The 72,089-nt window shown below is 39.1% G+C and overlaps 2 long non-coding RNA genes across 2 annotated transcripts in view; both read left to right on the top strand.

The window, feature by feature from the left end:
* The window catches only part of LOC120094098 (uncharacterized), a 20,955-nt gene extending 18,801 nt beyond the window's left edge, over window positions 1–2,154 (top strand). The window contains exon 5 of the long non-coding RNA XR_005488017.2: window positions 1,027–2,154. This is a non-coding gene — a long non-coding RNA (uncharacterized LOC120094098). The remainder of the gene's footprint in view (window positions 1–1,026) is intronic.
* A 14,785-nt stretch (window positions 2,155–16,939) lies between these two features.
* On the top strand, window positions 16,940–52,055 carry LOC134479971 (uncharacterized). The gene is made up of 3 exons (XR_010054043.1): window positions 16,940–17,145; window positions 19,975–20,132; window positions 51,785–52,055. It is a non-coding gene; the product is annotated as an uncharacterized LOC134479971 (long non-coding RNA).
* The last annotated feature ends 20,034 nt before the right edge of the window (window positions 52,056–72,089 follow it).

Below are 72,089 nucleotides of genomic sequence, written 5' to 3'. Positions count from 1 at the left end.
CAGTCCATGTATAGTCTTTAGGTAGTGGCTTAGTCCCTGGAAGCTCTGGTTGGTTGGCATTGTTTTCATGTTGGGTCTCAAGCCCCTTTAGCTCTTTTAGTCCTTTCTCTGTTAATAATGCTTTCCCATGGGGGAATCTGAGTATCCTTGTGTTGCTCTGTGTCATGGAGACCATACAGCTTTAGATTTGCATGACTAGTCCTTTCATCCACTTCAGCAGATCCTAGATGAGGCAGATACTGGGGTGAGTCAACTCTAAGCCCTCTACCTGAGCATGGGAGGTAAATGAGGTCAGCCTGCTAGCTCTCTTGTGTCCACATCACCAGCTCTTCAGCACTGTCCCAGCTAGTTCACCCAGTGCCACAGCTGGCAAGGGGTAGGGTCAACTTTCTTGCTCTCATGCCGTCTGGGCCAGCTCACAGATGCCTTTACCACCACAGCCAGTTCTACTGTGTTGCCCAGGGAAGGGGTGGGGCCAGCTTTCCCAGTACAGCAGCCAGAAAGGAGCTGTGCCAGCTTTCCTGCTCTCATGGACCCAGGGCCATGTGAGAGTTACAGAAGTCATTCCACCTTGGCCCATGCCAGCTCACTGGCAGATGAATGCCAGGACCAGATCCTACAATCAGACCTTCTGTCTGGCTCAACAGCACTCCTGCCACCAGGGTCAGCTCTACTGTGCTGTCAAGGCATGGCTCAGGAGTACTGCAGCCAGGGAGGCATGGTGACAGCTCTCCAGAGTGCCACAAGCACTTTCGGGACAAGATTAGCTCTGCATATCCCTTGGATATCAATATGGTCCCTGGTGGCAGTCCATGCCAGAGATATCCACATGACCTATGGAGGTAATATAAGCCATGGACATTGACACAGACCCATTCTGCTCCATGGCCACAGACCTGTGCTGGCACCTGAGGACATGGTGATACCCCAGCTCATGCTGTCACCAAGGGCCATGTCTGTGTCTATGTGTTTTTTTTTAACCTCTCTGCTCCCTACTGAGTTAGGAATGTTCATTCCTGTTTTCAGATGCCAGAAGCTGCAAGGCACAATCCTGGACATAAAGAGTAGCATTCTCTATACAAAGTCATCTCATCAGCATTGGATCTTAGACTTCTCAGCCTTCTTCACTGTCAGCAAGACATTCTATTATTTGCTTAGTCATGGGTATTTTGCAACCTCATCACAAGACCAAGACATCATTTGGGCCAAGACAAAATCTGTTAGCTAACATCTAACATGTTGACATCAAATGCTGTGAGGATGTGTGGGCAGTACGGGCAGTGCTCATTCTGCTGAGAAAAATGGTGTGAAATGGCGAAGCCACTTTGTAAGATGGGAAGGATTTTTTGCAGTTTTTTTTAAAAAAATAAAGTGTTAATATACTCTTACCACACCGCCTAGCAACCATTATATTCTTTGATATTTACCCAAGTGAGTTGTCTTACATTTAAACCAGAGACTTCCACAAATACACATTTGAGCTTTACCCATAATTACAGAAAGAATAAAGCTGTGCTGTGAATGTGTCCTAATTTGGAAGACTCCAATTTCCTGAGTGATAAATATCACTATACGAATTAATCAATGTGATGAGTCATGGTGGGGGCACATGCCTGTAGAGATTTTAGAACACCAAAGTAGGCAAATCCCATGAATTTGAGGCAGTCTTGGGCTATATATTCTGTATCAGGCTAGCTAGGCTACATAGGGATATCCTGTTCTTCAAAACCATACACACATACACTCATACAAATACACACAAACTTAAAACCAATGCACCATTGCTATAAATTCACATGTGAAAAATAAAATGGAATGGAAATCCCAGAGGTAAACTCATTTGTGTGTGTGTGTGTGTGTGTGTGTGTGTGTGTGTGTGTGTGTGTGTTTAATATTTTTATTTACTTGTGCTGGGAACCAAGCCTGCTTACACAGCCTCTGTCTCAGGAATGTTTCAAGAATGTCAAGCCCACTTACACCCTCTTAGAAACCTAGCCAATTATCTGTTCTTATCAATATACTTGCAATTTATGGTTTAGGGCTATATGGAGGGTGGTGACGGTAGTGAAATTGATCTTGGGCCCCATGTGGTCTTTCTGCCTGCTTGTCTTTATAAGCCACTGTATCAAAATAAAGTTTGAGAGCTTGATCAGACCATAGACTTGCTCTCCTTCTTCGTGCCTCCTGTCCCCCATTCTTTCACTCCCTCCCAGGTCTCCTCTGGCAGGCTGGGGCATAAATGGTGCTTCTATGCTGCATGGCTGGCCTCAAATGTATAGGTGTAATTGAACCCCCGTTTCAGAAACCTCAGTATCAGGGACGACAGAGTATGCCAGTCTGCCAAGTGTGTTGGTTAGACTTTTTTAGACTATTCAGAGAATAGAATTTGCGATTATGAAAACACTTCTATCTCACTGACATGTAGGCAAATCTGTAGAGCATCTTCTTCTTTTTTTTTTTTTTTCGGAGCTGGGGACCAAACCCAGGGCCTTGTGCTTGCTAGGCAAGCGCTCTACCACTGAGCTAAATCCCCAACCCCCCAGCATCTTCTTGATTAATGATTGATGTGAGATGGCCTAGCTCACTGTGGGTCATGCTACTCCTGGGTTGTATAAAAACGAATGCTGAGTAGGCCAAAAATAAAAGTGTTTCCCCATAGTGTCTGCCTTAGTTCTGCCTTGGTTTCCCTCAGTGCTGCACTATGATTAGACGTGTCAGCCAAATAAACTTGTCCTCCCTAAGTTGTTTTAAGTCTTTATCACAGCAATAGAAAATGAACCAAGACATCAACTAAAGACAGTTAATTGTTCATTGGGAAACCAAAACTCTTTCACAGAGGCATGATATTATTTTCAACAAAAAGATGGTGAAAAACAGAATAGTTACATGCAAAAGAATGAAGGTGGGCCATTGTATTATATCATTTACAAAAAAAATTAACTAAAAAAGATACTAGACCAAGATAAAGATTCAGTATATAATGTTCTTAGAAAATAATGTAGAGGACACCTTTCCTGACATTGGACATTTGATTCCTTGGGTATGACAACAGAAGCATAGCCATTAAAAAAGAAAGAAATTGAACTCTACAAAAGTTATTTTAATATGTAATCAAAAGATGTTATAAAGATTTGAGACACAGGATTGTGAAAGCAGGTGCAACCTTGACTTTGGAGCCAGAAACTGAGCCTACATCTGGGTACAAAGCAGAGGGAGACAAAGATGAATTGAAATTCAGCCTAGATGAGGAGGATGTGACACCATGGGCTGTGGTATCAGGGTACAAGAGCCTAGGGCCAAGACGAGATAAGCAGGGAAGCACATGTGGGAATAATGGCGATGAGGACTATGTCTTGACTACTTCTCTGAGGGACTCTCATGGGAAATGCAAGGAATGAAAAGAACAGCTGGGTTAGCTGAAAGAATATCTATGATGACAACTGCTCTGTGACCTGATTAGGCTGCTGCAGTTAGAAGGAGAGCTTGGCATGGTAAATGATTGAATCCGAAAAGATGAGCGAGTTCTTTCCCTTTAAGATCTTTCACTAGGCCCTGAGTAGTGTGGACCAGAAACATGTTCACAACCTCTGTGAGACAGCCACAGAGGACTACAGCTGAACTGATATTTTTCTAGAGGATATACAGATCTCAATTTTTGTTGAGCCAGGAAGGGAGCCTGGAGACAGTTTTCTCTGTGGTTAGGACAAAAGCTTGTATCATGTTGATTTACACATGTGCAAGTAGAGTGCCATCTGTAAGGTTTACTGTGAGATTGAAAGTGCCTTCTTAGAAGCTGCTTGGCTTGAGAAAAATCTATATTCTTGTCCAGTAACATTTGGTGATCTCACACTATGAGATGAAATTTGCATAGTGTACAGAATGGTCAGAAGACACAAGAGCACATTCAGCAACCCAGAACTATATAAACCCTGCAGTCGTTGAGTAATATATGTCCCATTAAGATACAGTCTTGCAGTTGGAGATTCTGAGACTGGCTGAATGCCAGCAACATACAATTTGAAATGAAAATGGGTATTTCTGCTTGCCTTTGTTGATCTTTGAGTATGCTCTGGTTAAGAAATGTCTTCCCCACACTTAGAAATGCCTGACAGTACTTAGTTGAAAGCTGAAAGTAAAGGATTTGGTTCTCTCTATTCACAGCAACGCAACTGGTAGAAACTGCTCCTGACAATAATGCTGTACATTTGGTATCTCTTGACATTTGTGACAAGTGAAGCTGATCATCAGATGACTTTTGTGACCTTTGAGAAGGCTCTGAATGCTGCCTTCATCTAGGCCATGGCTTGTGGGGTTTGGCTGGTGTATTTTGACTACTTAAGGGCTCATTCAAACAAGACTATATTAAAAATGTATCTTCACCCAGGTGCTTTGGGGTATCCATCTGCTGCAGAAAGTTGAAAGATATTTCAAGAGTGGAGCTTCAAGCCTCTTGATCAGACAGAATTGAACCAGGATTTAGGCTCAACTGCACCTTAATGGACAGGGACCTCAGAAACTCTGGGACAGCAACTTGACCTATGACCAAGAATACATGGCTTCAGTGTCACACCTTGAAAGAATGTTCAGTGAGACACAGCACTGCTGGAGGTTCTACACTGGGTGGAGAGGACTCATGCCCAGAGTGTCTGTGAAGTGTTACTCAATATGGAGAAAACAGAGGCAAATAAGAAGACTGAGATATGGCTGGTCAGAAAATTGAAACTCAGCTCATGCTTAGGAGTGGATAATGAAGGAAGATATTCTTGGGCACCAGAGGAAAAGACCAAACAGAACAGCATTGAAAAAATAAAGATCAGACATCTAGATGAACAAAGAAGATGAGATGGATGGGAAACAGCTATGCAAGAGAAAATAAGGCTCCTTCAGAAATAGTCAAGTGTGAAACCCCCTCCCATGTATAATAAGAAAGTGACTCATCAAAGTGGAATGCAGCCAGGAGGTACCACAATAGCAGAAAATTTCCCCTTTTGATATACTAAAGGAACTCTTGAACAACAAATTCTATTTTTCAAAGAAATTAGAAGTAATTGGTGAATAATGCTGGGTAACACAGTAGGGGGTACAGGTCTGGGCCTGGAGACAAAGGAAATGGGGCTCACATGTTGCAGAGGGCTTGGGTCATTCTGAACACATGATCATTATCTTGCTGGTTTCTTTGGAGTTCCTGGCAGGACACACAGTTTTGTTCCGTGCAGTCATGAAAACAGTACATGTTCAGTTCTTCCAGAATTCAAAGTTTGGCCTGATAATTACAGCAATCTAAGAGTGAGCAGCAAAACTGGTCTTAATTGTAAAGGAAGAAGATGTAGTACTGATCATGAATTTAGTGAAGACAAAGAAGAAAATAAATACTAGATGATCCCAAGCAACAAGGGGAAGTATACTACTGGAAGCTTTGATGAAGTTAAGAATGGCTGCAGTCCACAGCTCCTTGCACCCAAATTCCATGGGCCAGAGAGCTGAACTCCCAGAAGTACAGACCATCCTGAGACCTCAGGAGAGACCGCCACTTCTGCCCACTTCTGTTCACATTCCTGGCCCAAGAAGAAACTGCATAATGCCTCTAGATAAAGGGTTAGAGGAGCAGTCAGCAGCAGGAACCTGCTGGTTTCTGCCTACACTCAGAACTGAGTTGAACTGGTCCCACGGCTCCCTGCATCCAAATCCTGTGAAGTGGGGAGAACTGGACATTCAGAAGTATGGACACTCAAGAGAACTCAGAGGAGACAACTACTTTATGCCCACATTCCTGACACAAGAAGGAATTGCCTAGTACATCTCTGCCCTCTGGACACAAGGACCTAGGTGCAGTCAGGGGCAGGAGTGCCAAGAGTTGAAAGTCAGTCACTAGGACTGCCTACACATCTGAAAGCAGAGGTAAGACCAATTCTTCTGTGTGTAACAACCTGCTTGGAGGCTTCAGGTCACACAAGTCCAGGAGCAGCACTCTGTTACAAGATCTGAGTGAAAGAAAAGAGGTCTACAGAAGTGCTGACACACAGAACTACAGGAGGGTCAAGCCACTGTCAGAGACAACAAGACAAACTAGCACCAGAGACAACTTGATGGTGAGAGGCAAGCACAAGAATATAAGCAACAGAAACCAAGACTACATGGCATCATCAGAACCTAGTTCTCCCAACAAAGCAAATACTGGATATGCAGTCACACTAGAAAAGAACAATCTAGATTTAAAATCACATTTTATAATGATGACGGAAGATTTTAAGAATGATATAAATAACTCCCTTAAAGAAATACAAGACAACACATGTAAACAAGTACAAGCCCTTAAAGAGGAAACACAAAAATACCTTAAAAAATTACAGGATAACACAACCAAACAGGTGAAGGAACTGAACAAAACTATCCAGGGTTTAAAAATGGAAATTGAAACAATAAAGAAAGCACAAAGGGAGACAACCCTGGAGATAGAAAACCTAGAGAAGAGATAAGGAGTCATAGATGGAAGCATCACAAACAGAATACAAGAGATAGAAGAGAGAATCTCAAGGGCAGAAGATACCATAGAAAACATCGACACAAGCATTGAAGATAATGGAAAATGGAAAAAGCTCCTACTCCAAAACATCCAGGAAATCCAGGACTCAATGTGAAGATCAAACCTAAGGATGATAGGTATAGAAGAGAGTGAAGACTCCCAACTTAAAGGACCAGTAAATATCTTCAACAAAATTATAGATGAAGAATTCCCTAACCTAAAGAAAGAGATGCCCATAAACATACAAGAAGCCTATAGAACTCAATATAGTTTGGACCAGAAAGGAAAAAATCCTCCAATCATATAATAGCCAAACACAAAATGCACAAAACAAAGAAAGAATATTAAAAGCAATAAGGGAAAAAGTTCGAGTAACATATAAATGCAGACCATCAGAATTACACTAAGCTTCTCACTAGAGACTATGAAAGCCAGAAGATGCTGGGCAGATGTTATATAAACCCTATGAGAACACAAATGCCAGGCAAGGCTACTATATCCAGTAAAGCTCTCAATTAACATAGATGGAGAAACCAAGATATTCCATGAGAAAACCAAATTTACACAATATCTTTCCACAAATCCAGTCATAAAAAGGATAATAAATGGAAAAACCCACTGCAAGGAGGTAAGATATAGCCTAGAAAAAACAAGAAAGTAATCTCCTTGCAACAAAACCAAAAGAAGAGAGAGACACACAATCATAATTTCATCTCTAACAACAAAAATGACAGGAAGAATCATTCACTATTCCTTAATATCTTAATAACACCCGTGGACTCAATTCCACTAACAAACTGGATATGTAAAGAGGACTCAACATTTTGCTGCATAGAAGAAACACACCTCAGAGACAAAGACAGCCATTACTTCAGAATAAAGCCTAGAAAACAACTTTCCAAGAAAATGGTCTGAAGAAACAAGCTGGAGTAGCCATTCTAATATTAAATAAAGTTGACTTTCAACCAACAGTTATAAAAAAAGATAAAAAAGGACACTTTGTATTCATCAAGTGAAAAATCTACCAACATGAAGTCTCAGTTCTAAATATCTATGCTCCAAATCAAAAGCACCTATGTCCATAAAAGAAACCTCACTAAAGCTCCAATCACACATTACACCTCACACAATAATAGTAGGAGATTTCAACACCCCACTGTCATCAATATACAGATCGTGGAAACATAAATTAAACAGAGACATAGAAAAACTAACACATTATGAACCAAATGAACTTAACAGATATTTATAGAATAATGCATCCTAAAACAAAAGAATATACCTTCTTCTCAGCACCTTCTCCAAAATTGACCATATAATCAGTGACAAAACAGGCCTCAACAGATACAAGAAGATAGAAATAATTCCATGCATCCTATCAGATCACTAGGGACTAAGGCAGGCCTTCAATAGCAACAATAAGGAAAGAACACCCACATATACAAGGAAATTGAACAATGCTCTACTCAATGATAACTTGGTCAAGGAAGAAATAAAGAAAGAAATTGAAGACTTTTTAGAATTTAATGAAAATGTCTGGAAATCAGTCTGCAGGTTCCTCAGAAAATTGGACATTGCACTACCTGAGGACACAGCTATACCTCTCTTGGGCATATACACAAAAGGTGTCCCAACATATAACAAAGACACATGCTCCACTATGTTCACAGCAGCCTTATTTATAATAGCCAGAAGCTGGAAAGAACCCAGATGCCTTTCAACAGAGGAATGGATAAAGAAAATGTGGTACATCTACACAATGGAATACTACTCAGCTATCAAAAACAATGACTTTATGAAATTCATAGGTGAATGGATGAAACTGGAAAATATCATCCTGAGTGAGGTAACCCAATCACAGAATAATACACATGGTATGCACTCATTGATAAGTGGCTATTAGCCCAAATGTTTGAATTGCCCTAGATGCACAGAACACATGAAACTCAAGAAGGATGACCAAAATGCAGATGCTTCACTCCTTCTGTAAAAGAAGAACAAGAATACCCTTGGGAGGGAATAGGGAGGCAAAGTTTAGAACAGAGGCAGAAGGAACACCCATTCAGAGCCTGCCCCACATATGGCCCATACATATACATCCACCAAACTAGATAAGATGCATGAAGCAAAGAAGTGCAGGCTGACAGGAACCGATGTAGATTTCTCCTGAGAGACACAGCCAGAATATGGCAAGTACATAGGCGAATGTCAGCCGCAAACCACTGAAATGAGTACAGGACCCTTGTTGAAGGAATCAGAGAAAGAACTAAAAGAGCTGAAGGGGCTTGAGACCCCATATGAATAATAATGCCAACCAACCAGAGCTTCCAGGGCCTAAGCCACTACCCAAAGACTATACATGGACTGACCCTGGGCTCCAACCTCATAGGTAGCAATGAATAGCCTAGTAGGGGCACCAGTGGAAGGGGAAGCCCTTGGTCCTGCCAAGACTGAACCCCCAGTGATCAGGATTGTTGGGGAGAGGGCGGTAATGGGAGGAGGATGGAGAGGGGAACACCCATATAGAAGGGGAAGGGGAGAGGTTAGGGGGATGTTGGCCTGCAAACTGGGAAAGGGAATAAAAATTGAAATGTAAATAAGAAATACTCAATTTAATAACGATGGAAAAAGTGAAAAAAAAGAATTTAATGAAAGTGAAGGCACAACATACCCAATGCTGAGAGGAAAACTCATAGCTCTGAGTGCCTCCAAAAGAAACCGGAGACAGCATATATCAGCAGCTTTATAGCACACCTGAAAGGTCTAGAACAAAAAGAAGAAAATACATCCAAGAGGAAAGGAAAGCAGGAAATAATCAAACTCAGGGCTGAAATCAATCAAGTAGAAACAAAAAGGACTATACAAAAAAAATCAACAAAACCAGGAGATGGTTCTTTGAGAAAATCATCAAGATAGATAAACCCTTAGCTAGACTAACCAGAGGGCACAGATAGTGTGCCCAAATTAACAAAATCAGAAATGAAAAAGGAGACATAACAACGGAATCTGAGGAAATTCAAAATATCATCAGATCCTACTATAAAAGCCTATATTCAACCAAACTGGAAAATCTGGAAGAAACAGACAATTTTCTAGACAAATACAAGGTAACAAAGTTAAATCTGGATCAGATAAACCATCTAAATATCCCCATAACTCCTAAAGAAATAGAAGCAGTTATTAAAAGTCTTACAAACAAGAAGAGCCCAGGACCAGATGCGTTTAGTGCAGAATTCTATCAGACATTTGAAGAAGACCTCATTCCAATACTGTCAAAACTATTTCACAAAATAGAAACAGACAGAGCACTACCCAATTCCTTTTATGAAGCCATAAGTATGCTTATAATTAAACCACACAAAGACCCAATGAAGAAAGAGAACTTCTGACTAATTCCTCTTAAGAATATTGACACAAAAATACTCAATAAAAATTCTCACAAACCGAATCCAAGAACATATCAAAACGATCATCCATCGTGATCACATAGGCGTCATCCCCGGGATGCAGAGAAGGTTCAATATATGGAAATTCTTCAATGTAGTCTAAACAAACTCAAAGGAAAATAAAACATGATCATTTCATTAATGCTAAGAAAGCATTTGACAAAATTCAACACCCCTTCATGATAAAAGTCTTGGAAACATCAGGAATTCAAGGCCCATACCTAATCATAGTAAAAGCAATATACAGCAAACTAGTAGCCAACATTAAACTAAATGGAGAGAAACTTGAAGCAACCCACTAAAATTAGGGAATAAACAAGATCGCCCACTCTCTCCCTACTTATTAGTATCAAAAGCCCTAGCCAGTACAATCAGACAAGGAACGGAGGTAAAAGGGATACAAATTGAAACGGAAGATGTCAAAATATCACTGATCACTATCAGATGATATGATAGTATACTTAAGTGACCCCAAAAATTCCACCAGAGGACTACTAAGTCTGATAAACAACTTCAACAAAGTGGCTGTGTATAAAGTTAACTCAAACAAATCAGTTCCCTTCCTCTACTCAAAGGATAAACAGGCTGAGAAAGAAATTAGAGAAATGACATCCTTTGCAATAGTCCCAAATAATATAAAATACATCAGTGTGTATCTAACCAAGCAAGTGAAAGATCTGCATGACAAGAACATCAAGTTTCTGAAGAAAGAAATTGAAGAAGATGTTAGAAGATGGAAAGATCTCCCATGCTGTGGATTGGCAGGATTAATATAGTAAAAAAAATGGCCATTTTGCCAAAAGCAATCTACAGATTCAATGCAATTCCCTTCAAAATTCCAACTCAATTCTTCATAGAGTTAGAAGGAACAATTTGCAGATTCATTGGGAATGACACAAAAACCCAGGATATCGATATTGAAAACTATCCTCAACAATAAAAGAACTTCTAGGGGACTTATCGTCCCTGACCTCAAGGAATAGTGATAAAAACTGTATGGTATTGGTCCAGAAACTGGCAGGTAGATCATTGGGTTAGAATTGAAGACTCAGAAGTGAACCCACATACCTATGGTCACTTGATCTTTGGCAAAGGAGCTAAAACCACCCAATGTAAAAAAGATAGCATTTTCAACAAATGGTGCTGGTTCACCTGGAGTTCAGCACGTAGAAAAATCCAAATTGATCCATTCTTATTGCCCTGTACAAGGCTTAAGTGCAAGTGGATCAAGGACATCTACATCAAACCAGATACACTCAAACTAATAGAAGAAAGAGTGAGGAAGTGTCTTGATCACATGGGCACTGGGGAAAATTTCCTGAACAAAACACCAATGGCTTATGTTCTAAGATCAAGAATCGACAAATGGGATCTCATAAAACTGCAAAGCTTCTGTAAGGCAAAGGATATGGTCATTAACATAAAATGGCAACCAACAGATTGGGAAAAGATCTTCACCAAACCTAAATCTGATAGAGGGCTAATATCTGAAATATACAAAGAACTCAAGAAGTTAGACTCCAGAGAGCCAAATAACCCTATCAAAAATGAGGTACAGAGCTAAACAAAACATTCTCAGCTGAGGAATGCCGAATGGCTGAGAAGTACTGAGCAAAATGCTCAACATCCTTAGATATCAGGGAAATGAAAATCAAAATTACCCTGAGATTCTACCTCGCACCAGTCACAATGGCTAGTATCAAAAACTCAGGGGACAACAGATGCTGGCAAGGATGTGCAGAAAGAAGAACACTCCTCCACTGTTGGTGGGATTGCAAACTGGTACAACCACTCTGGAGAGTGTTATCTTGACCTCCCCCACCCCCACATACAAACAGATATTGAGACCCCACGTATTTCCTGCCTTGTCTCCACGTCGAATCCATGTCAAGTGTGTACAGAATCTGGTGACAGAACCTCCAACTGTCACCAGCTCTGGAGTTCTGTTTGGAGGTTCTCAGGAAATTGAACACTGTACTACCTGAGGACTCAGCTATACCACTCCTGGGCATATACCCAAATGATGCTCCAACATAAAACAAAGACACATGCTCCACTATGTTCATAGAAGCCTTATTTATAATAGCCAGAAGCTGGAAAGAACCCAGATGCCTTTCAACAGAGGAATGGATACAGAAAATGTAGTACATCTACACAATGGAGTACTATTCAGCTATCAAAAACAATGACTTCATGAAATTCAGAGGCAAATGGATGGAACTAGAAAATATCATCCTGATTGAGGTAACCCAAATCATAGAAAAACACACATGGTATGTACTCACTGAAGAGTGGATATTAGCCCAAATGCTTGAAATACCCATGATGCACAGACCACATGAAACTCAAGAAGGATGACCAAAATGCGGATGCTTCACTCCTTCTTTAAAAGGGGAACAAAATATCAAGAGGAGGGGATAGGGAGGCAAAGTTTGGAGCAGAGACTGAAGGAATGGCCATTCAGAGCCTGCCCCTCATGTGTCCCATATATACTCAGCCACCAAAACTAGATAAGATTGATGAAGCTAAGAAGTGCATGCTGACAGGAGCCAGATATAGATATCTCCTGAGAGACACAGCCTGAGCATGTCAAATACAGAGGCGAATGCTAGCAGCAAACCATTGAAGTGAAAATGGGATCGCTGTTGGAGGAATTCGAGTAAGGTTTGAAAGAGCTGAAGGGGCTTGCAACCCCAAAGAACAACAATGCCAACCAACCAGAACTCCCAGGGACTAAACCACTACCCAAAGACTATTCATGTACTAACCCATGGCTCCAGGTACATATGTCGCAGAAGATGGCCTTGTTGGGCACCAATGGAAGGAGAAGCACTTGGTTCTGCCAATGTTGAACCTCCCATTATAGGGATATGTCAGGGGGGCTAAATGGGGAGGGGTGGTTGAGGAGGGGAAACACCCTCATAGAAAAAGGGATGGGATAGGGAGCTTATGCCCAGGAAACTGAAAATTGAAATCTAAATAAAAAATATCCAATAAAATAAGAAGAAAAAAAAGAATTGTTGCTGTCAAATTCCATGAGTACATGAACTTATGGTTCAAATAGGCTGTGTGACTTTGTTTTAAGAGAAGTTCTTGATGACAAAATAGAACTTGATAACTACAGTGGATGGCTACCAAGGGGCAGTGGTATCTGGTATGGGAAGGTAAGGCCTGAGTAGCTGAGTGTGGATGGAGAAACCATGACATGGCACTCTATTTGAAGTGGAGACAAGGTGGGGAGTATGTGAGGTCTCAATGTCTGTTTGTATGTGGAGGGTGGGGGAGGTCAAGATAACACCAGTCACACTGATAAAGAGAGACAAGGCAAGTGTGTACAGAGTCTGGTGACAGGACCTCCACCTGTCACCAGCTTGGTTTTTTTCTAGGATAAAGAAATGGTGGCCAATCACATGCGTTTTGATTATTTACAATTCTAGAGCCATGCATTTTATTTCTACACAGGTAGCTCTTAAAATCAAGCTTGAACATTAAGGTCTTTCCATTTTACTAGCTGACAGTCTTGCATTTCATCAACCTAGCTGGCCTAAATTGGTCAGCACACAAAGCAACTGAGTCCTGTGTGGCCATGGGAATAGAAAAGATATGGCCTCCAAGAAGATTACAACAGTCCCTCTGCTCCTGATTAGCTCCTCCCCATTTGCAGTGGGCGAGCTATGACTTCTCTCCCCTAGTGTTTCCAATCTGGTGGTAATTTCAAGAAGCACTTTCCATTCATAAAATGTAAATGTATTCAACATGTTCACTCACTAATGTAGTCCTCCCATTGATGTTTATGCTGTCTCCAAATTCTTGCAAGTCTAAAGGAATCTGTTGAACAGTCGTTTTAATTTCTTCTAAGCAACACTAATGAATTCCCTGAATATAATAGAACTTTATGGCATTTTAATTGACTGTTTGGAAGTAAACTTTGACTTTCCAAAGAGTCAGGAATTTCCTGGCTGATTCCCATAGGAGAAGGTAAGACAGGATACGCTTTTTTAAAGACTCTAGCTCTCTTGAAATTAAAATGAGGATCAGATTCCATTGAGTCAACTATAGAGACTCCTTGTGGGAAGGATTTTAAGAAACACAGACTCTACTTCTTATCCTTAGAATGTCACATGACATGGTCTTTCTGGAGGCTTGGGGCCTAGCACTGATCATGGTTTATCATTCAGGTAGCAAATCAAAACTCACTGTTGTCGATGACACTCACCTGAGTACCACCATTTTGCAGAAGAGCAAACATAAAGCTCCTGGAGCAGAAATAGTTCTGGCCTTCTGAATTTCTCAGGTCTGCCATCTAACTGTACTGACCTTGGCAAACCTAGACTTTTCTGTGCATTTTTTCATGTGGGACTTTAGTAAGTCCTACATGTCTCCTCTGATCCATCACTAAGAGGAAATACTGAACTAGAATGAAAATTGCTCCATTAAAAATGCAGACGCTGAGCCTATGCTCACAATGGGAGAGCCTGGATTTGACCTGAGAGACAAAAGTGGAGGGTACAGATACCTCAGCTAGTGTCTGGACTTGGGAGTTCAGCCTTCAACCTAGAGCGTGCATGCTCGGTCATTGCTCTTCTCACTCTTGCTGATTTATTATTTGAAGTCCTAGGAAAAACTGAGTGGGTAGGAAGGAGCACAAAAGAGGGAATTAACCCAGTGTACTCTCTTCTTTGCTGAAGTCCTTGTCACAACATTATGCTCTCCAACTCTGGTTCTCTCTCTTTCTCCAGAAACTTCTGCTGCACCTCATTACCACTGATATCACATGTCCCATAACCATACCACCAGACCCTTCCCAGACTTCCAGGCCTCAGGCACCAGAAAGGGTAAACTCCGTCAATAAGGCCAAAGAGTATATTCTTAGACCACACTGAGGAAAGGCTTCCCAGTTTAGTCAGTACACACACCTCCACTTGGCCAAAGACAGGATGAAGCTTATGTAGCCCAAAAGGGTCATCTCTAGCTGGAAGGATGGTCTCCAGCATGGCTATTCTGAGGTGGTGCAACTTTAAGGAGATGCAACCTAATACATGGTTATTAGGTCACGGGAGCACAGCCCTTGGTACGAATTAATGCTGGCTTGTGGGAGTGGTTCTTACTGGAGTGGTTGGTATAAAGCAAGACACTCCCTTGTAATGGTCTTGCTGCTGCCTTTATTTTGTTTATTTTATTTTATTTTTCCACCATATTGTGATGGCTCTAAATAGCCTTGATAAGGTATGAGCTTTGGACCTCTAGCCATCAGCATTATGAGCCAAATGCTTCATAACCTCATTGCTTCATGCATGTACAATTTTAGGAATTTTGCCATAGCAACAGAAAATGTATATGATTCCTGAAGAACCAATATTCTTTCTCATTTTTTACTTCCAGAATTTTACCACTTCTCCCAAAGAAGTTTACACACACACACACACACACACACACACACACACGCACGCACACGCACACACATACACACACAAAGAAGTAGGCATGAATTCAAGACACAATAGGGATACATGGGATGAGTGAGAACAGTAGAAAAGATGTGAGTACAATAATTTTGCACAGTATATTTTATAAAATAAAAAATTGGGGCCAATGAGATGGTTCAGTGGGTAAACTTATTTGGCACAGTGCTTGATGACCTGAGTTCCACTTCCGTATGTTGGAAGGAGGGAACTGACTCCCAGCATCTGCAAGTTGTTCTCTGACCTCTACACGCATGCAGTGGCTCAGGCGCCCCTATCTATACCCCGTGCACACATAAATAGATGTCATAAAAGTTTCTAATGATAAACAAATGTATGAATTTTATCCTCTGTCTTCATGTAATGTGGTTTAGTGATGAACAGTGATGATTAAGTGTTCTGATACATAAGGGACTTTGACTTACCTGGAGCAGGGATTGCAACTGACAGAGAACTCTTAGTACCACTAGCTGGCCTCAGTTTTGACACTCATTCAAGAAATCAAAAGCTCACCTCTTTCTCCTTTGTGATTCTGGCTGAGAAAAATCACAGACATCCAGCTCCCTCAGTTCCCATAGTGAGTCTGGGGTTTGCTGACAGTGAAGGTGTCGGGCACACATATACAATGAGAGAGTAGTATAAATGCCATTGCAAGCACTTGGTGCCACAGCATTTTTACTGCCTGTGTCTGAGGCTGTATAACTCGGGGACAAAAGAACAGAAGACAAATTCTTACCTGCAGTCTGTAATTGTAATTTTTCCTAGTGATGCTATGGTTAATTGAAGACTGGTGTGTAGCTGTTTTGTGACTGATTGTGACAAAAAAAAATAATTAATTGAAGTGGTGTCACGAGAACCTGAATTTTCAGTGTGGGATAAAGTTGAAACACATGTGAGATTGATGAGGTTAGGTGAAAAAACCCTGCAATTTATAAATGTATATTATCTATCTCCATCTACAAGAAGGCTTAGAAACAATGGACAGTTCAGTAGCAATGAAAACCCGTAACACCCAAATTGTAGTCATTATATATCATTCATCACTAAAAGGAGCCAAGGCTTCTTGGGGAAATGGCTGATTATAGGTCTGTGGCTGGAAATGTACAATTTGAGCTGGGAACATTTTGTCTCAATAGACAGTAAGGAAGCCATCACAGAATAATAAGACCATGTCAGGAAGACTCAAGAGGCAACATTCATGGGAGCTCTCTGACTGAAATAGGACAGTTCAAATATTGATAAGCTTCATTATCATCATGAATGGACCCCAAATATATTCAGAAGCATAATTTCATAATAAAAATAGTATTAGAGAAAATAATTGCCATCGGTTGTGAATACAATTTGAAAATTGGTAAGAGTCAAGCATTTGAACCTTCTTTCCTGTACCACCTCTAGCGTATGTATAAGAGACGGAGTATATGATAGTTGCATCACAGTTGAATTTGGTATGAGGAATTCTAGAAGCTTTTGTAAAAGTTTTACAGCTAAATGATCAAGAAAAGAACATTTTCGCAAAGATAATTTCCTTGATGAGCTGGAGGATCAGGAAGTTTGCTGTGAGATTGTGTCTGTTAGTAACATAAGAACTTATACTCATCGTCTCACCAACATGACCATCCAAGCATGAGCTGAACAAGGTTGATATCAACAAATATGGCAAACTGGCTGAGGAAAATCCCGTAACTCCTCTACCATATACCAAGGACTACAGGTAAACTGTTGGGAGTAGGAAAGGTGGTACTCTTCAGGGAAGCTCACACCAATTGGTTTTTCAGTGCTAAACAATCAGCCCTGAAAATGTACATATAAGTAACAATGTATGGACTGAACAGGTTACAGTTAGAAATGTATATGTATATACAAATACATATATATATGTAATATTAACTAATGAGAAAGGTCATGAATTTGAAGGTGAATGCAATGGATATTGGGGTTTAGAGGGAAGAAAGGGAAGGGAGAAATGTAATCAAATAATGTATCAAAAATAACCAAAAGGAAATGAGATTGGTATGGTAACATTTTGCAACATTCTAATGCCACATAACACTGGCAAGAACCCATTTCAAGGGCAATGTGACTCTACATTCTATCTAACTAGAGAACTTATTACTGCTTCTAAAGGAGGTACATCTGTTTTTTGTTTCCGTAAGCATCTAGGTGTATCTAACAATTAGTTTGTTTTCTGTGCTAAACCATGCGATCAACACCAACTTGGCAAAGAAAGAATTGTTTGGCTTATAGATTATCGTCTGCTGTCAAGAGAGGCCAAAGCAAGAATTCAAATAGAAACCCGAATTCAGGAAATGAAGCAGAGACCAGGAAGGAATGCCACTTACTCTCTTACTCCCTGTGGCTTGCTCAGCTTGCTTTCTCATATAATACAGGACCACCTGTCCAGGGATGTCGATGTCATTGCTCACAGTGATCTAGACACTCTTACATCAATCGTCAGTCTACCAAATACCCTAATGGATGTGCTCAGAGATCATCATGATGGAGGAAATTCTCAATTTATATTTCTTGTTTCCAAATGATTTTAATTTTCATCTAGTTGGCAACAACAAACCACCACATATAAAGGTGGATGGTTTTGAAACAGACTGCAAAGAAATAACTCAACTAAACCCACCCTTTTGGAAACTGTAGAACAAATTTCTAGGTTTGTTTTACAAATGAATTGAAAGAACATGTGAGTCTTTCTTTGCTGGCCATTTTGGAACACTTGAGAAAAGTGAACATGAGTTACATGTAAATATCCATATTATACTATCTACGTGTGACCACAAAAGTGGAGCTAAATTGCTATGTGTTAGGAGATGGGTATTGAAGTGTTTTGAGGTGAATGATTATAGTTTGTATTATTATATTTTCAGTGGTCCAGAAACCATGTAGATGTATAAACTCAAATTTTTTGATTAGAAATCAGGAAAAATACCATTATATTTTAGAGACACAGAATAAAACATGATGAAATAATGTAGTAAGATTACTTGAAAATAGTCTTTGTGGTTGACAAAAAGATGAGCCATGGACTAACCATGGACTAACCAGAGCTGTATCTACACAATTCTGGAGTTTCCAGTATTTCTCTAACATATTCTTGGGTATAGAGTTTTCCCAGTTAAATTACTGAAATGATGAATGCTCTGTGAATGCCTGTCAACATTATGTACATACATCATGCACAGTATACAGTTGCGTTTATCATTTATACAACAAACATAAGAATATGTGCATACATGTATAATCACACAAACACAAGCATAGATTTAAATGACTTTGTTGTTTGAGGGGATAGCATCAAGAGGACATAGAAATAATTGCCAGACAACATGCCTGGCCCAATGCTAGGTGTGAGAGCTGGCCTCTAAGAGACTGTACCTATCATCACAATGGCATTCCTTTAGACAGTGTGTGCTCTTGTATAACCTGCTATCAAGTACTTCTTTAAAGATGTCCATCAGAGATTCTTTCACCCTTCACTCATATTTAAAAACATAGCTCCTCATGAATGGGAAGTTACATGATTTGACTGTCTGCAGAAACATTTAACAGGTGACACAAAAAGCCACATTTATGACCATTCATTAAACCTTGATGGCTCCTGAAAGTAAAGAGTAGCCAGAGACACAGGCCATGCCCAGGCCAAGGACAGTGTGAATCCAAATGCTTGTTCCTAGACTTCTTAGTTCTTTGGAATCCAGTTCACCTAGCTTTCTGGTGTCTTATTACATAGTCAGTAAAATGATACTATTATTGAGTGAGTCCTGGTGTCCTGACATTAGGTGCTACTAAATACTACAGTCTTGTGGGAACTCTTAGGCTGACTTTTCTAAAACATTTGCTCCTTTAGATAGTTTTAGAGTGGAATGTAAGGAAGTGACTACTTTTTTTCTGTTCACAATCTCACAATCTGAGGTGGGATATAAGGATCAAACTATGGGTAGAATTAATTAAGAAAAAAAATTGGTGAGCTCTTCACCACTGAGAGCTGAGGGCAGTATACAGGGAGAGAGTCAAGGGTGAGCAGCCCTGCTTCCCTGGTTTAGGATATTGTATCTTAGTCAGAGGACTTTACAAAACAGAACTGTGTTGCTCTAAGTGCTTGCTAGTGATCACTAACCTCACTTTAAAGCAAAACTGTAAAATACTGGGTAGATCAGAATGTTTCGAGCACTAGCTGGTATCAGTAATTCCAGACCTGGGCAACTCTAATGTGAAGGTGGAGAGCTTGTTGATTCCAGAGCCTGGATTAGCCTGAACAGAGCAAGCCACAAGAATAGTAACAGATCTCCCAAGAAACACCATCTCAGGAGTTTGTGATTGAAGTGGGGTCAAGAGCAAGAGGTCCCTAATTCTCAGTCTTTTAAAGACATTATCATTGGTTATTTGAGAACTTCATACGTTAAGCATTAAACATATTTGCCACTTCCTCAACTTTTTCCTGATCCACTGTCTTCTTTACCTGCTCAACTTTCATTGTGTCCATTTCTTTTCCACTCACCAAGTCTAATTTGTTCTTTCCCTATATTCACAGATATGTGTGGCTTTCTATTAGGATGTAGTCAACTGACCAGAGGCAAGATTTAAAGAAAACCTATTCTCCTTGTTGCAGCAGCTGTTAATCACCAATAGCTCTTTAAATGTGGGGCTTCAGTCCTCTTCTGACATTAACTCATTTACTCACCACGTTCTGTAAGTGTGACCATTTTAAAGCATTATTTTAAATTTTGTGTTCTAAGTATTCAAATACACCAAAGGAGACAGAAACATGAGTCCGTGGAATCAATCACCAAATTTCAATATTTATAGACATATTTGCCAATCCTGGTCAATTGGCATCCCTCCCCTGTATTTCTCCTGATGTTGTAATATAATACCCAATCTATTTACTTTGAGAATATAGCAGAAGATATTTGTAATTAATAAGAGTATTTTCTATAAGATTTTTATAGCACCTATGGTTTTCAACTTTATTTTACATGGAACATATAATACCCAGCATGGATTCACATTTTCCACACTTTCCTGCAGTTTGCTTTTTTTAAATCTACGATCCAAAGGACATATTGCGCCCATGCAATTCTGTTTCTCACAGCTCCAGCTTGCTCTTAGCTCTTGCTGAGTCAGAAAGCTGTCATTTTCTGTTGAGTGTCTCATACATAGCAAACTGCAGGCTTTCTTAACTGGTTATGACTTTGTGGATTAGATTCAATTTACATTTTAAAACTTTTAAAACATTTTTATTAGAATTATTAGTTGCTTATAGTAATGGGTATTATTATATGATTTTAAAATAAACTTTCTCACGATAAAATCTTTTGAATAAATTAAAACATCACAGACCAAAATTAACCAGACCCAAAGTTTATGCAGTTTAGTGAACTTATACAGTTAGAACTGGCATTTGAAATGGAAGCTGTGAAATTTCACACAAGTTTTACACTTTCATTATTGAATATGCTTTATGTTCATATCCACCACCTCCAAAACCAACCAACCCCCCAAACACCCAGAAATAGTAGAAAAACAATTAGCTATGTATCCTCATGTACATCCTCATGTACATCCTCATTTGCACCCTCATGTGTGTGCTCATGTACATTGTCATGTGCACCCTCATGTGCATCTTCATGTACATCATATTGTTTTTGGAGACTGAAAAATTAACCAGTTAAAAAGAAAGCAGAGGGATTGGGGATTTAGCTCAGTGGTAGAGCGCTTGCCTAGCAAGCTCAAGGCCCTGGGTTCGGTCCTCAGCTCTGGGGGTGTGGGGGGAAGAAAGTGGAAAGAGAGATGGAGTCATGAAGAAGCAAGTTGGTGTGCAACAGCGGCTACTGTCTGCCTCTTTGGGTCTAACAACTTAACCTCCTCACCAATAATGTTTTCACATCGATCAGCATACACCGTTGGAATCCACTCCTTCACTAAATGGTCCATTGCATTGATATTCCTAATTCCTCCTTTGGGTTTGAAGGTAGAAATTGCAGTTCTATGTAAAGGTGACCTCCCCCCTTATCATCTACACTCTGTATGTACTTGTATATTTAAGGCACAATAAATTTTATGATAATCTACTTCCCTAATTTTCTATTATGTTGATTTTTTATAACAATTGTGTGAAATCATTGAAAAGCTGAATAAGAATTTACAGATACATATATGAAGAGGTTTGGTGTGTTGTAATTTATCTTGAACATTATTAATTTTATGGCCAATTCATTGCATCTTGGGCTACTGCAAGTTTTTCAGCAAGTGACTATTGTTATTTTATATTTTCAAATTTATAATTTTCAAAACTGTTAATGCACCCTGAAATTTTCTTACATGACCCTGAGATCTTATTCTTACTTTTATTTTCCTGGAACGACAAGTACTATTTGTATGTAATCAATGGGATAAAGAAATACATAAAATAGAGATGAATACAGAAAAGCATGAGCCAGGATGTTTGAACTTTACCACTCACATGGCCTCATTCGTTAGTGGGGAATTCCAGAAATGGACAACCTAATCAACAATGGCAGAACAAGAAGCCAAGAACCATATCAAATAAGTGACTTCTCAAGTCAGTCATGGAGGAATGGGAGAGGGGAAGGCACAGAAATCTACAAAGGAGACCAAGAAACTTTTTAGGGTGATGAAAATATTTCATATCTAGTAATGGTTATGCAGGGGTAGTTGTCATCCAGCCCCATGAAGTAGTACCATTAAAATGAAGGCATGTACTTGCTTGCAAATTGCTGTCAAACTGAAGTCTGTTTCATAAGGAAAATTAAGGCTGTGCTCTATTTCTATTCTATGATGTCTTCTTTGAACAGTCCTAGGAGAAACATGCAGAATGTCCCTCGTGGTTGTTTATTGGAAGGGCATAAGGCAGAGGCTTTTGTACATGGATATTGTCTCTATGGCCCCACTGATGTTGACTTTCCGTACTTTTGGGCTGCCTCTGCCTGCTTTTACTACTAACGTAATCAAGTTTTGATTTAGTACTGAGTCTTTCCACATGTCTATCAATTAAATGGGTGGAGCATGTGATAGTAATGTTAACATCAGCAGCAAAGTCTACAGATGCTGTAGTCACTTTTGTTCCCTGCTCTCCCTGGAGATAGCCTAATGCAGAATTGTCAAATGAAGCTCCTGTTCTCAATCTCATGTGTCAGATTTCTATTTTTGCTTGTCTTTTTTATATGATTTGGATGAAGTGCCTGCATTTTTAAGAATGCTATCAAGTAAAATAATTACTTCAACATGTATTATTGATACCTAATAAAAAATTAAGTTTGTGTTCTTGAGAAAGAATATCTGAATTATGAATATTTTAAAAGTATATTTTTCATTATCTAGGTAAAATAATCAAATAATCAGTTAATTTGAGCTAATGAATATTCTTAGTGTTGATTTTTATAATTCTATATCCTGATTATTTTGAATACTGAATTGAAAAGTGTGAGCCCAGATACTCTCCTCAAAGATACTCTTCCATTTTTTTAGGACATGCACGTTTATATGCAACATAGCTGTTATAGAACTTGAGACTTCTATTTTTAGTTTTAGAAATATTTTGAAATAATGTATGTATGTGTGTATGTATGTATGGGAGCATGAACACATTAAAAAAATGCACAAGCTAGAGACATCGGATTCTCTGGAGTTGGAGTTATAGGCAGCTGAAAACTGCCTGACCTGGATATTGAGAACTGAGCTCTGGTCCTATGGAAGAACAATAAGTGTTCACTCTTAATAACTGTGTCATCTCTCAGGCACTACTTTTAGTTTTTCTATACTCTCCATACAAATTTATAGTCCTACCAACATTGGCTGGTAGTTCACTTTTTAGAAATCGTTACTGTTTGTTAGTCTTTAGAGTTTTAAAAAAGACATAACAGACATAAGCTTATACTTTATTGGTTTTAATCGGTATTTCCTTAATGATCTGTGATGTTGAACAGTTGTTGAAATCAATACACACATGAATGAATCAAGAAAATACAGTTCGACTGGAGAGTGGGGCCCTCTCCTTATTGGAATTTTGTGTCAAGGTAATGCTAGTTCTATGAAATGAGTTTCCTGTGCCTCTTCTCCATAGTTTATCACTCTTTCAAGCTCACTGTTGGTTGTGCATTTTTTTATGTTCTCTATATTTTTGACTTAATTTTAGAAGGCTTTCCATATCTAATTCTAAAGGAATTTATTCCTTTCTTCTAGACTTTCTAATTTTTGCAGTATAATGTTTCAAAATACTATCTGATGGTTTTCCACAATGTTAATGTAAACAGCCATAGCTTCGAAGTTTTGTCTTATGAGAGAAAGTTCTAGTGAGATGAATTTTCATTGTTATTTGATCATAGGGATTTAAAAAGTCTTCCTCCCTGATTTCTTTAGTTGCTTTCTGGCCATTAAAGAGTATATAATTTAATCTCCAATATTTGTATAGTTTCTTTAATTTTTGTTATTGGTTTCTGTTTTTTATTCTACGGTCTTCATACTTCAAGACCTCCCAGTACTGTCAATTATGGTTTGAATTAGCATCACACTCATATGCTCATATGTCTGAATGCTTAGTCACCACAGAGTGCTACTTTTTTGAGAAGGATTAGGAAATGTGGCCCTGTTGAAGTAGGTGTGGCCTTCTTGGAGGAGGTGTGTCACTGGAGGTGGCCTTTTAGGCTTCAAAATCCTAAGTCAGGCTCAGTCTCACTCTCTGTACCTGATCAGATGCAAATCCCTTGGCTCCTGCTCCAAAGCTCTGCCTGTCTGCCTACCCCAACAGTCCCTGACAAGATGATAATTAAACCTCTAAAACTGTAGCCAAGTCCCAACAAAAATGCCACCCTTCATAAGTTGACTTTGGAGATCATGTCTTCTCACAGCAGAAGAAAACTAAACAGTCAACCTCTCCGAAAGATGCAGTTATGAATATCGAATACAATTCTGGAACTTGAGAATTCTTGGATGCTGCAGCAATTTCTAGCAGACAGGGCTCCAGAGCTTAATTCACCTGCCTGTCTAATTTTCAAAGACATCAAATGCGTGCTTAGTCTCAGTTAGGAGGTTTGCTCTTAGCCACTGTGGAGTGGGCTATCATTTCCTGTGCATCCCAGCCTGAGTTGAGCTTCCTTCTAGGTTCTCCACTATGAAACTATGGCGTACTCCCTGATCTTGGAGTGCGTTGGTTTCAGGCACCCAGAACATTTTAAAATGGAAGCTTATCTATCTTGATGGTACCTATCTGCTGCCATCTGAGTTGTGTAGAAAGGCATGATCTGATTTATTCTACAATAGACTCACCTCAGGGTGCATTGCTGTTTTTCCACATACTTATAACTAACTTTGAGGTTTCTGAGTGTTGAGAGGCATCCTTTCTGTGCTGCCATTCGAATGGCATACCCTGAGGGCATTACTTCCCCTACCCCACCCCCCCCATCAGCTTATCTCTCAGAAATCCCATGCGCCTCCCCCTTCCTCACAAAGAAGCTGTTTACTTCTTACTAGTGTGTTGTCCTTCTCTGTGGACTCCTGAAGATGCTTTTATCTTTGGAATAGCATTATCTCAACTCTCTCTCTCTCTCTCTCTCTCTCTCTCTCTCTCTCTCTCTCTGTCTCTCTGTCTCCGTCTCTGTCTCTGTCTCTCTGTCTCTGTCTCTGTCTCTCTCTCTCTGTCTCTGTCTCTGTCTCTCTGTCTCTGTCTCTGTCTCTGTCTCTCTCTCTCTTCCTCTCTCTCTTGGGTTAGTTTTGTGACTTCCTTTCCTGGTGATTGCCCCATAGTGTCCAGGATTTCCCCATTCTGCTATTCTGCTTGTGTGTGGGGGGGTTGTCCACTGAATGCCGTCCACTGTTAACAGTTCCTTAGCTGTTTAGCCTCAGAAGCTTGAGTGGGGCATCCTCTTTATGCTGCCATTTTAATGGCATGTACTATCTATAACACAGCACCAAACCTACATTTAGCATCTTGATTTCTCTAATGCTCATTTGCATTTATCTTCCACATGTCAGTGACCTTGAACGTTTTCAGCCTTGGACATTACTGGTCATGCCACTTATCCATTTAACATAAGCCTGGAGTAGATTATGATCACTTCCATCCCATATCAGGTCAACTCCACCTTTCATAGCGTCACCTCTACCCCCATGGGGGTCATAGAAATGCTTACATTCTTTGTGTGATCAGTATGCTCAAAATGATGGGATTCGATCAAGTTTCTCAGGCTGATTCCCAATATACAACTGGGTTCCAATCTAATTCAGGTTTCACAAGCATCCTTCTTATGCTATGCTTGCCTATGTGTGGAGTAAGATGGATATATTTTGACTAAAGTACACACACAGGGCAGCTATTCCGTCCTTCCCAACATGCTCACTGGTAAGCATTCCACAGTCTATTTTTAGGTCACGTGTGATTGCCTTATGGGAGTGGAAATGAGTTTTAAACAATTTACTTTAAGCAAATCAATTCTATGATATATCTAGTACCTGATTCCTGAGGTCATGAGAACTCAGTAGGAGGACTGGATGGATTGGGGAATTGACACATTAGGACAGGGACTGGAAGTTACAGTATGCTGCTGCTTAAAGGGGAGATTGCCTATAGGCCTGTATACTTGAAGAGGACACAACCAGGCACTGAGGCTGTGCACCCCTGTTTACGTAGGCCCGCTATGCCAGAGAATGGTAGGGCCTGGCCCTGAGGCTGTCCGTCCCTGGACTGGGAGGAATCCCTGTACTGGCATCAATAGTCAAGATATCTTTTCATCCTAAACATAGCAATTTGGGCTCCACATAATACTAAATTCCAGTGCCTAGCACCCCTTCCTCCTGCTGATCGTAGTGTCTGGGATTCAGGGATCTTAGTATGACTTTTGTTGTTTGCATCTCAGCATCTTTAAGATCCAAGTCAGGGTGGAACTGGCATGAATTGGATCATTATGTATTTGACCAGATGTTGTATCTTTATCACTCAAGTTTTCACAAAGCAAAATAGCTTATACTGAACTGATTTTGGGTCTTATGAGAATGGCATTTGGAGAATACCTTTGGAGGTAGGGTTTGTGGCTTTTGTCTCTGCCTTAGCTTTCCTTTAAACTCTTCATAGGCTCCTAGAACATTTGTGCTGGTAGTCAATTCATTAGAAGAAATATCTTAACAGAGAAATTTATAACTGTTATAGAGGTGGGAAAAGAGGTATGAACAAATGGCTCTTGGTGGCCCTATGGGGTAGAGGTAGGGAAGCCCACAAAGGTCTTCTCTGCAAATGACCTGCATAAGCACGACAGCTTAGCATTAGTCAGCTGATGCCCTGGCCTCTGGTTCCAGAACATCCTTGAGCAATGGTCCAGGAGGCTTCACCAGGCTGTAAGGACGCCATCTCTGCCTCTCTACAGTTAATCCCTACAGAACTGCTGCTGGGTACCAGCTCGTCATAGCAGAGATGGCTGTAACTTTGCAGATCAAAGCAGAAAAACCCTAACCCAAACAGGTAAATTGAATAAAGAGGAGGCCAAGGGCTTTGTACTTTGAACAATAATAAGACCTTTGAAGATCCCCCATGATACATGTATGTTTCTGAGATCTGAGTTGACGGCTGCAATATATGTCACACAATGTGGAAGACAAAACAGCAGTATACATGCATGGTAAAAGTTATTCTATCTCTGCATACTCTCATCATTAGATTTTTATCAAAGCAATACTAAAACGAGCTTTGGGAAGGTGTGTATTGTTAAGGCACTCCATCTCTTGCCATGCCTGGTGTTGAGGGCAGGTTAACTGACTTCTGCTCACAATCCTTGCCTTATATACACCAGCACATACTTGTGACTTCAGAATCAGGTAGAGTTTGTTCACATGGAGGCCGCAGAGGACACAGGTTAGGATACAGGACCTTAGCTTCTGGAGAAGAACTGTGAATGATGTAAATCTTCTGTGTGTGCGTGTGTGCGTGTGTGTGTGTGTGTGTGTGTGTGTGTGTGTGTGTGTGTGTGTGTGTGTTTGAATGTGAAGGACAGAGGTTAGATATTTTCCTCAGTTCTCTTTACCTTTCTTTTTCTTTTTTGAGACAGGGTCTTTCATCGAAACTGGAGCTTACCAATTTGCTTAAACCGCACAAACAATGAACTTCCTCAGTCCTCTTGTGTGTGCTCTCCCTAGTGCTAGGATGATAGACACATGTTTCAGATCCTCACACTTATGTGGAAATTAACTTGCCCCCTATTCATTCTCTCCAGCTCCCCATGCCTGCCTGTGGAAACCTGCAGCAACCTCAGAGGGTCATATGTATTACTGGTAGCCCTTGTTGGGTGGAGGCAATGATGGTTGGCCTGTTTGTTTTTGTAGAGACAGCACATTAGAGAAGCACCTCTGACCTGTGCAGCTGTCCCATCTCCTCTTCCTGCCCTGCCTGGTTTCTTGCTTGATCTTGTGAGTATTGCTTATCATCCTTCACAGCTGCCTCTTGTCTTTTGACATTAACCTCCTTTCCAGTGTCTGAGCTTAATTTAGAGAATTATTATCCTCCGAATAGAGTGTGAAAGGCACAGCCTATTTGTCTGAATATTGTTATCTTTTTTCCTGACGATCTAATATAAGCACCTAACAGCTGTGCCTTAGCGGATCTGGCCTGCTTTTTATGAGGTGATCTTAGGGCTCCTAATTTGACAGCCACATCTCTGAGTCCCTGGGTAAAGCAGAAGAGCACAGGCAGAAGGAGCATGGGGCCAGGGTCATTGGCAATAAATCCTACATGAAACTGCAAGGTAGTATGCAGTGACCTCCAAGGTGTTTCATTCACACAAATACTCTCTTGATACCATCTCTCTTGGTGCTGTTATCATAGCATCCTGTCTCAAAGATGTAACAATGTGTAAAACTCTTTTCCTTTTACCCAATGTTGCCATTTGAATGTGAAATACAACACCTTCCATAGGCTCATATGTTTGAACAATTGTGGGTGATACTGCTTAGGAAAATTGTAGACCATTTAGGTGATAGATAGATCCTTATTGTAACAAGTGGGCCACTAGTGACAGGCTTTGAGTCTCTTTAACCTACCCCCAATTCCTCTTTTCTCTTTCCTTCCTGACTACATTTCCCATACTTTCTTGCCCTGCTGAAATAGAATGTATTTACCCCCACCCCCAACTCTAATCTAAAATAAACCTTTCCTTCAGTTGCTGCTTGTTGGGTGTTTCGTCACAGCAACAAGAAAGGTAACTACCACACCTACCACTCCTTCTTGTGAGTTTTATAAAGCAGAACTTGTTAGACTGAGAGTCACATAATTGTAGGTGTGGAGGTCACAAAAATATTGGCAGCAGTAAAAGTTTCAGAGAGTGCGATGGCAAAGAGAGAAGGGGGTGTTCAAAATCAAACGTAATGAGTCTGAGGTGTTTCTGTCAGGGTTTGTCGGTATTGCAGAGGAGACTTTACCACAACCTTAGTTTGGAGGACACAACAGGTATACTTAGCTCTGTGCATGCATGTCAGGCAAGGCCACAAATGTTTCCTGAAATGCCTCAGCTCAGATTTAAGACTGTCGTGTGTTTTGTTTGTTCCTATAAAACCACAGTGGCTTAATGATGGGAACCAAAGACTTTTACTATGTACTCCCGTCATTTCTCAGCATGTATCAAGATAATGCTCCACTGGATTGGGTTAAAACACTTCATTGAAAGTTGTCTTATTGAGTTGCTGACTAACATTAAAAAGTGTTAGGTAGAGTTGCTGACTTAAGCTTCATTAAAAATGTTAGGTAAATTTTGGTTTAAGATTAGGACAAAATTACTTTTGCCATTTCATACTACTGATTTATGCAAAGCAGCATTCTCAGCTGTGATTATTATAAAATAAATAAAATTCAGTCAACTGCAAATTAATCAAAGATACGGTATGTTCTGTAGCATCAACTATTCAGCCTAGACATAATTCTTTATATAAAAATAAGCAAGAACATCCTACCAATTCATATGCAAATTTGCCTTAATACTTAATAGACAGTAAAATTATCTTATAACAAATATACATAGCAGGTATAGACTTATGTACCAGAACAATGTCAACATCTCTTGGAGAAAGTGGGGTCATGAGGGAAAAGTCTTGCAGAAGACACTTCTAAAGAAGTACAAGAAGAAATGACTGACAGCTGTATTTACTTGTCTCAATTCAGAGTAAAGGGTGGGATGCACTTTGAAACTCTAAGGTTTGATATTGCTACTCGTCACCATACTCACCACTTTTAGACTTCTTACTTAGAGTATCATTTCCTTTCTTTATAAATGAGGCCTGAGACCTCACTCTCCGGAGTCCTTGTGATCTTTGTCCAAAGGATTCAGTTGAGACACACAGAGATAGTGTAGAATATAGAGGGTATCATAAAGTAAGCATACTTACAAGGGGATAAGAATGGACAACAGTTAAAATGACCAGTGGCAATCTATGTTTTAGGCCAGCTTTATACTATTTCTAGGGTCTCTTAGAAATTGCATCAGGTAAACTTTCCCAAGGTAAATTATTTTCTATCCAGGTAATTGATGGGATATATGGAGTAATTTTTTAGGGGAGTACAATGGTGTGGCCTTGTTCAAAATTAGAAGGCTTCCTCTAGAATTCAGGTTGTGGTAACTGTGGGACAATCAGGATATTATTTCTTCCCAGGGCCAGAGATAACACAGGTCCTGTCCTCTGCCCAATCGTTAAAGTTCCATAAGTATAGTCTTGATTGTGTGGGAAAGGGTCTTGCCCTAACATCTTTGGCTTTTTTTTCTAATACTTGTCCACCTATGATTCCAGTCTCAGAATCTGAGAATTATAAGATAGTTTAGGGATCATTAAGAGTAAAACAAACATTGGTTGTACATTGGAAATACTCCTAACTCCAGAGCTCAACAGAACAAAATGGAAAGACAAGTGCCTGGTTAGAAATGGTGCAGCCAGATCCTAGGCTCAGGAGACTTGCTACAGTAGCCTGGAGGACAGTTACAGACCCTGGTGATTCTTCATTGTAGCCAAGACTACAAATTGTTGAGACTACTAATGTCTCTTCAGCTCAGAGAGAATCTCCTGAAAATCTGGAGTGATTAAGAATGTCATGGTTGAATCTGACATGATTCCCATATGAAGATCCATTGGTTTGGACAAACATTTAAATGAAAATTCACTGAAATTAAACACATGTATCACAGAGTACCAAAATAAGTTGTTTATCATGTGAGAGAGGCAAAGATAGTGATTTTTTTTTTTTTTACTTGAGGGAATGGAACCAGCAGATTCAAGAAATCAGCCTGTGGGAAGGAACTGTGCAGCCATGTCTGATGTAGAGTTAAGTGGGATGCGTCACTCTGGCTTTTCTATTTTGAAATTAAAATAAGTTCTGTGTACTAATTGGTGTTTATCATTTACTATGCATGTATCTAAAATGAGGGGGTTAGAAAAGCAATTAGGTCTATTTAGAACATGTTTCAGCAGTAGTTGTCCATGATAAAACAGCAATCATAAAGACTGACAAATCACCAGGAAAACAAGCATCTTGCGTGGCAGAGTTGCAGTGTGCTAATGACTTCAAAATTAGGCAACTTTCATTTCATGGCACAGAAGGCTGTACTTGAGGTCTATAAAGAGTACACTAGCTAAGGAGCGTATACAAGCAGGGAATTCTGGTCTACCTCAACATAAGCAGGGTGAAGAGAACAAAAGAGAGCTGGGGATGTGGAGATGAAACCTTTTGTCCAGCTCTGGCCAGATCCATAAGGGTATCCGGAAGAATCCAGCTGTGGCAATGGGCTACTGCGAAACCAGTCAGCCCACCATACATGCCAAGCCTAAACTGTAGCCATAAATAATGATGACTTTATTTTCCTCCATTGCTAATTAGAAACAACAATATACAAGGAAACAGAAGTTACTTAATGTGTGATTATTCAGTCAGCAATTTTCAAATCATAAATATGGATTGCTCTGCATTAGCTAGCGTACTCAAGTCATCTGAAATGGAGCACCATATGCAAATGTGATTAACACATCCATACACCAAACTGCTCTGAAATATTTTTCCTTAAACATAAAATGATTGTTGCAGGCAGGTGTAGGTCATTAGTAGTGAAAACTGCAAGCCTGACTCTAGTTTTGCTTCTGAATTCTGATCTCTTCCATAGACTTAGTTGATAGGATCTATGAGAGTAGTCCCAATGCCACCGACCAAAGCTAAATCCAAGGATAACTGTCATTCCACAATTACTTAACAAGGAGAGGGTAGCACAGGAAGCATATCCCTTAGCAGAACGGAGGTCATTCTGTGCCAGCCAGGCAGAGGTCATCCTGGCCAACTCTCATTTCTTCCAAGTTACATGGTCTGTGTGTTGACCTCCCAAGAAAGCTCACTAGCATCTCCAGAATTAAATTATAAACAGAAACACTGCTCTATGTGGCTCCTTTTCCTTTGTGAGCCTGTTCCTACATCAGCATTCATTAGCTCAGTACATAACACCAAGGCAGACTCGTCAGAGTTCAAGCCAGAAGCTGCATTGTAGAAACTTCAGAGTTATTTGAAACTTTCTTTTCCTTCCTCTCCACTTAAGTAATTCCTGTCATTTCTATCTACAAGCTCCATTAGAGTCCCTTGTTTCCCTGTCTTTATAGCTACTGTCAGCATCTACTCAGTATAACGGTTACCATTCTCTCAGGCTCTTTTGAATATTAACTCAATCTCCATATGAAATCCAGAGTGACCTTTAAATATATATGATCTTTGTATGCCATTTTATCCATTTTCTCGAACATAGTGCTCTTTTATTTTCTGCTTAAGACTTGTCAGTAGTTCCCTATAGCATTTTGTAGGCAGCATCAAATCCCCCATCACACCCTGTAAATGAGATTCAGTGTGGCATGTTCTTCTTATCCCTGCTGCTCCCTCCAGCTTCAGCAGCCTCTCTGGGCTTGAAAATGGTGAACACTTTGCTCCTGAGGGAACTCGTAACTTGCCATCTTCCTTTCTGGAAATGTGCCCCCTCCTTTCCCATCCCCAGAGGTTACATTTGCATATACCTCTGCAGGCTGTTCCTACAGACCAGCTGAATCAGAGCCAGTTCTAGTCCTTCTTGTCACCTTCACAAATGACAGCTATTTGTCTTCATTTATTTACTGTTCTTTGGGTCTCATCATGGTGACCGACTGAGAGAAGTGAAACAGGCCCTGTCTGTGGGTCTAAGTTCCATAATAATGAGAAAAGCGTTAGCTCTCCGTGCTCACCACGAGAGTACTTGTTTTGCATAAGCTCCCAGGACCACAACAGTGTTACCATATGAGAAAAGAGGCTTTGCAGGTCAAGATTGTCATGAAGAGACATATCCAAACCCATGTTTCGCTCCAGAGCTGGCTGTCACTCTTGATGAATGGATAAATTCAGCATCAGCCCTAGAGCTGATATCTGTGGGAATTCAGTATCCAATGACTGTTCATTCTTGAATAGGAACATGCGTGTTTAGATTGGAGCAGCCAGGGAGTTGTGGCTTTCTTCCAGATCTCTCTCACAGGTCAGGCACAGGTATGAGGAAAGCTGACCCTCAGTCATGGCTATTCCTTAGACCTGAAAATCAGATGAAGCAACAATATGATTGATAAATGGAGGGATTGGATGCTAGTCACTAAGCACATTTGGTTTTCTGAATGAGTGACAGTGTCAGTGTCAAACTAGTGCTCCAAGCAGAGTTACTTAACCCTGTGCTTCCTGTAGCATCATCCATGGACAAGAATACAGATAAGGCACTTATTGTTTCTCTTCTAATACTTATTTTTGTTTCATTTTAGTTTTCATCTCTTCTTAGGTAATTTTATATATGAATAAAATGGACACCCTCAACTCTCTTCAACTCCTCTCAGGGACCATTAATCCTACTCTCAACTATTTCATGACTCTTCTTTCTCCTTCTCATTTCGCCTTCTAACATGTTGGGGACAATTAGTGCTGCCTTTGCCTGGCTATAGAACACCATCCACTGGAGCTTGTTATCTACCAAAAATCACACCACTGAGGAAAACTGACTCTCCTTCCACCAGTGACCACCAACTACCATAGCTTCTCAGCTAGAAGTGAGGCCTCCTGTGATCTCCTTATCTCTCCAAAAAGAGGTGTTGACTCCTTCTTTTTCCTTCCAGTAATTTTCATGGCATTTTCTGGCATTATGAACGTTATCCAGCAGGGTAGATGCTCCCAGATCAGTGCCAGTCAGATTTCTCCAAGTATTTTGATTAAAGTGATTGGTATTCTAAGCAGTTGGCTCTTACACCAGTTCATGTGGGTAATCAAGAAAAACAGAATTAGCCTATAGTGTTTTTAGGTCCTGGAATTCCCCAACCAACAACTTGAAATAGGGTATCCTCTGCCAGCAGCTAAGCCTATTTGGTAGAATTCAGCTGCTAGGATGACTTTTTCTGAGTGCTCACTTGCCTGGAGATTTTTAGCTGGTCTTTGTAGAGGCCACACTTGGCTAGGTTTTCTTTGGTTTAAGATCTTTTAAAGTATCCTAGTTTCCCTCAATGACCATGGATAGAACGTTTTAAATGAGATACATATAAGAAAACCAATACTATTCCTACTAATGACCAGGTACAGGAAGTTTCAGTAGAGGAGCACAGGTACTCAGCAAGCAAAGAAAGAAAGAGAAAGAGGAAGAGGAGGATAGGCCCATAAAGAGATGAGAGGAAGGAGGATGAAAAAGAAAGAAGGAAATGGTGTGGAAATAGAGGTGAGGGAGGGGTTGTGACTAAGTGGATTGAGAATGAAACTTCCCTCCAGGGTACACAGTATACCTTCTTCCCTTAAGAACTAAAGCATATAAACTCAGTTGCAGTATATCTGATCTTGCAAAATTCACACTTTGCCTACACATACAAGGACAACCTTAGGAATAATTAGCACTCTTGAAACACACAGAGAAGACTAGATGTCGTAACATCTCTCTTCCTGTTTGGTGCCCACTTCTCTCCCCCACAGTATTTAGTTTCTTTTTACCCCACAAGATATTTTTCTGGTGGAAAAGTGTTTGTTTGCTTTCTGTTTTTTTTTCTTTGATTCTACTGCTCATTTGTATTTTCATTTTCCACAAAGATTGTTTTATTTCTATTCTTTTGAAGGCAGAACTTCTCAATTACAGAGCACCAACACGTCTCACATCTCCTTGACTCCACCAGCCTTGAAGTCACTATGCATTTTCTTATGTAGTTCTTGTGCCACAGTCATTCCTTCAAGGGCCCAGAGCAGTAGGAATTATAGTCTGCTAGTGTCTGGGACACAATGTTCCTCACTAAAGCTTGTGGTGGGACTATTAATGCCTAGAGTCTATCATATGTTCCTTTACTAATAAGCTGTACCAGGAGGCTTATAATGGCTTGAATGAAAAGTGTCCCAGAGAATCTTGGGCCCCAGTTGGTGATGCTGTTTGAGGAAGCTTAGAATGTGTGGTCTTAGTGAAGGGAGTAGAGGTAAGTTTTAGAGTTTCAAGACTCTTGTCATTTCTACTTGTCTCTCTTTGCTTCATGCTTGTGGCTTAAGATGTGATTCCTTGGCCTTTTGCTTCAGCAACCATGCCTGTTGGTAGCTGTCATGCTTTCCCGCTCAGGGGAACAGAGAATTTGCTGTGAGTTTGTGTTTCCTAGAATTGTTGGAAGCTACAGGCATGAAGTCTCCAAACATGGCAGCCCAAATGTGAGCAAAATAAGGCCAACCCCAGTCGCCATGCTAAAGTAGAAAGAAGCAAGCTCATGAGACCTCAGCCACAGTCAAAGAACTATAAGCAACTAAAGAATGCTGAGAACAAGAGAAATAGTTTTCCCTGGAGGAAAGCAGGGCAGGCTATGAAAACATAATTCCAAATAAAGTTCTTTTATAATTATCTTTGTCATAGTGTTTTATCACAGCAATAGAAAAGTAACCAACCCGAGCCTGTAGTACAGCACTGATGCAATGGAAGCCTCTTCAGATGAGAGAGACTAATTCTTTACATCAATGGTAGTTTCATTTTAAGATCAAGAAATAGCATAATTTATGAAAAAGTATTTATTATTTTTCAAATTATTATAGTCATGTAAAGTGGCTAAATTAACAAATATACATTTGATATATCTTTCAAAGTTTATATATTATTTAATTGTATATATAGTATCAAAACCAGGAAACTGAAATGATAATAATCTTAACGTGTAGTTTTTTGTCAGTCTCTCCTTCTGCAATGAACCATTTATTTGTGTGATTACCAGATCTTGTTCTGACATCACAAAGAACTTGCTTTATGATATTTACAGTATATTCTAGCCTTCTGCCCCCAATCTGCGAATTTTCAATGTGTGTGATGGTTAGTTTTAGTTGTCAGTTTGACACAATATTGAATAACCTGAAAGATGATTCTCAATGAAGACTGTCTGAACTGGGTTGTGTGCATTTCAGTAAGGGATTGTTTTGAATACATTATTTGAGATAGGAAGACCCACCCAGTCTAGGAGGCATCATTCCCTAGGCAGGACATCCCAGGTGGGATGAACTTAGCACAAGCATGACTATATTATCTTCCCTGCACTGTTCTCTTAAATATAGATATAATGGAACTAGTTGCTTCAAGTTTCTGCTGTCTTGACCTCTTCCACTGATGATCTGGAATCTTGAATTGTGAAACAAACAGGCCTTTTCTGCCCTGCCTGGGTTTTGTCAGAGTATATTATCAGCACCACAGGAAACAAAACTAAAGCATGTCTACGCTTTTGAATTACATTGCTGTTACAGAAATGAAATCAGACAATGTGTGCCCTTGCAAAATGAACTTCTCCTCCTTGAGCAGAATCCATGTGACAATGTACTGTACTCTGTTCCTCTTATTCCTTATCAGGTTGCACGGTGTGGGTAGACCATGATTTATGTAATCCCTGTGTGCTGCGGAGATTTTACTTGTTCTCTATAATATGAGCTACCATGAGCACACTCTGTGGAAGCAGTTTTCTTTTTAAACTTACGAATTATTTCCCAGAATACTATGCCATATTCCCAGTTGTAACATGAGAAGTTCAGCTTCGTCATATTCACAGCAACACCTGTTTGGCTTATTTAACTGGTTCATAGTGATAGTCCATCATAGTTTTAATCACTACTGTGTCTCTGATATCTAGTTACAATGAACACATCTTACATTTTTGATAGTTTCTCAGTGAAATTCCTCTTCATGTCTTTTTTATCAGAAAATTGAATCATTTCTACTTTTTTGGTTGATACACTTTATTTTTACTTTTTTAATTTTAACAGTTTTTGCATAGTGCTGTAAATGGAACCCAGGATCTCATATATGCTGTGTGGATATGCTGAGTTACATTTCCATGTCCACTGTTATATTTTGAGAGCTCCTTTTCTATTATAAAAATGCATTATTATTAACATCATCATCATCATCATCATTGCTAGTTTTATGTCAACTTGACATAGGCGAGTGTCACTGGAGAGCAGAGAGCCTCAAATTAGAAAATGCTTCAGTAAAATTGGGCTATATGTGGGCATATATGTGTGACTGATGGTGAAAGGCCAGGTCCATTATTAGCTGATGGTCCTGGATTCTATAAGAAAACAGGCTGAGCAAGCCAGTAACAGCACCACTCCATGGCTTCTGCTTCATCTCCTGTCTCTAGATTTCTGCCATGTTTGAGTTCCTGCCATGATTTCCTATAGTGAACAGCAATATAGAAAAGTAAGTCAAGTAAATCTTTTCCTCCCCAACTTGCTTTTTGGTCATGGTGCTTTATTACAGCAATAGAAGCAACAAAACTAAAACAAGTTGGTACCAGGGCAGTGGTTTATCGCTGTGAGAGACCTAACCATGTGGTTTTTGAAAGGATTGTGGAAGGAATTCGAAACTTTGCTCTAGAAAAGCAAACGAGCGTTCAAATCTTGGTGAGCTTTTCTGCAACCATCCTTATCTGTATCAGTAGGGCTCTGGCAGAGTCTCTCAGGAGACACCCACATGTATAGACCCATGAATCCAGCCACATCTGTAGCAGAGGATGGCATTTTCCAGGATGGCAATGTCCATGCTTCACAGGCATGGTCCTGTGAAGACTCTTTTCTCCAATGTAGAGTAATGCCAGGGTGTTGAGGCTGTAGTAGGTATGTGGGAGTGAGAGCATCCTCATAGAAGCAAGGGAGTGGGAAAGGGGTATGGGAGAGGGGGAAAGGGATAATATTTGAAATGTAAATACATAATATATCCAAGAAAAATAAAGTTAAAGAAAGAATTGGCAGTGGTTAGCAAGAGGCCAGACCTACTAAAGTGAAATCTTTCTTTTTGCTGGGATACTCAGTGTTGGGCAGCTGGAACTGAGAGATTTGTAGTGACTAAGAAAAGACCAATATTGTTGAGGTGAAATCCGGAAAGTGTTTCCTGAGAGTCAGCACACAGAAGCTGTGTTCCAGAGGTGGCCAAGGTCCTGTCTTACATTGTCAGCCAAACTTGGTAGTGTAAGTGTAACACAAATGGTATTGCTTTTGAAGGCATGAACAGGTCATAAAGAGTAGCTGAGGCTAGGCACTTTTGTGGAATAGAGTCCCTAAAGAAAGACCAGGAGAGTCTATTGGTGAAAGTGAAGCCCATTTGTAACAATTGATCCCAGAAGTTTTGGAGATGTAGGTACCATGGGATGACCACCAAGAACAGTAGCTGCAGTTGAAAGTCAGTTGAAGCATATGTGTGTGCTGAAGCCAGTAAACTCGGAAAAGTGACCAGGCCCCTTGGAAGAGCCAGGAAGAACACAGATGATTGTACATTGAGTTTTATTTTGTTTTACTTTGTTTAGGTCGTAACCATCCCCTGGTTCTTCTCCCTTGAAGCAAGAAAGTATTTATTTTTGGTTAGAAAGGAGCCCTCCATTGAGAGAATTTGAATTGTTAAATACTTTGGATTTTAAAGGAAGCTGACTGTTAAAAAAGACCTGATTTCAAAGACTATGGGACTTTTTAAATTTGGAAAATTTTATACTGTGATGTTCCTATCAATGTGAGGTCTTGGGGATGGAAAACAAAGAAAATTTATAGCTTAATGATGATATGCTTTTGTGAAGTTGGCAAGGCGTTGGCTTGTTTTATGTCAACCTGACAGATACTAAAGTCACTAGGCGGGAGTAAGTTATAGAGAGATCATCTTGTTTACTGTATGGATACCTCACCTATGGCCTATGACTGAGGTAGAAAATAGAAGATGGGGCATTGGTAGGAGAAAGTATTATGGGAGATAAGGAGGCACAGGGACGGGCTTAAAATGATGTTAAGAGACATGAACACAAGGTATCTCAGAACAGATAACCAGCCATGTGGCAAAATATAGGTAAAAATAACTGGGTATCTTTATTATCTAGTCAGTGTAGAGCCTAGCTATATGGCCAAGATATTTGTAAATATAATTTGAGTCTGAGTCTTATATCTGGGAGCATGGGGCTGGGAGGCACAACCGGGACTTAACTATAACTGGGAAGAATCTCACTTGAGAAAACATCTCAGTGAGACTGGTCTATGCACATGCCCTGTAGGGCATTTTCTTACTTAGAAATATTGATGTGGGAGGGCCCAGCCCACTGCGGGTAGTACTATATCCTTTTGCTGGTGGTCCTGAGATCTATAAAAAGTGCAGGTTGAGTATGCCATAGGAAGCAAGCCAGTTAGCAGTACCCCTTCATTGCTTCGCTATTAGTTCTTGCCTCCAGGTTCCTGCCCTGCTTGAGTTTCTGTACTGACTTCCTTCAATAATAGACTACAATATGAAAGTATAAGACAAATAAACCCTTACCTTCCCAGCTTCCTTTTTGGTTATTGTTTTAATAGAAATCCTAATTAATACCACTATTATTAGTATTATTAGTATAAGTGTCCATACATGGCATGTATGGTTATGCACACCATATTGTGTCTGTGAAGGTCAGACTTCACATTTTTGTAAAGTATACTCTCTTCCTGCATTTGTATGTAGGTTTATGGGATTGGACTTAGGTTACCTGATTTGGAATTGCAGGCCCTCTTTTTTTCCAATTTAAAACGTCGTGCTTTCTTTTGTAGTTGTACATAAGTTGAGGTTGAATGTCTTCTTCTGTCACTCCACATTTCCTTTGTAAGTATGGTGTCTTGGTGAAGCTGGAGCTTTCCAGTTTTGTTAGACAGCAGGCCAATGAGTTCCAGAAATATCTGTCCTTTCCCCCGAAGTGCTGGGTTTACAGCATCAGTGCCCTGCTGTTATGTAAGTTCTGAGGATCCTAATTTAGGCCCCATGCTGTTTGTTTTCTGTTTGGATTTGAGGCCTACTCCACATGGGTCTGTTTCACAATTTGTACTGGCCAAACATTCATTGTTGGTGAGGTCTCCCATTCTAGAGCAAAGTATGTTATTATTTTGAAAAATATTAGCAAATTATCTTTCTAATATGTGTATTTATACATTGTAGACCTGGACTGCTTACAGCCTTGGTTAGAAAAGTTTTGTCTTTCCTTTGATTGGATAACAGTCAGCAGAGGAATGTATAACTAAGCAAAGGGCTGATAATAGGAGACTGAGTGCTTAGCCCTATGTGGGATTGGGAAGAGGAGGTAGCAAGGGTGTGAGAGCAGAGGAAGAAATCTGTTCTCTAGACGTAGCATGGCTAATGCTATCTTCCCAAGACTAGCATTAGATTAAACTAAGAAAATTAATATAGCAGGGTATATGGTCTCTAGGCCACATACCTTACTGAAGAATTACTGGCAGTTGATAGTTGCTGGAGGTGGACACCTGACTTAGATTCACAGGTAACTAATATCAGGGTAACTATTATGGAAGCCTGGCATCTCTGCTTTTGTCTCGTGTCTTTTTGTTTACTGTAGTCTGATTGTTGCTTGACTCAACTTAGATAATTTCCTCACTGAACTGAATTTGTTGGATTCCTTAGTCTCTTGCTCTTTCCAGTGTATTTCTCTCCTTTTCTCACTGATCATTTCTACACTGAGCATATTGGGAACAGTGACCAACTTTACCTTACTGGTATTTCCAGAGCCAGGGTATGTCCATAAACTCCAGTTTTATCACTATTACAAAATACTTTGGAAAGTTAACTTATAAAAAAACAGAAGAGTTGTTTTGACTGACAGCTTTCAAAGTTGGAGTTTGTGATTGATTGGTCTTTTGGTGTTTGGGCCTGTGACTACATGTCTTGGTATTAATATGAGACACGTGACATCTGAAGTTGAAAAAGGAAGAGCTGACATCATAAAGAGAAGAGCTACAGATGGAAATATGTTCCTTATAACTAGCCATCAGAGAAATGCAAATTACTAAGCGAATGGTGAAGTATCCGCAATAAAACTCAAAAGGAGTTAAAATTAAACAGTGATAATCATATATTCCAGTGAGAATTTCCCCAGGCACTCAGGTCTGTAAGCCCACTCCCTCTGCACTTCTATACTATGAAAAGAATGAGAAGTACAAAGTTGAGAGTTACAATATAGCCCACTCACGAGTTGGAGAAGTTGCATTTCCCTCCCACTGTGCAGTTATCTAACTTAAAATGTATAGTAAGCTTCAAGACAAAGATATATGTAAATGTAATGCATGTAAAGATAGCTGTGAGACAAGTTAAATATTCTCCTCTAGGAGGAGGACAGGATTGCTTCCATCATCTCTGTTATATGTTACAGAAACAGTTTTTAATCTGAATCTTAACAGAAAAATGGGGGAATTAAGTATCTTCTAATTTCAAAGGAATAAGCAGCTTCAGCAGCTTTGTGGGTGGGGAGAAGTAATGTTACCCTTAGCCCTGTGTGTAGCCCAAAAGAATTCCTTGCCCCTCGTTCCATTCCTTTGATAGGTGTGGAGTAAAAGTCTTTTGTATTTTCCCGCTCTGGTTTTCAACTTCAAGTTCTGGCTCCTGTATCTGTATGCCTGCTATACACACTAAGATTTTAAGGGACAACATGAGACATTTGAAACTGAAGCAAGGTGGTGGGGGAACAAGTGTTTCCCTTCAGAAACTTGCCCTACACCATTCAGAGTTTCAGCAGGTTAATAGAGTATATACTGACATTAGGAGTTCAAAATAGATACAGAGCATCAATATAGAACATCTCTTGATCCAACAGGGCTTTAGATTAAGAACAGTTCCAGTGGAGTGTATTTCATTTCCAACCAGGGCTCCAGCATTAAATCATGGTTGCAAGTATGTTGAGAACTGGATCTCTCATTTGGTAGAGAGGAATTCTGCCAGTGTTCCAGTCTCAGCGTGATGGGGGTCCTGAGGAAGGGATGAATGGGGGCATTAGAAAGAAGTGATTCAGAGTCAGTGATGGATGAAAGCTGACAGCTCTGTGATCTGTGAGATAGCTCTCTTACAGAACAAAGCCCAGTCTTTTATTTGCATGAGATACTTCCTTAGAAATTGCGTATAAGTTTAGTCATTTACCCCAGGTTCCTTTTTGATCACTCCACAAGTCAGCATTTTATGACTTTATCCCCTTGACTAAACAGAAATGGAAATACAGAGCACATTTGAGGCAAATGAACTGGACAGCAAGCACATATTTTTTTTAAACATAGCAAGTCCTACATGTTTCACTAGGCATGGTGCTTGTGGTTACCAAGTCTAGATATAGAGGCTCTTTTTAAGTGAGAAAGTTGGCTTTAAGTGTAATAGTTTTTAAATTTAAATTATATTATTTATTTACATTCTAGTCATTGCTTTCCCTTAGTACCCCCTCTCACAGTTCCTCAAGCCATTCCTCCTCCCCCTTGCCTCCAAGGGGGTGCTTTCGCCCTATAAGAACTCCCCCTTCCCTGGGGCCTCAAGAATTAAGCACATCTTCCCCAGACTAGCTAGACCTCTGCTACATCTGTGCCAGGGGCCTTAGACCAGCCCCTGTATGTGCCTGGTTGGTTTCTCAGTCTCTGGGAGCTCCATGGCATCTGAGTAAGTTGAGGCTGCTGGTCTTCCTATGGGGTTGTTCTCCCTTTCAGCTTCTTCAATCCTTCCCATAATTCAACCATAGGGGTCACTTACTTCAGTCCAATGGTTGGGTGTAGTATCTTTTCTGTCTCAGTTAGCTACTGGTAGAGCCTCTCTGAGGACAGCCATGCCAGGCTCCCAACTATAAGCACATCATAGCATATCATAGCATAGTAAAGTCAGCTCTTGGTAGCCCCACCCCCACCACATGCGATGAATCCCAAGTTGGGCTGCACATTGGACTTCCTTTCCTTCAGTCTCTTCTCCATTTTTGTCCCTGCAGTAACCCTGTCCCTCCACTTGAGATCCTGTCTATCTATCGGAGGTAAACTCTTTGAAGTCCTTGTCCCCAATGTTGGGCATTTAGGCTAAACTCACAGTTTATATATATTTGGAATTTAGCAAGCTCTTGCCTTTGTTGATTCAAGCAGCATCAGTTTTATAATTATTAGCTTCCTCAGTGTATTCTTTTAATCTTTTGCTATTTTTCTTTTTTTTATCTCAGCAGTTCCAAGGCTTATTATTAAGTATTAAGCAATCCCAGAAAGTAGGAATATCATTTAGTCATCATCTTTTTTCTTGATATCAGACTTTTTATCCATCTCTAACATCTATTTTGATCACACATATAACTATCTCCTTTAGGGAATCGAATGCCTGTGTCAAATTTAGTGTTGATGGCTTCCATGGAGGAAACCACGATTTTACCATTAATATTATATAACTATTTATTTGAGCCTTGTTTTCTTTAAGTATTCCTTTCTCTTTTGTCTTCCAGGCTTTTTCCTCTATTGACCAAATCATGTCTCCTTTAATATCTTTCTGACAAGGCTGACTCATTAGTGTAGCTATCTCTGTTCTTTCATGTCTGTGAAACCTCTCACACAATTCCTATTGCATCTTTATATTTTGCATAGTTGAAAAATAATGTAAAGAACAGTTCTCACACTGTTTTATGTATTCTTCAACTCAAGTTTTCAGAGTTTTTTCCTACAGCCTTAAGACCTCTCATGAAGGTCACAGCAACCATAATGATGAGGACGACTGTATTAATTCTCATTTCCTGGCATAGTGCTATTTCTGGTTATGATGGAATCATTAACCTTAATAGGGAAAACATTCCTCGATGGAGGAACATGAAGTAAAATATATATACATCATTATATAAATAAGTTTTATGTTTACCATAACCATCAGCACTCAAGGAAACCCACATCTTGCTGGCTCTGCTCAAGGAGTGGGAACCATGTCACACAGTCCCTTCTGCAGCCATGGTGGACCCAAGAGAATTCCTTAAATGATAGAAATCCAAGAGAGTAAAAAGGCTACGTCCCATAATTCCTTTCTAAGCCACATCCTAATAGTACTAAATATTTTATTTATGGGGCTATTCATATATGTTCTGTGGCTTACATTAGCTTTCATTTGAGTTTTTTTGATAGGGGCATTTGTAGTACAAAGTTTTAAATGTGGAAAGTTTATCTTTCTTCAACTGAATCGCTTTTGTAGCTTTGATAAAAAGTATTTGCATGTTATTTTCTGTTTCACTGAGCTGTGCATTTATCCTTCTGTCAATATCATTCTGTCTGGATTATTGTAGATGCATAGATCTTAATATTAGGTGAGATTAGTCTTTCCAATTTATTATTCCATTTTAAATATTTTCAGCTCTTTAAAATCTCTGTATTTCCACATAAATTTCAGAATAATATTGTCTATATCCACAAACCACCTTCCTGAGATCCTTATTCAAAAGGCATTAAGCCTGTAACATTTTAAATACAATTGACATTTTCACTCTAATGATTTGTCTAGTCAGGGGACAAAGCATATCTGTATGTGTTTAGATTTTTTTAACTTCTCCATGACTATTTTACAACTCTCATAATATTATTTGGGTAAATGCTTTTTCATAGTAACTCCTCAGTGTCTTTTGCCTTAAAGAATATATTATGTCATTTCATTAACAAGTTGATTCATACAGCTGCTAGTTTGCAAAATGTAGTTAATTTTGATATGTTGTTCTTCTACCTTGAAAACCTGCTAAACTTAGTTCTAGGGGATACATTTGGTTTGGGGTTTAGATTCTTTGGGTTTTCCCATTGTGGTAACCATGGCATTTGCAAATAAATCACTGTGTTTCTTCTGTTACTTCCTGCGTGTACTTTCTTTAACTTTCTTGTTCTATTGTTATAACAAAACATCTTGAAATATATCAAATAATAAATTCTAATTTTGATAAGATGAGGGAAGGATATATTAATGGCTGATAAGTGAAAACTGTGCTTTGAAACAACATATTAAGACAACTTTAGTACAATTAGTAAGAGATCATAAGATACTTCATGTGGATTTCAGAACAATATTGTCTTTACCCACAAATAATGTTGAAGTTTTTACATGAAATTGAAAGTAGATTAAATTTCCTGATCTTTGTGCTTAAATAGGTTGATATGTATTTGTAAACTGAAATTTTCAGATTAGGAAAAGCACCTATCTTGATTTCAATAAGTCTAAATGACTGACTAGAAATTCATTAGCATGAAGAGCTAGACTATTACAGAATCAGAGGCAATTTAATTTTACCTCCCTAAATATCCATTAGTTGCATATTTCTTTTGAAAATAAAATATTTTCTACTATGATGTAAAAACCTTTAGAATTTGTTAACAGATCATGATGTGATCTTCTACCAACCCAAAAGCAAAGAATGTTACAGTTAGGATTTACAACAATTTTTACCTGTTTTTTAACCTTATTCTAACCAATGTACTTGGTTAAATTCCTTGATTTTTATTAATTTTTGTTCTACCTCTAACAAAATCTCAAGGAACTCTACTATGATAGAACACATTTTTTTAAGAACCTATGCATGGAATCATTGTTACTTATACTTCGTTCAGAATAAACTTAACTCTTACTCTCTTATAAGTGAGATCTGTTCCTTCAATCAGCATAATAAGGCTGGTTTAGGTATAATAACTGAAAAGTCCAAGTAAAAATACAAAGGGACAGTTTGCACAGTTTATGAATGAAGAATACAGTGTCCCTGAGGATGGTGGAATTAACTGTAACAAAACGACTAGCACAGGTTCACTTAGATCAGAGCCTTAAAGTAGCGCAACCATGATTCTGTTGGATCAGAGTTCTCTATTATAGTACATTTATATATGAAATTTTGCTTAGTAACTCTCACCATACCATCATTGTGGTACATACACAACCTTCTACACACTGAGAAACACTTACTCTACCCTAACAACTCCTCTTTTGTGGTTAGCTTTTAGTTAAACATCAAACATATTCTGGAACTATGGATAGCAAGCTGCTCTCCAACATAAGGCAGCTGTAGATGATTGAGCAATATGGCAATCCCTGCTCCACAATTACCTTTTAGAGACAATTCTGACTACTTCCTGGCAGTGTGTCTACCCCATACATTTGATTTTAAATATTATTCTTGCTACCTAGATACTTGTGTGTATTTCTTCAGTTCCTTAGATTAAGGTTCTAAGAACTGGGACACCACAAGTCCGGACAGTGACCCTTAGTGGCTTGACAGATGTTCCACCCCAGACTCCAGACCCCAAATGAACACTTTATTTTATTGCTTATTTACATTTAAAACTTTCCCTTCCTACTTTTTTTAAACTTTCTTGTCTGTTTTTAAAATTCCTATTGTCTGTCATCAAGCAACAGGCACAAGATAGACAGTTAAAATTCACTAAGTTGGCCACAGGTTGAAGACTCACTTGATAGAATAACTAGGTCATGGAACTGAACAAAGCAGGCCCATTCTGAAGCTAGGCAAATCCTTTTGCTCATCAGATCAAGCCACCTTGAAAAGTCTGTGTTCTCATTTTCCTGAGTTGACTGCTTTAAGCATATCATTGTTACATTCTGGGAATATTACTTTCCAAGATTAAGACAATTCCTATCTTCAAAGATGCAAGGACACTGTCTGTTTTTCAGTTTAGTCAAGAATAATCTTTCTTTACTAAGGAAAAACATTTTATAAAATGGATTAAACTTGTGGAACATCTTATGAATTATCTCTTTCTCATTTCCTTCCCATATCCTGAGGAGGAAGGTGCCATTTGATCATGGGATTTCCTTCATTTGTTCAAGTAGGCCTATGGCCTGCCAGTACTATCTTTATAATGAGCCACGACACTTAGGCATAAACACAGCATCTCCCCTAACTCTTATTCAGACAGTTACTCAGCACATGGGCTAATGTCTTTCCAAGAAGTTCACAGAAGAACAAATCCTCCAAGTGAAAGGAGACCAAAAGTTTCTTCTTATAGCCATGAGTATTTTAATCAAAGAAAGGACATAAATTATGTAGACTACCACTTTAAAAGAGGCAGTAGTGTTTTCCTAAAGCTAAAGGTGCCAGGCATTCCATCCAATGCTTCTTCAGGTTCTTAAAATTCACTCTGCTCTTCTCTCTCAGTGAAACATTGTTGGGGAAGGTCAAATTCATAGTACCTTTTTCTTTTTCTTTCCATTGTAGGTCATCAGAGGGAAATCACTGTCCATTTCACCAGGTCTCTTTCTCAAATGTACAAATTGTAACTAGAGAAAAAATTGACCTAGACAAACATAGGAACCAGTGCATCATTCCTGTAGTATGGTCTAGCCTCATCACAAAGTTGGGGATAGAGAGATGGCCTCAAGATGTTAGTTCAAGTATAATACCATCTCTACTTAATATTTTCTGTAAGAGAAATGGCATGAACTCTATTAGGGCCAGGCTTTCATGGACTTCCACAAAGACATACTTCTTTCTGCAGGTGAAATAATATAACTAAACGAGAAGTTAGACACATCTTGGATTTCCCATACTCTGGAGGCCTCTTTTTTCCAAGAGAACTAATATCACTCTCCTTACCTGGCACATTCCAATGCTTCTAAAGAATCTCAAGAAGAAGAGCTTCTGCCCTCTCTTGAGCCTCCAGCACACTCCAGTGGAATCTCATAGTAAAGCAAATATCCCTTCCTCTAAGAAAGGCTGAATACTACTGTCCACCTTAGTAGATGATATTTCACAATGTTTGCTGGATAGTTTTATGTCAATTTGACAAAAGCTAAAGGCACCTGAGATTTGACAACTTCAATTAGAAAATGTCTTCATAAGACCCTGCTGCAGGGTATTTTCTTAATGAGCAACTGATGGAGGAGAGCCTACTCCATTGTGGGGGCTTTATCCCTGGATTGGTGGTCCTAGGCTCTATAAGAAAGGCTAAGCAAGTCAGGAAAAGCAAACTAGTAAGAAACATCCTCCATGGTTTTTGCACTAATTCCTGTTCCCAAGTTCCTTCCCTCTTTGAGTTCCTGTTTGACTTCTTTCAGTGATAGACTATGTAAGTCAATAAACCCTTTCCTCCTTTCAGTTGCTTTGGTTATGGCTTTTCATAACAATAATAGTAACCCTAAGATACAGAAAAATGAAATTGGGTAACTATTCTGAGAATTTATGTATAATTTCTAGTAGATTCCAGACTTTGCCATATCCTTTGCTTTGTTCTAGAAGGACATTCAGTTGATCCTTACTATCTGTTGGACTTCTATAAAGAATAAAATATAATGACAACTGGGATTGCGGAAGATGAGATATTTGTTAGAAATATAGACAACATCCATCCAAGATATCAAACAATCCCATTTTCACCACTCAAAGGGGATTATAATAATGAAAGGATGCTAAACAAATTCTACTAAAGGAATGAAAAGAGAAAGAATAAAGCTAGTCAATTATGAAAAAATTAGAGCTGTCACCACAGAAAGAGAGAAAACTCTCCTATGTTTTATAGCAGGCTTGAGGAATCTCGCTGTAAATACACCGATATTGATCCCACATCGTCTGAGGGAAGAGAACCCTGGACAGACAACATTTCATTACCCAGTTGGTTCCCAATACAGGGAGAATTCTCCAAAAGGTAGACATGGGACCCCAAAACAACTCAAACCAATAGGTAGTTATAGCCTCTGCTGTCTTTAATAATAAAAATTTAGAGATAAGGAAACACAGTAAAGAAGAAAGCCAAAATTATAATGACCATGATTAGGATTGCCTCTAATAAAACCTTTACAGCACAGAGAAATCCGAAGAAGGAAATTTTCTTTCAATGGAAAATGGGAAAAAAAGAGCACTAGGCAAATGTCTAACTTCCTAGTGGGTCTTCTATTGTGCTTGCAAGTGAACTGACTCTGTTCCCCAGCACTAGACATTTGCATGCTTTTATTCTGAGTGAAGGATTTGGATAACCAAGGCTGCAGTGACACAAACCAAACCAAACAGAAGGTGATTGTGAAGGGCTAGAGAAACTCTCATTGTCCATGTCTAGAGATATTCTTGTTTCTGGGGAAACTACATGTTCCTGATATAATGGACTAGCAAAATTAAGTCCTTTTACGGGGATTATTTATTCTGTTCCAATCATGAGTGTGAGACAACCTTCTTTAAGTTTAGGGTTATTAGTGAAATTGATGGCACCCTATATTGTTATACTAGCAATCCCTACAGGTATAAAGAAAGTAACTGAGATAGGGAACTGAAAAGATGCTTGAGGAGTTACAAACCTTGGCTGTTTTTGAACAGGATCCAGGTTCTGTTCTTAGAATCCAGACAGCTAACAACTTTCTGTCCAGCTTCAAAGGATTTGATACTTTCTTTTGGCCTTTCTGAGTGCTAGGCATGGATGAGGTACAGATAAATAATTGAAGACAGACAAAACACTGATACACATAAAACAGAATTAAAAACAAAATTTTAAAAAGAATACAGAGGCAATTCGTTGATTTCATCCCCATAACATTAAGACAGTCAGTCAGGGAGCTGAAATTGCAGAGGAATCCAGGGAAATGTCTGAGGAAAAATATTTATCTGAATCAAGGGAGGGCCAGAGAAATCTCTAGAATCAAAAGCATAAGTAGATGAGTATGCTATGTTCTGGTATTCCATCACAATCTTTCTTTAGCTCTTCCATTCCCTTTTATGCTGTATTTGTTGAGAGAGCAAAACTGACTTTCTTTTAAAGTTTCCAAATCCTCATGGTTATGCACTTCTATATGAAGCTCATGCTCTGTGTGATTAGCATCGTGCCAAGACTTTGCCTGAGGAAGTGACCACTTACAAGGAACACAAGCTGAACCCCTTTGGGCTTCCATTGAAGTTAGAAGCCTTTAAAAGGATTTTGAAAATGCCCTTAAATAGATACCCCATTCTTGACCTAACTACCAAAAGAAACATTTTCCTTCCCACTCTTTCATTATTCACATATTGAACTTGGGACTCACCCACACATTTCTTTTTCTATTTATGAAACAAAAGGTATTCAGATCCTTGGATGGGAAATCTTACTAGTGTTTCTTATAAGCCTGTCTTATAAGTGAGAAAACCTAAATTGGTTAATTGCTTAATTAGAATTTTTCTCAAAGACATTCATGAACAGTCTGTCAAAACTACTTGCGTTTCCTTGCTCTTTATGCTTACGACCTCTTCTGACATGTCCAATAATTGGTGAGACACTCTTTCTGGGGCAAGGACACCCTGGGCTTTTCCAAAGTTGTACACCTTACTACAAAGTTCTACTAAGGACAGTTGTTTCCCCTTACTTACTATTATTATAGCTCTTCCCAGGTCCCATTCAATCTTTTTTTTCCTTTTTTTTTTTCCTTCGGAGCTGGGGACCAAACCCAGGGCCTTGGGCTTGCTAGGCAAGCGCTCTACCACTGAGCTAAATCCCCAACCCCGGTCCCATTCAATCTTAAAAGAGGTACTCTGTATTGACAAAGTGGACAATCAGACTAAGCATAATTTTGAGATAACTTAGCAGCATGAAGGTCAACTATATCCTGCCAGATTTGGAGATATGAGACAGTCATTTTGACTTGGGTCTTAAAAGTAGGGCTTAATATTTGTCAAAATGGTTGGATTTACACAGAATCTCAGACAACTGTACTTTCCACTTCCTATTCACAAGCCAAGCTATCTGACTTACAGCGCCTCTACTCGATATGTGAACAAAAGAGTTATTTAAAACTACTTCCCTTTTGGAGATGTTCCAACTCTTTAGCTTATATAGCACCCTATATATCTATTGCTTCGGAAAATGCTACTTTTATTTTCCAAGACTTAAAAGGATTCACCATCCTCAAGTGAGCAGTTTCCTTCATTCCACTAGGGAGATATTTAACTGAGTTCCTTCAGGCAGCTGGCTTGGCAGTAGAAGGGTGAGTATGGATCATCCAATGACAACTGTTAGTACATACAGTGAAAATTCTCAGGAAATTTTGCTCAGATCCAATTAGGCCCCTTGTGGGAATGACTTTCCCATGTAGCAAAGCCTTAAATTGCTTACTGAAGGACATCAAGGAATCAGCTCATATCTCGTGGAACACACAATGTTCTTCAGGGGGAAAATGTAGTTGAAACCTGGATAACAGCTTTCAGCCCCAGGCTTGAAAGATGAGATGCTCTTAGCAGTTCTCTTACCCTGATTCTCTTGTATGTTCATAGTCTTTTTCCATAAAAAGCTTAGATATATAGATAGATATAAGTATAAATATAGAAATAGATATAACATGTAGATAGAGACAGAGAGAGAAAGAGAAAGAGATAGAGTGTGTGTACCTCTTCCATAATCTATGCCTAGATACAAATGCCTCTCCACCACAAGTACCAGTAGGAACAACAAAAAAGGCAAAAGGTGGCATTCACTTGACCCTGTAATCAGCAGGCTGAGGAATTTCCCAGATGGACATCTGGGAAAGGTGCAAGGACTTGGGAGACATTACAACTTTAGGAAACTAATAGAACAGATTGTCTCCGTTCTACTCTGCTCTCTGTCCCTATCAAGTACAAAGTAGTAGTAGATATTGGTTATTTTCTTTCAATCCCTTCAACAAATTAGGGAGGAAAAGCCTCTCAGGGTGAAGTTGAGGCAGGCAATTTGCAGGAATATCTTAGCATCTCAGATGAGCTCTGTCTCATGTCACATACAAACCTATTCCAAATGGAACAACACTCAGATTCATCTCAGAAACTCTCTTTGCAGTTAAGCACACCCTGTAATAAGAGACAGTAAGTCAAAGCAATCTGACCCAATATTTCATACATACACTGTAATGAAAACGGTCCTCAGAATGAGCTTTTAGGGAAAATCCCCTATTACTATCCTATGTATAATGTAGACATGTGTATGCATTGAGGGTCATGACATGTACAGTGAATATAGACTTATATACATCACCCAAGCCTATTAACCAAAACAAGAAACCAACCATACTCTGTCCCTAGCAACTAATTCCCTCCCCACTGGATACATAAAAGAATCCCTGAGAAATAACTTCACTCCTGTTCAACAGTTCTTTGCAGTGTACCCACTCAGTACTACTGATTTTGAAGATTCCCCTGGGCTGGAGAGAGAGGTCAGTGCTTGAGAGAATTGGCTGCTCGATCATGAAGACAAAAGTTGACCACACCCACATCAAGAACAGCAGTGACAAACATCTATAATTCCAACTTGAGAAGAACTGATGCCCCCTTTGGCCTTCATGGGCAACCCTACCAGAGACATGCATACACATCCATTAATAAAAATGTTTAAAAGTAAAAAATTAAAACAACAAAAAAGAAAGTTCCTACTCTTTTGCTACTTGCATGTGTTTCTTCATTCTTTGAGTCATCTATGATAGTGGACACAATCAGTCCAGATGAGGACTCCTGGTCATAGCATCATGAGCAGTAGCAATGTTACAAGTGTATAAGTGCAAGTCATATGATTGCAAACCAGGAGATGGGCATATCTGATGAAATCAAATTCAGGATTTTATAACCACCTTCTTCACAGATTGGTGATATATGCCTGTTATCCTAAAACTTAGGAGTGTGAGGTGAAAGAATTGAGGCAAGACTAGGATATATAGCTAGTTCCAAACCAGGGGAGCTACAGTGTGAGTCAGAGACATTATCTCAAAAAATGAAACAATGAAAAGAATAGGGCTTATTTAACTAGAGAACCTGAACAAAAAATTCAGAAGTTTCCTGGGGGTCTCTTTTTCATTAAGAGAATTTATGTATCTTCCAAAGCTATCCAGTACATAACTGTTCTAGTTTCGTGTGCCATGTAATAAAATAACCTGACAAAAAGCAACGAGAGAAGAATGTGGGTTATGTGCTTTGCAATTCCAGGTTACATGCTATCATTGTAGAGAAGGCATCACCTCAGAATTATCAGACAATTGGCCATCAGATCACGTCAGCAGTTGAACAGGAATGAAAGCCTGCTTTCTTATTTGCTGACTTGTTTTCAGATTAACTTCTCCATATATAGTTCTAGGGAATGGTACCACCTACAGTGGACTGCATTTTCCCATATCAGTTAATTAAACCAAACCTCCACAGCATACAGGCTGATATATTGTACATAGACCTTCATTAAGATTTTCTTCTTAGGTGATTCTAGATTGTTTCAAGATGAAAATTAAAATTAACCATCTGAGTAACATATATTTAAAACAAATTAATTCAGTAAAAACAGAAAAAAAATGAGAGAAGAAATGGGGGCCCTTGGAATCAAGCTCAGGAGTCAAGGACTTAACTAATTTCAGTGCCTAAGACTAAGTTTGATTCTAAACCTGTGGAATGGAAGGGTCATGAGGTTGATGGGTTTTCCAAATGCTGTGAATCTGGATTCCTGATTATTTTCCCTTTTCCCCACAGAAAGAAATAGAGCTGATGACTGCATGGAGTCTTTACTCGTCCATTCTAGACTCTGGTGTGGGAAGGTATTATGCCACAATACCTTCAACCTATAACCTGTCATACCTATAACACACAGAACTGTTGGAGTGCCCAACCAATATTTGGTTTAACTTGAGTTCCATGCCCCTAGAGGGAACCCATGCCCTGGACTGCCTGGCTGGCCGGGAACTGGATACTGGATAGCCCAGAGACTTAGGGTAGAACCTAACAAGACTGGCTAAAGTGGGGTCAGAAAATCAATAAAATGATTCCTAATGATATTCTAGGTGCCTCATCTGGTTGTCATCAGAGACGCTTCCTCCAGAAGCAGATGGGAGCAGGTGCAAAGATCCACAGTCAGACATTATGTGGTGGGGAAGGTTGGGGGGAGAGAGTCTAAACTGGAAGTCTCCATTTTGTTCCTCTTCTTGGAAGTAGGAGAACCCTGCAGAAGAATTGGAGGAAAGATTGTAGGAGTCAGAGGGGATGGTGGACACCAGGAGAACAATACCCACTGAACCAACTAAGCAGGGCTCATATGGACTCACAGAGAGTGAAGCAGCATGGGTCTGTACCAGTCCTCTGTGCATATGTTACTGCTGTTAGCCTGGTGTTTTTGTGGGACTCCTTGGTGCTTTTAAGGGAGGAGGTATATTTCTGACTCTTTTGCCTACTCTTGGGACTCTTTTACTCCTATTAGGTTGCCTTGCCTAGCTTGGATATGAGGCCTTTTGTCTTGTCTTATTGTACCTTGTTTGGTTGTTGTGTTTTGGAGACCTGCTCCTTCTGTATGGAAAATGGAAGGGGCAGATTTGGGGGTGAGTGGAGGTAGGAAACTGCAAGGTGTGGTGGGAGGAAAAACTGTGGTAAAAATGTATTGTATGAGAGATCATTTTGTTTTCAATAATAAAAAATTGGGTCCCACCATAAAACTCAGACTAGCCTAGGACTTGGAGTAGTCCTCCTGCCTCAGTATTTAGAGTTCTGGAATTACTGAGATGTGCTATCTTACCAAGCTTTAGACCCCATTACTTAAAGATTCTTCTCAATACTGCCACTCTGTAGACCACACCAAAAGTACTAGTTTAGTTCCAATGGCCTCTCAAATCACACCCCAACCAAAGAAGTGACTTGTAGTGATATTACCTATGTAGACAAATTTAATTATCAGTAATTCTTGTTCCGTCCCATCTTGGACACATAACTGAGCCTTGGAAATTGTGTGTTTCAGCTCAGAATGCCAGTTGCTATGAGTGAAGCAACAACTCCTTTATTTCTCTCAAGTGAAAAAGGATTTGAGCTGATATCACAGTACCAGAATCTTCTAGTCTCTGTTCCTGAATCATAATATTGCTACATTTTTATCCCCTAGCTTCATCTTTCCTCTCTCCAAAGAATGTAGAATCTACTTCCAGGACACCAAATATTTCTGAATGCTGTGAGTATCAAGGTATGCACTGTGGAACATGCTTTGCACAGGAGCTGTCTAGTCTAACCAGTACCATTTTTTTAATAAAAAACAATCCCACCTGGGCATAGGCATGGTAAAGAGAGCAGAGAACAGGAGAAAGCTGTATTCCCCTTATTCCTTATTACCCTTCTCCCTAGTTAAAATCTGAGAACACTCAGAGTCTATCTAACAACATGTATGATTCATATAATACAAACTGAAAAATAAGGAACTAGAGAGAGATGGAGTGGAAGAGGAAGAAGGAAAAATGGATGAGGAAAGAAAGAGAGATATCAGAGTAGGGGAGGGAAGGAGTGTTAAGGGGAAAACATCTGTTATGATAAACAGGAGTTTTGTTGTAATCTGTTAGTTCTGTGGTTAATATTAACCTGATTACCAATATGAGGTGACCAGACAACTTGACTCTAACCATTGTGTTAGTTTGGTTCCTGGTAACATGATAAACACCATGGCCAATAGCACCATGAGGTGGAAACAGTTTATTTGGCTTACAGACTGAAGTTCATCATTAATAGAAGAAGGTAAAGCAGGAACTCAAGATGCCATAGAGTGCTGTTCATTGGCTTACTTCCTGACTCACATTCAACCTTTTCTTATATAGCCCAGTCCTGCAAGCCCATCTGGAGGGCTTCACCCTCTTTCAAAAATTAAGAATCAATAAAATGCCCCGAGAGGCCTGACCAATGGCCCAATTGATAAAAAACAATTCTGTTTCCACTCTTTCTTCCCGGGTGTGTCCAGCTCACAACCGAGAACAGTCATCACAGCTATCTTACCTGTTGTCACAGGAAAAGAATTATCCCTTGGTGAACCAGGTGATTAGCACTGCTTTTGACATGTATGACCATTAGAACGAGATATTCTTAAACTAGAGGCAAAAGTGGTTTGGGCTTACTGTGTTTCACTCAGCTAGAAGACCTCTTGATTCTGTCCACTAATGGGAAACTCAGGAGTAAAAGTCAACAAGATCCTTCATTTGTTTTCTAATCAATGTTACAGTCAATAAAAATTATCATCGATACAGATCAATAACTTGACAGAATGTGTATAACTTTGTTTAAACAGTAAATTCATTTCCCCTAGGAAATTCCCTTATCTATATTTCATATATAGATCCAACCTAAAAGATCAGCAATCTCCTTCTCTGAATACAGGTTTCAGTTTCAGAGGAATGGAGCAAATCTGGATTCTTGATGTTTATTTTCTTCTACTACTACTCAGTGGTCCTGAGGCATATCTACGATTTACACTTATTAAATACTAATTACTTCTATTGCTGAGTATCAGATATTTTACTTGATTAGTCATTTCTGGTTCCTGGACATGGGATTATGTTAACTGGTATGTTTGTGAGTTACTGAAAAGTAACTTTTCAGGTTTTACCTTACTTTTAGACTGAGATATCTTTCTCTAAGAGTGCTTAACATTATGAAAAATTGATTTTCATGAATGCAGTCAAAGCTACTGTTAACAGTAAATGTTTACCAAGTTGATTATCTTTGTTTTATAGTTGTGATCCTGAAAATGAATGCCTTGCTTGATGCCCGTGAGAAGAGTACCAGAACAAGAAAGAAGTAGAAGTTTGGATGACTCAGCATTTCTCAACATGTACATCATATGCTTCGTTTGCAGAGGAATGAGTTGAGAAATTCATATAAACTAACCATTATATATAATGGATACATTTAATATAGTTACACCCAAGTAACCTATATGATACACCGCTTTCTAGTTTTTATTTATGTCACTCTGATAAGTACCATGACCAAAGCAATTTGAGGAAGGAAGGTTTTGTTTCATCTAACAGTTATATAGACCACCATCCATGGAAGCCAAGGCAGGATCTCAAGGAGGAGCTTGAAGTAATAACCGTGGAAGAACATTCCAATCCGCAGTTTCTATCCTGCCTTTGACCATTTAGTTCCTAGATAAAACACACACATACAACCTTTATACTTACGATAAGCCTTAAACAGCACAAAGTCTGGGAAGATGCCTAGCCTCTATGCATTAGAATCGGCTTTTCTATCAGTAACCCTGAGTTTTTACTTGGTTCTTACTATGTTTCATTTGGGATGCTCTTAACTTCAATTGTCCAGTTCTCTGGGCCACATTTTCATGACTCACCTAACCCATGGCTGCTTCTCTCTCCTTTGTTACCTTCTTCTCCCCTTATGGTTCTCCCCTGACCCCAAGCCAGGAATCCTTACCCCTGCCTATGTATCCTCTGTCCAGCTATTGCTCTTGGCATTTTTATTTACCAATCAGAAATAACTTTGGGGCAGCGTCACATAGTGTCACTTGGGTCTACCTTCGGACTCCAGGTCTTGGGGCTACATTTAGCATTACAATACACAGCAAGACCAAACCTCAACAATGCCCCACAGTACCCTTAGAGTTCAACCAGGTCAAGAAAATTCTTCAACTTAGGTTCGGTTACAAAGAGACTTTAAGTTTGTGTCAAGTTGACAGCTGAAGCTAACAGTAACGGCTAACAGACAGCTAATTATTACAGTAACATAAATAAATATATAAATAAATAGAATATATATTCTATATATAAATAAAAAGAATGTAAAAGTACCAATCGATGCTGATGGCAAGGAGAATAGAAATAGGCACAGAGGGATAAGAATTCACTGCTGAGTACATTGTCCCTATTATCATCATGTAGGCCTCTAAAAATTCCTAGTTAGACAGCCAAAGGCAAGCAGGCTTTATAAGTATTCCAATCTGTGAAAAGTTCACATCCAAGTGTCATAGAGCGGATTTGGGCAGTTTAGTGTAGAATACTTGTTCTCCTTCTCCATGACTAATCAAATAATGGACATAAAGAACTGGGTTAGAATAGACACATGGAGAGCAAGTGCAAATGAATAGTAGAAGGAGATCAAAATGTATTAAAGCAGAGAGTTTCATTAGTTTCAAATTAGTGATCAATCAGTCACTAGGCTGGAAGGAGGGAAGGGGACCACATTTATACTCTTGGAGTGCAGGAAAGGTGAAAGTTCTGTGAAAGTAAGTGTCTTTGTTGTATATATTTGTTCCAGACCCAGAAAACTAAATAGAAAGTATAGATATATACCCCTTAGTCATCTTCTCAGGGTTCCTCTTACCTTCTGCCATTAGCGTGGCACTTTGCCTGAAGAATGAGCCAATTCTGCCATAATGTTATTAATCAAAGTCCACCCATTCTGCTGGCTGCCATGCTAAGTGCTGGACATTTCACAAGCAATGATAAGCTGTAGAATGGCATGCATCAGTGAATTTGTCACAGTGGTTTCACTGCTCTGAGAATATCTGCTAGGCTTTGCCTTCTCATTCTGCCTCCTTTCCTCCAGGCCTTGACAGCTATGCACTTTCTGTTTTGCTTCTTAGTTTCCTTAGAGGGTGTACTTTTAACCCATTGCAGCAAACCTGCAGTTAACACATTCGGTTAGTTCAGTAGGAATACACGGTCAGTACAGTCAGCCTGCACTTAACATATTAGTTCAGTAGCATACAGGGACCTCACAAGAACACACTGCCCTTTAAACTTCTTGGCTTTTAATGAGAGTTGAGAGTCAAGAAATGCACTGTATTCAACTGCAGAGTTAAAATTTCCTGAAATCTCTAGTCCCTTGTGTTGACTTGGCTTGCTATCTGCCATTATATTTTAAGCGAAAAACTTAAATTAGTTCTTTATTTCTTTTACATTTTAAGATTATGATATAATTATAACCATTTCCCCTCCCTCCAAACCCTCCTGTATATCTTTCCTTGGATTTAATTTTTGCGTGAGTGTGTTGAGGTTCCAGTAGTAATTAATTCTTTGAACACTTAAATGTCTGAGAATTGCTTCACATTTAATTATTTTTGAGATAGTAAGCATTCTGATGGCACTTTCTGCTTGCCTTTAGTACTTTAAAAAATTATTCTAGGCTCTTCCAGCTTCTGTTGTTTCTGACAGCAAAGCTGATGCCCTTTGAATTTTTTGTTGTTTATAAACTTTTTGCCTCTATTGCCTATTTTTCAAGTTTCTTTTTCCGTCATATCTGCTCATTGGTGTAAGTTTATTTATATTTGTTTGTTTGCTCCTGTGTGTGTGTGTGTGTGTGTGTGTGTGTGTGTGTGTGTGTGTGTGTGTGTGTGTGTGTGTTGGCCAATGTATTGGGTACTTTACCAAGTAAACCATTTCATGGCCCTAAAATGTATCTTGAGAGGAAAAAAAATCAAACCGTCATTATGTTTGTTTGCTAACATAATTTTTCTTTATTTTTAAGGTTTATAGATGTAACTAGAACTATGCCTATGTATTTTATAATTCTATATTGAAAGCAAATTGGCGAGCTGACATTATTGCTTTTTCTTAGGAACAAGGCTAGTTTCTAGCAAAAATCTGTGATATTGCTGATATTTTTCACCTACTCAATAATATTAGTTTTCAGACACTGAGTTCATTTTCGAATCTTCAACTCCCATCATTGGGCATCTTTTATTAAGCAAGGCTTTCCTATTCTCAACAGACTAAGGAGAATGCACTGACCTTTAAGGAGAGAGATTATTCTCGTATCTTGACGTCCTCATGTTTATCTTACCTCACAGAGACAGCTCTTCATGGAAGAGCTTTCAGGTGGATCACCGACCAGAGCTACTAACCAACCACAGGATGACAGGACATCTTGGTTTATTGTGGAGATCTGTGGTTCTTACTGTATACTATAAAATGTCTTCATATTTGAGAGAGACAAACTGTACATATGGTATTCATAAGACTATATGCATGTCATATTTGGTTGCATGGTAAACGTCACTCAGGGCATATACACACATGTGCCAGAAATTGTTGTGATTTTTATGCTAATTCAGTTGTGCCTCCTGATAAGCTTACAGTAAAATAGTTTAATGAGAACCATGTTTAATAGACAAAGAGTTTAAATACTGTTTCCAAGGTAACAAATGGTAGAGTCAAAATCTGAACACTTATAATTATAGGCCTTGAACTCTTGTGCACTATTCTGGTTTCATTTTGTTAATTAATACTTTTGTTCAAAATAATTACTCAGTCACATAGCTGTTATGGATCTGCAGCAGGGAGAGCTGAGCACGTAAATAAGTATGTCTAAGTTGAACATGTAAATGTAGATCTGAGTGTATACAACTTTACATAGGATGTTTGAACATAATATTTATATATGTATATGTGTGTATAAATGTATATACTGATATATATTTTATTTGAAGTAATATATACATATATGTATATATATATATATAATGTGATAAGGAAGAAACCTTATACATGACATATTTCCATAAAGAAAATACATAAGCTTGTAGGAGAAAGACTATAACTAATTCAGAGAAAAATTCTTCATTACAAATAACATACGTATTGCAGTTTAAGTTATAATCACTTTTTCTGCATTTCCCTTAGATGCAAAGAACTTGACAAAAGTACAAAACTCATGTGATGCAATCAGATACGGAAAGGACCACTTTTCTTCTGTAGGCTGTGTGGGAGCAAAGGAATAACATGATGAGACGTGGAGTGGATCAGGACTCAGAGAAGGACACACCTACCTTAGGACTAGGAAGGCAAGCAACCTTGGCTACAAGCCTCTGATTGAATTACACAGATATCTGTCTTCTATTTACCAAGTCAATTGTGTGATCATGAGGAGAGTTTCAAGTATCACATAGCTGCATCTCAGAACTGAATAGTATTTACTCCTCTCAGAGATGCCTGGCATGTTCTGCAGGTTACTTTTGATAATAATTTTATCAATTAACTCAGCAGTTATATGAGGCATGTCACATACAATAAAAGGTGTTGCTAAACATCTTATTTAATCTGATGTTCCAGTCCTTTTACTTAGGGTTCAAGATATATGTTCAGAGGTCATAACTAAGGAGGGTATATTTTTCTAAGCTTAGCATTAAGTTTTCTTTTAAGGTATACACACACACATGTATATATATATATATATATATACACACAGAGAGAGAGAGAGAGAGAGAGAGAGAGAGAGAGAGAGAGAGAGAGAGAGAGAGAGAGGCATAGACATAGACACACAGAGACAGCGGGAGAGGGATGTATTTTCACAGCAGTGGAGACCATAGAGAAAACTGCAGCTAGTTAAAATTTAGACAACTAGTTATATGATTCCTAGGTCCAGTTAATGCATCTGTAATAGAACCTTTACACAAAAGGCCCAGAAAACACCATGGAAGAGTAGGCAGAACAAAAGCTGGAGGACCAGGACACCTGCTGACATACTGTGTCTTTTATATTGTCCAAGGAATCTGTATCATTGGAATCTCAGAACTATGGTAGCCTAAGTCTTAAACAATGACAAAACCAGTTTACAATCCAATGCAGATAGGGGAAATTTCACCAGGCCCCACCTCTAGACAAATTGCCAGAGTGTGAGAGAGAATCTTCTCCAGGGTCAAGCTTTCCAGGGGGTTGTCCAATACCAAGAAGTCAGTTCTAAGACCATATACATGAAAGCAACACAAAAGAACCTTGCTGGGCTATATATTTATATATTCATGTATCAATAATAATCAAGGAGGAAGAGAAAGGAAAAGATATAACACATTGAAGAAGAAAGGCATGTGGAGTGGAAAAGGGAACAGTGACAGGGAACAGGATTTGATAATAGGAGATTAAAGATGATCAAAGTACCCTACATACATGTGTGAAATCTCATAACGAAACTCATTGTATTGTACAATTAACAAGAAGCCAATAAAAAGGAAATTTTACATTTCTATAAGGATAATAATGAAGAAAACCACTACACGTTACTGCCAGCAAGATAAAAACTTCCCTTCTGCGCATGCTACAAATTCATCAAGTATTTTTGAATTACATAAAATTTAATTGAAGTCATTATTCATGTGGAGTTTGGAATTTTGTTCATTTGATTTAATATTAATTATAGTCATTTTTCCTATGTCATTAAACATTTGTACAAATCATCATTTTTTATGATGGTTTATATAATTCTCCTCTGTAATTTAGATAGCCATTTTGTTATCTCATTCCATTTAACATATATCAGGAGATATTATATCACTAATAATTTCTGAATAATATTAAATGATAATTATGATCAAGACATAAATATTTCTATCTTTCTTGGTATGTTGCCTAATTATGCTAAGAAAATTTTTAGAATTTCTTTGCGAAACTTAGCTTAAAGTTGTACTTGTCTCAAAAATCTGTCTTCAATTCCATGTATATGGGTATGTACACATAAACTTACGAATGTGTTAATTTCCTTCCATATCTATTACTTATTTTATTTTATTTATCTATTTAATTTTAACCTAGAATGTAGGTTAAAATTCAAACTGAGCTTTTAACAATTATAATTATTATTTTAAATTAAATTTCCCGATAAATTTAGTCATAGTTGCATTTCTTCTATTGCTAGGTTAAATTGATTCTGAAAGCTCTAGTCCACTGACATTGTTAAGTATTCTATGTGTGACGTGATTCCTTGAGCCTTCAACAACTCATTCCTCACAGTTGAACCTACATCAGGAATGTGGACTTTGGACAAATAGTCAAATTATCAAAAAGAATTCCTCATGGGAAACCTCAAAACCAGTGTGTATGCAGTGACCAATTATGCTATATCTTATGGGGAAACAACTGAGAGGGAATATTGTTTAATGCTTTAACTGAGTTTTGCAAGATAAAGTCTGAAATGCTTGCTCTATGCCCAAAACAAGAGAGCAGTGTCATCATGGCCTCTACTTTCTAAAGCGGAAAAGCACAGATGACATAAGAGCCTTCAGAGATAACCAAGCCTTCAACACAAAAGGTATTTAGGTTTTCTTATGGGTTTCAGGGAATGCAGGAATAAGAGGAAATGGCTATATACTCTGACTTAGATCTTCTAGAGAGACTGAAAAGAGACAACTCTCCTTACTTCAACAGTAGAAGCTGTGTGTTATTTTCTGCTTTAAGCTAGAGTGGAGTCTCATCAACAGGGCTTAGTATCTAGAGGCCTCTCCCTTCATTACCTATATCTTCAGGGTTTTTGTATCCCTTAGCCAATTAGAATAATTTAGCATCCTTGGGGCATCTTAATTTAGCAACGGGACTTCCATGTATTCAGTGTACATGCAGCACTGAACATTGGAACTAGTATTATTGGGGGAAATTAACCTGTTAATTGTATTATAAGATGTTGCAGACAATGTGTATAATTTTGGGGGCTTAATGGAAGCTGAGGAGTTGGAGCAGAGAGCTGAGACATTTTAATTTAGATGAAAAAAACTATGAAAATTGCATTCTTTAGAAGTCTTTCCCAGATCATTGGAAGAGACCCCTCTTTTCTATAGAAGAACTTTACACAAGCCCCTTTCATAATGTAAGAAACTGTCTCATGATGCTCAGGACCAGGCCTTGGAGTGGGGAATGAATGCCTTGTTATAAAAATTGCTGGAGATCCATCTGAAGTAGAGCTATTTTGAGAAAAGAAATGTTTGACTGGATGAAGTGGAGGAGTGGGTCATAAAAATGACCATCTGGGTCTGACATGTCCATCTTTATGCTAGAATTCTCATCTACACTTTCTTAAAAACAGGAATTCTTGCCTCCTTGCTCTGACAAAGCATAAGCCATAGAGAACATGAGAGTCTGCCCCTAGGTCAAGCACGTAGGTTATTAAGAGAGTGAGGAAGACTGGAAGTGAGAAAAGTAACTACTCTGTTTCTCCGATGACCTGGCTTCCTGGGGACAGGACTGAGTAGTAGATGAACCACGTGGGTCAACTAGGGACATATCAGCAAGAGGTAAGAATGACAATAATCATAGGCTTGACTTTCTACAGTAAGTCTGTAAGTAGGTCACTCTGTGTCGATAATTTAGGAACAGATGGCTTATAACTCTTCTTTCTCTGCCATCACATGGACTCTGAGATCACAACTGAAGCGTGAAGGATAGGGGGCATTACTGTAAGTTCAGTATGTCACTGTTCAACAGAGCAGTATTGTTTCAGACTTTTAATTAATTTTCTTTACCTTTCTTGATACAGAGCTACATCAAAAGCTATTCTATGTGCAAAAACACTTTCCAAGGCAACGTTTGACTTAGCCTTTCCAGCTGAGTTGGTAATAGAGACTCAGATGATATTACCTTCTTTGAGAGTCAGCTGTGTGCTTAGCCATTCTCAGCTGGTGCATGCTGGTAGACTGATATATATATATATATATATATATATATATATATATATATATATATATATATATATATATTTGTGTGTGTGTGTGTGTGTGTGTGTGTGTGTGTGTGTTGATATATATATCAAGAAAATGCTCAAGAAGGAGATTTTGGAAGGAACAGTATCAATCCTTAAGTTAGGCTTACACAAACTAAATACTTCCAGTGACATTATTTTGCATACAGCATCAGCATCAGCAAATCATCCCGGAGTATATACTGATTAAAAGAGATGAATTTTAAGAACAAAGAGAGGAAAAAAATTACCAAAAAAGACCTAATTATAAAAGTTATTGAGAGTTTATATTAATATCTGGGAGAGTATTCTTTATAAGCAGGATACCCTGTAGAAGTTTTTACCGAAACGTTTTAGTTGGAGACTGCAATGCTTCATTCTCTGTAAGCACTAGAGGCATTGAACAGAAAATAAATACACTTATATAAGTCCAAACGACACTATTGAGGCAATGTAGTAATCAAAATGAATAAAACATAACATGATAGCGATGCAATGAAAAGATTATTAAGAATATATGGTCAAAATGCTGTGGTAATGCTGAGCCATGAAATAAGTCAAGAAATTTTAAAGAATTTACGTTATGAAACTACTCATAGGCTATATGAAATAAAGTTAGAAAGCAATAATACTTGGAAATCCCCAAGTATTAAAAAATTAAGTCAGCTATTCAGGGTGTTAAAAAGAATACACATTTGAGCAAGACCATACTCACAAAGTTCATGTATCGTAATTTGTGGATACAGCTAAAGTAATCATTGAATTAAGGAACTAAATTTGCATATCACCAGCACTTGAGAGATAGAGACAGCAAAGTACAGGTCACTTAGGCAGACTCTAGAAGGATCTTACATCAAAGCTGAATTTTTACCTAATTATATTTTTAACAAGCACATGAAATAATAAGTAGATAAAAGAAAATCATAAGAACCAAAATATCAAACAGGAAAAAAATCAATACAGTGTGTGTGTGTGTGTGTGTGTGTGTGTGCTGCATGCATGCTTGCATGCATGAGCGTGTGGATCCTGGATTAGCTGGAGTGAGAGGTAAGCATATCTGGGAGGCACTGATGAAAGGGGAGGAGAAACCGGCTGCTCCTTGTCTGACTTAGGCAAAAAGCTTCCTGATGATTTCTTTCAAACCGCCCTTCACTGACAGGACAATTTCTCAGCGGAAGACTAGAAGCACTCAGAGAACATGTAAATGAAGCAGAGGTGGCACTGACATGGAAAGAATAGCAATATTTCCCTAATGGCTGTGAAATACAATATAATCATAGGAGGAAATTTACCCTGAAATTGTGCTCATCTGCTTTATGGAGAAATCTCCTTGGCATAGGCCTCCCAGACTCTTTTCTACTGTGAGACACAGGACAGACAAAGCTCCCTTCCATGTCTCCTTGGAGTCAAGACAGCACTCTTCACCCTGAAGTTACAGAATGTTCCTGGGGTTTGTCCTCTGTCAAGAGGGGTGTCTTGTGCTTGCAAAACTTTCCAGTCCAAAGGGGTTTTTTTAGATGCTGCTATCTGGCTTTGTCCCAGCGACATCAGCTGAGAGAGTTTTTCTACTGACTTGAAGACACAGGGATTTATTCAAGTCAAAGTGAACCCTAATGTTCCAGAGCTGTGGGCACCAGAGGTGAACCTCATGACCTGACAACTCAAAAAGAAAATATAAAACGAAGAGTTCAATTTTCTTCACATTTGGGAAATACTTTCAAGTTTATCTTGAACTACTTAGGATTCTAGCTGTAAGCGAAGGGGTTTGTTCCTGAACAGGGTCTTTTTGGCTCCTTGCCTCTTTCTAGATTCCTTGTCCTTTCTTCAACCCAGGACTTTAGGTCAGACATATGATTCTCTTTGTCTCTTCTAGATTTCTCCCGTTAGCAGGACTGTGGTCCTCCCTGTATGGCATGGGTTGAAATTTGATTTATCTCCTCTGTTTGAACCAGCATCTGTTAAGCAGGAATCAGCTACTACCCTTCTTACACTCCCCAGACACTCATGTGAGCGACCTGCAAAGTGTACTTTAAAGAGGTGACTGCCCTTGATCCGTGGCCTCAGATTATTTGTTGATTGTCCTTTACCTACACTAAATGTAGGTGCCACAGTACAAGGTTCAGGGGATGGAGGCTCATCTTCAGAGATAAGATCACTTGCAAATATATAAACGTGCATATACATGTGCGCATGTGAGCGCGCGCGCGCACACACACACACACACACACACACACACACACACAGAGCCCTTTTCTCTTCCTGTTTAGTTTTGTGAGTGTGTGTATTTGTGTATGTGTGTGTTGGTTTTTTTTTTTTTTGACTGAAATGCACCTCAAACCATTATAGCCAAAAAATTCTCATTTTTTGGTTCTTTGTTATTCCATCTATTTGACGCAAGAGTTTGTTCCCAAATGCAGTTTTCTTAAGACAAGTGATACAGACGCACACTGGGGAATTGAGAGACATAGACACTTGAGGGGATAGAAAGTGAGAAGGGTGATCTAACTGGATTTCATAACTAAGTTTCATGCTTCCAGATTCACTCTCCTCTCGTGTATTAGACACTCCTCAGCAAGTGGCAATCTACGAAGGTGAAGGATTTTCCTGTCCTTCCTGAAGCTACAGGACTTCAGGGAAAACAAAAGTGCCCTCTGCTTCTATTTCAAACACACTGTGCTGCTCTTCTCTGGTGCTTCGGCTCGTTAATGAGAGACATTCATTCCCCTTTTTATCAATGAACCATTCTGAATGAGCAAGTGTGTCTCTGACCCTGAAGTAGAGAGAGGTGAAGACACACATCATCCAAGAGTTAGAGCAGGAGCAAAGGCACCAGAGAAAAGCTGGAGGCTCTACACTGAAGGAGATAATGATGAGAACAGAGCCGTGACTGAATCCCAGTGCTCTCCATACTCTCCTGTGAACTGTATGCTACTATCTTTGTAAGGAGAGAAACAGCACAGAGATGCATTGGGATTCAGGCCAAAGTCCTGCACCTTGTCCATATGGGCTTGTTTGATCTCAGTGTAGGCTCTGTACATGTAATGAATGGCAAATCATAGCCCATGATGCTTGGCATAATTCTAGGTTCTTGCTTGGAAAAACCCCAGGATGAAAGGGAGGGTTGTTTATTTCCCAAAAAATGACTTCTTGGTGCCACCATGTGTGTCCACACTGCCCTGTGGGAAGGGGCAAAAGATTTGATAATGAGGAAATGAATAGTGTGGTCAGAAGACATTACCTAGTGTACAGCTTGTGCTTCACAAATATTTGTGCAATAAACAGCAGGACATTTTAGGAAAGCCTGCATTGGCTATTTGCTACTGCAATGTGAAGTTTCTGATGTGTAATTTCAGGAATCTCATGATGTTTTGGCTTTACACTGGAACACATCACTTAAGAGAAACATTCTTGAAAGAAATCGAAGGAACATCACACATACCTAGACTCACCTAATTTATTCATCAGGATAGAAAGCAGAGAGCGCATGGTCCTCACCTCACGTAGTAAGAGATTAAGTTTCAGGAAGTTAACATAACATGAACTAGGGAAATGAATTTGAGTTAATATCATTTGCACTTAATGTTCTCATTTATAAGAATAGGAAATCTATGTTGAGATCATTGCTATGAGGGTTAATTAAGACTGTATCAGAAAAGAGCCAAGTACAGTTTATTGGTGATGGAAAATGACTGCAATTCTTGGTCTGTCTTCCACTCTAGACAAATCTACAAGGTAGTGCTATGAGTCTTTTTTTTTAATCTTTATTAACTTAGTATTTCTTATTTACATTTCAATTATCATTCCCCTTCCCGGTTCCTGGCCAACATCCCTCTAACCCCTCCCCCTCCCCTTCTATATGGGCTTCCCCTCCCCATTCTCCCCCCATTACCACCCTCCCCCCAACAATCATGTTCACTGGGGGTTCAGTCTTGGCAGGACCAAGGGCTTCCCCTTCCACTGGTGCTCTTACTAGGCTATTCATTGTTACCTATGAGGTTGGAGCTCAGGGTCAGTCCATGTATAGTCTTTGGGTAGTGGCTTAGTCCCTGGAAGCTCTGGTTGGTTGGCACTGTTGTTCATATGGGGTCTCCAGCCCCTTCACGCTCTTTCAGTCCTTTCTAAGATTCCTTCAACGGGGGTCCCGATCTCAGTTCAGTGAATTGCTGCTGGCATTCGCCTATGTATTTGCTGTATTCTGGGTGTGTCTCTCAGGAGAGATCTACATCCGGTTCCTGTCTTGCTGTAAGACTCTTACAAATGAGGTTAAGAATCTATTATGTATGTTATAATATGACCACACAATTTACTTATTTATATCCTATCTTATTATATTTAAGGACTCTTAGGATCCTGTATAAAATTTTTTTCAATAAATATTTTTTTTATTGATGACTTGGGAATTTCACATCATGCACCCTGATCACACTATTTCCCAGTCCTCCTAGATTTGTCTCCCTAACTTTGTGACCTCCCCACCAAAAGAAGAAGAAAAAATGACAAATTGTATTGCCCATTTACTCAATGAAGCATGGTTAAACTCCCAAATGACTAGTCCCTGAAAAACCTTCCTACCTGAACACCTCTCAGAAGCCATAGGTCAGTCATAGAGATCCGTATTACAATTTTGAACAATATTTATTAATTTTTACATATATGAATGATCTGTCTTCACACACACCAAAAGAGGGAATCATATCCTATAACCCATTGGTTGTGAGGCACCACGTGGTTTCTGGGAATTGATCTCAGGAACTCTGATTATCCAGTACTCTTAAGTGCTGAGCCATCTCTCCTGCCCCCATCACAATTTATACGAGTTCTTTTTAATGACTTTCTCTTTAGGCTGTTAGATTTTGGAAAAGGGTAGAGTGTTGGGGAGGGGCTTGGGTTGTCACAGAAGTTTTCTGTGGCACTTTGAATATGTGTGGTCCAGGGGGGTGGCACTATTAGATGGTGTGGCCTTGTAGCAATTATGGACTTGTTTGAGAAAATGTGTTACTGTCGGGGTGAGCTTTGATACTCTCCTCCTATCCATGCGGGACCTAGTACTCTACTGTTTGCCTTCAGAACAAGATATAGAACTCTCAGCTCCCCCAGCACCATGCCTGCCTGGATGGTACCATGTTCCTGGCTTGATGATAATAGGCTGAACCATTGAACTTGTAAGCCATGCCCACTAGAATGTTGTCATTTATAAGGGTCATCTTGGTTATAGTGTCTCTTCCCATCAGTGGAAATCCAACCTAATACACCTCCTGTGTTCCTTTTTCTCAACTGTGAGTCTGCAGTCATTGATACACTGCAAAGGAAGTTTCCTTGTCCTTTACAGTCAGTGGGAACAATGACTGTGGATTTCTGTATGGTTTCTGGCAATAGCACAGACCGTGGACATCCACATGGTCTCCATCCTTAGCAGCTTTACCTAGGACAAAGGGCCCATGGTGATGCCATCTAGGCTCCAGCAGGCTGTGTAACCTCAGTCCTATTGCCTGAAGGCTTCTTTAACTAACTCCATTCAAAGCTTGCAGCCTTCTTAAGTAGATATCTCATTCCTGACATTTACATCATTCTAGAATCTTCACTTCAGCTTAAGCTTCACTTTCATAGCTTGACATATATCTTCTCAGGCCTTCTGATAGACCTTTTGAACCTTCCTTCATATTGCCTGTCTCATTCACTTTTTTCTTAAACAGCACAGATTGCCATGACCTTTCCAGTCTTACTTTGTTCATGCCCTTCGCAATGCAAACCTAGTAGTAGGTAGATTCTATAGTCAAATGTACATGCATCTAGTATTCTTTTACTTTAGGTGTAGAGGACTCTGAGTGCACATAAAAAGAACTGGTTCTTTTTTTTTTTTTTGGTTCTTTTTTTCGGAGCTGGGGACCGAACCCAGGGCCTTGCACTTCCTAGGTAAGCGCTCTACCACTGAGCTAAATCCCCAGCCCAAAAGAACTGGTTCTTGAGGTTTCAGAGTGGATCAAAGAATTGGGCTAAGGGTCATTTTTCCTACATTCTGTCTGTGCTGCAAAAATACAAATGAGCCTTAATTCAACAGTTATGGAATAATTCATAAAGGAAATCACAAGTCTGTACAAAATTCAGACTGTGGCATGATTCTTTACCTCCACATTTTTTTCAGGCTTATGGATGGTGAAAATTCAAAACAAAAGGCAGAGCAAAAAGATGTGATGATATTCTCACAGTTTAACCAACAAATCATTTATTGTTTTAACTCGACTATCATATGAGTGCATTTGAAGTTGCACAGCAAACAGGTACAAACAAACAAAAGGCTGCAGTTACTAAGGAGACTAGGGTCATGGAGAGGAACTTATGCCATTCTCTTGAATGACAGTAGCAGGAAGGTGCCTTGAAGATAAGAGCCTACCCATGAAAGGTTCCTTGGAAAGAAACCAATTAAAACAGATTTCCTGAGAAGATAGAGCCCCCAAAGCTTGCTATTGAATATAACAGGCTGTAGAACTGTTTCCCCAGGGCTCATGGGGCTATAACTTACAAACAAACTTCAGGCAACTCCCTGTTCTATAAATAGTAACATGCACCTCAATACCATTACAATGCATTCTTGTATATTTCCCACTTATACTGCTTTATTTTCACTTATAGATGGATTTGGAGTTCATTGTAATGTAGCTATTCAGTGGTATGGCAATCCTTTTTATCTAAAAATATAAAGATGCAGTAAGACTAAGCAAATACCATTTATCACCAGGAGACCTGCTCTTTATCTAAAAGGAAATGAAGGAGCAATGGATCTTGGGGCAAGGGGATGTGAGGAACGATACTGAGGGGAAAGGAGGGAATACTGTAGTAGGGATATATTATATGAGAAAAGAATGAATAAATAAAATAAGATTTGAAAGCAAACTTAAAAATGTTAAATCAGGATCAAATAAAACATTTAAACAGTCCCATAACCCCCAAAGAAATAGAAGCAGTCATTAGAAGTCTCCCAACAACAACAACAACAACAACAACAACAACAACAACAACAACAAAGTCCAGGGCTAGATGGTTTTAGTGCAGAATTCTCTCAGACCTCCAAAAAAGATCTAATTCCAATACTTTTCAAACAATCCTATGAAATGGAAACAAAAGGAACACAACACAATTCTTTCTGTGAAGCCACAGTTACACTGATATCTAAACTACACAAAGAAAGAAAACTACAGACCCATTTCCCTTATGAATATTTATGCAAAAATACTCAATAAAATTCCAGAAAATTGAATCCAATAACAGAGCAAAATGATCATCTACCATGATCAAGTAGGCTTCATCCCAGGAATGCAGGGGTGTTTCAATGTATGGTAATCCATCAATATAATCCATTATATAAACAAACTCAAAGAAAAAAAAAACATATGATCATCTCACCAGATACTGAAAAAGCCTTTGAAAAATACAGCATCCATTCATGTTAAAAGTATTGGAGAAATCAGGAATTCAAGGTTCATACCTAAACATAACAAAGCAATATTTTAGCAGACCAATTAAACTAAATGGAGAGAAACTCAAAGCAATCCCATTAAAATCAGGGATAAGACAAAGCTGCCCACTCTATCCCTACTTACCCAATATAGTACTTGAAATTCTAGCAAGAGCAATTAGACAACAAAAGGATAGTAAAGAAAAACTTCATTCCTATAGGAATGAAGTTAGATATCACTGTTTGCAGATGATGTGATTGTATATATAAACGACCCCAAAATTTCTATCAGAGATCTCCAACAGCTGATAAACAACTTCAGTTAGATATTAAAATAACTCTAATAAATCAGTAACCTTCCTCTATTCAAAGGATGAAAGGGCTGAGAAAGAAATTAGGGAAATATGTCTCTTCATTATGGTCACAAATAATATAGAATACCTTGGTGTGACTCTAACCAAATAAGTGATGGACAGATCCCTCATGCTCATATATTGGCAGAATTAATATCGTAAAAATGGCCATCTTCATGAAAGCAATCTATAGATTCAAGGCAATCCTCATCAAAATTCAACTCAATCCTTCATAGAGTTAAAAAGGGAAATTTTCAAATTAATTTTGAATAACAAAAAACCCAGGACAGTGAAAATTATTCTCAACAATTTGTTGTTCTGGGAAAAATCACCATTGCTGACCTCAAGTTATACTATAGAGCAAAAGTAATAAAAACTGCCTGGTATTGGTACAGAAACAGGCAAGTAGATCAA

The sequence above is a fragment of the Rattus norvegicus genome, chromosome 8 (assembly GCF_036323735.1).
Source record: "Rattus norvegicus strain BN/NHsdMcwi chromosome 8, GRCr8, whole genome shotgun sequence".
Classification (NCBI taxonomy): Eukaryota; Metazoa; Chordata; class Mammalia; order Rodentia; family Muridae; genus Rattus; species Rattus norvegicus.
This window is presented reverse-complemented; position numbering and strand designations above follow the sequence as displayed.